The sequence below is a fragment of the Grampus griseus genome (assembly GCF_964374135.1).
Source record: "Grampus griseus genome assembly, chromosome: 2".
NCBI lineage: Eukaryota > Metazoa > Chordata > Mammalia > Artiodactyla > Delphinidae > Grampus > Grampus griseus.
The window spans coordinates 12929955-13002043 of NC_139018.1; the positions used below are offsets into that span (position 1 = coordinate 12929955).

Below are 72089 nucleotides of genomic sequence, written 5' to 3' on the forward strand. Positions count from 1 at the left end.
GAAAGATTAAATGCATCCTGTTAAAACGTAAATTTGGTTTTAGTCACTTAATCTTTCCCTGGAGTCAGATTCCTGGAGTCCTGGAGTGCTCTGGAAGAATCAATCCTTCTTCCAAACAGACTTATTGGGGATTAAGACTCCTTTCTTTCCTAAGATAAAAGGTGGAAGAAAAGGTCCATCTGGTTTGGACTGAAGGTAGCAAAAGCAATTAGATTCCTTTCTCATTCACCACTGTTGCTTAGTAAGATGAGGGCTCATCTTCCTGTTTATACACACTGGTCTGTGGTTTGGCCAGACAAGTGTGGGAGAAATTTTCAGCACAGAATACATCCCCATCTGCTGCTTTTCTCTGGCTGGTACAACCAAGAAAGAGCCAGAATCTGGACCTCCTTGGTTCAATGCTTTTCTGAAAAATGTGCTTCTTACAGCTCATGATCCTGCAGCCTCCAGGAATTCATCTGGCAAGATGATGGTCTTTGATGGCAATAACCCTGGGGTCACAATGGTGCCCAGTGCTCTGGGGAAATGGTGTGTCAATTCCATTTGCTTTACTTCAACAACTATCAGAAAGACGTTGGTAGATTAGACATTAGATATCAGTGTTAGAAAGTCCTGCAGAGGTCATGATCTCCAATTCCTTCCCTATGAATTATCCCCTGTATATCTCCCCAAAACGACAGCCCAGTTTTTCTGCGAGTACCACCAATGACGCCAGTTCACTACTACCCAAGACAAGTTATTCCAAGGTTGGGCAGAAAATCTTAACTCCTAATGAGCCCAAGTGGAACCACTTTTCCCACTGGCCTTAGTTCTGGCCTCTGGAAAGACATGAGCCTTTAGGTACTGGTATTTGAAGAAAAGTCTCATATCCTACTTCTCAGCTTGTATTAGACAGGGCTGGATTATACTGCAGTAACAAATATACCCCCAATCACATTGCCTTAAAACAATAAAAGTTTATCTCCTGTTCATGCAAAGTCCAACGAGCAACTACTTTCTGGCAAGTCTTTTTCCCAAGTGATGGCAGTGATTCAGGATTTGCTCATCAAGAGGTGCCATCATCTCGGGGTCTTCCCCTTCCATCCACAGAGGCAGGGGAAGCAGCACAAAAAGAATCTCACAGGGGGGTTATGGCCAAGTCTGGAAGTAGTTGGTATCCCTGCTACTCACATTCTATTGGCCAGATCCCAGTCACATGGCCCCAACCTAACTACAAGGGAGGCTGGGAAATGTAGCTTTCCTATGTATGCAGGAAGAGGAAGCAGAATTAGTGAGCATCCAGCCAGCCTCTGACATACAGAGCTTCAAGCCGCCTCCACTTAGGGTTTGAGCATTCACCTTCTTGTACCTCATCTGAACAACGCCCGCTTCTTCAATTGTGGTGCTTGGATCTGAAGTGAGACAGTCTGTCCAACCTGTGCTGGGGAGAAAGGGACCATTTACCTCACTGTGCTTCTACTGACGTAATGGCCTTTCTGGCAAACACATCACATCACTGACATATACTGAGTTTATGTGAATTGCTGTTAAACCACACCTCCGTCCTGCATAGAGCAGTGGTCTTTTGAATCTGAGAGTTAGACTCTGTGGAGCCAGTGGAACCCACATGGAATGGGCAGAAAGTAGTAGAATGCAGAGGGCTGGACTAAGGTGGGGCTGGTGGTCAGCAGGGCCTGTGCAATGAGAGGCAGGAAATGACCTCAGAGGATTGCCTTGCCCAGCTGAGCGATGAGGGGGGCACTTGACCAGAGGATAGCTGGGGGCTAAGGAGCCCTGACCCCTTCCTGGCTCGCTTAACTTCTAATCCCACCTGCAGGGTCTGTGGGGCATGTGCACCTTGATGTGCCCAAGGTCTCCAGCCTGCCCTTGAACACCCACAGAGCATCCCAGGTACTGCTTACCAGGATTCTCTCTCAATATTCCTAGAAATGCCCAGGAATGCTCACACGCCTCAGGAATCCATCCTGGTGGATATCCCAGCCCATCTCTCACCCTGGGCCTCCCCACTATTCCTGTAGGTCACCTCTTGTCCCCCTGTAACCAGCTTCTCAAGGTCAGAGCCATGCCTACCATGCTGCCTCAAATGTGGACACAGGCCTTCCCCAAAGGACAGCCAAGACTAGAGTGAACTTGAGCAAAACTTTACTAAAGGCTTAGCGGGAATCATATTGTAGACAGAAAAACATAAAAATGGATCCTAGAACTCAGAGCTCCAGTGGTCCCTGGGCTGGATCCTGCTAAGGGCTCCTCTCCTGGCCCTTTCTTGCACCTTAGCCCCTGCCACAGGGCCACAGGCCTGTCTCTCCCTGCAGGGGGACCTTTGAATGCTTTGCTCCAGAACTGGGACCTGTACTCTCAGCTTTCTTTGGGCTCCACCCAGGTCTTAGCCTCTTTCCCAAATGACTTAAATCTCTCCCCATAAACTTCTGTCCACAGGGAAGATAACCTATCACAGTTATCTTCAGTAACTGAAGACTATTACAGTCAGGCTTCAAACTTCTTCATGCCAGAATAGAATTCTGCTATTACTACTGCAAAACCAAAGGCCCATTAGTGTGTATTCCCCAAAAATATGAGTCAGGGAAGTCCCGGGAGCCTTAGCAGATGATGTTTCATCTCTCTCTAGCCATCAAGACTTCAGCAATGCCAGGATGCACTCTCAATCATAGGCCCCCATTACATGGAGCTCTGCAGACCCAAATCAGGGACACAAATTGGAACTGGAGGAGACCTGGTCAGTGAGGCTTAGAGCTGAGGTGGGTTCACCGATCTGTGAGAAGTCACAAATGGAGAAGGACAGTGAGCACATTACAGTGGCCCTGATGCCACACCAGCAGGAGCACAGACACGTAGGTGGGGACTCCCCACCAGAATGACAAAGGGATGTCAGGACAGCACCCACCCCAGCTACTTCTGGCCAAAGGCTTCACCACGCCGTGTGTAGGGAGCATTGGAAGTTAACCCCAGATCACTGAACTACACACTTAGGTTTTGCTGTTGAGTGTACAATTTAATTTCTATAGTATGTGTTCCACGCTTTACAACGTATGCCCCTAAAAGAATCAAACTTGACATGCTTAAGGAAATAAAACAGGCACAATAAACATTTGGGGCCATAGCTGGGAAGCAGGACAACTATTTCTATTTTTTTTTTGCAGTATGCGGGCCTTTCACTGTTGCCGCCTCTCCCATTGCGGAGCACAGGCTCCGGACGCGCAGGCTCAGCGGCCATGGCTCACGGGCCCAGCCGCTCCGCGGCATGTGGGATCCTCCTGGACCGGGGCACGAACCCGCGTCCCCTGCATCGGAAACCACTGCACCACCAGGGAAGCCCATGGACTACTATTTCTGAACTCAGGTCCAGCTGCTCGCTGCTCAAAAATCAATACTCGAGAGACAAGTGTTGGTAGAAATGGAAAATGTTGCTTTTAATCAGAAAGCCTGCAATCTGGGGAGAAGGTGGACTAGTGTCCCCAAAACCAGCACCAAAGATTCTGCTTGGCCTTGAAAGTTTTTAAAGGGAAAAGGGAAAGTCATCTCAGGTAATTATTGAGTTAGGGGATCAAACTCATTGACATCTCCCACTGCGTGAAAGGCTCGCTGACTCCCTGTCATCTTTCTTTAGCTGCTACCTCGTTCACATAGTTTGTTCTTGAGATCACTGAAGGGGAAGCTAGAGAAGAGATCTGGTCATCTGTTAATTATATTCTTCATTTTTACTTCTTTGCTCTACAGAAAGAACCAACATCTTAGGCATGGTATTGTGTGAGCAAAAGATTTGAAAGGTGTGCTTGGGCCATAGATGAGTAGAGCAAGGGGGTGCCTGGTTTAAGTTAGTTACAATATAATTTTGCTAAAGTGACAAGACAAAAGCTCTTTCCTGCCAAAAGCTGCTTCCATTACCCCATCTAGATGATCCAGCACAAGATACTGTACTGGTTCAGTACGTGAATGTAACGGGACGTGGTCAGGGATTCTGCTTCGGATTTTGTTGGGGAACGTACAGTGGGAAGTTGTGAAGGAGATAAGGGCAAACCGATGAGTTGTCCAAGAGGACTCTGTGAGTGATCTAAGCCCTGGAAGGTCCTGACCCACCCCCGGGCTCCGGGAATGTGGCTGCCCTTCTATGCAAGGAGGGCAGAGTCTGGCTCTGGAGTGGGGGGTGAGCAGATGGGAAGGAGGTGGGAGAGGTGTCAGGTTCTGCGGCGGGGGATCAGGATGTAAGGGGGTAAGGGAGGGGGAGGGGCACAGGGGAAGTGATGGGTGGAGATAAATCTTTTGCCTAAATAAACAGGATGTTGTTTGTAAAAGAGAGCATTTCGCAGGTATAAATATTTTGGTGGTGGTGGTGATGAGTAAACCTTTAGTGAAGCCCCAGAGCTTCGTAATATACACTACATATTTGTACATTTTGCTGTTTCTCAATTAGCCTGGGGGGTTATTCAGGACCCTCTGTGTCTGCCTGGAAGTTCATTGCTCACTGGCGTCCCCGTTAGTGATTGCTCAGAAGACTCTCACAGCAGACTGCGTGGGTAACCTGAAGAAGCCAGGGTGAGGAGGTTGAAATCAATGCCTCCTGGCACTTAGGAATAAAAGCCAAAACTGGGGACCCCAGAGGACTGTTTTACTCCGTCCACATCACCTGCATTACCCGCTGCCCCCAACCCCGACCCAGGAGGTGGGCACGCGTGACCCAGGCCAGTGTGGAGCACGTTGCTCACCCAGGGCCAGTGTTTATTTGCAAGGCTGTTGTAGAAGAAAGCCGGGGCCCTCAGGGAACTCCTCCCTAGATCCCTCTAGTACGCACCCCCCATGCCTGTAATTTGCATGGTCACCCTTGCGCCATGGTGACGTCTACCAGTTTCTGGATCATCTGGGCGTGAGTGCCATGGAAAGGCAGCCCGTCCACCTCCATGCCTAGGGTGCCCGAGACTCCGCTCCGGACTCCATGCTGCACCAGGATGCCCAACATTTTTTCTTCCTGGAAAGAAATGGGGCAGAGATAGAAGCAGTGGAGGGGGAGGAAAAAGAAAGAAATCCATACATTTATAAGTGGAAAAAGAACGTTTGACTTGACATAGTCTCTTTTTTAAAAATAAAATGTTTAAAAATACTAACGCCACTGGAAGACTCATAGTGAAAAGTAACAGTGTCCTACATCACACCTCATGGGCTCCCCAATCCACTCCCCGGAAGCTGCTACTTTGAACAGTTTGGGCTGTTTCTTCATGTAACTATATAGTATGTTTTTTATGGAAATCTGCATTTTCTTAACAGACGCTAAAGAGTCACTTCTGCAGGGGCAGCTTGGCTACTTCCTGCCAACCTAGCCCTGCCCAGCTCTGCATTATCTGCCAATGGCCTTCGTGCCAGGAAGGCCCCTGTTCCTCCTGAGAGCTCCTCCTCGCTATCAGCCTCTGTTAGCCCTGCTTCAGTCACCTTCTAGACTTTACCCGGTGCGGTTGTGGGAGAATCTGGAGGGAGCAGAGCCACGGAGAAAATGCAACCCCATCCTGGGCCCAGCAGGCAGAGTGGTTTAGAATCAGACAGATCTGACTTGGGTCTTTCCTGGCAGGTGTGTTAAACCTCTCTGTGCCTCAGTGTCCCCATCTGTATAATGGGGAGGTGGATGATAATAACAATGCCTCCTTAGAAGGTTGTTGTGAGGATTAAATGAGAAAATGCTGGACTTCCCTGGTGGTCCAGTGGGTAAGGCTCCACGCTCCCAATGCAGAGGGCCTGGGTTCAATCCCAGAACTAGATCCTGCATGCATGCTGCAACTAAGAGTTCACATGCCACAACTAAGAAGTCCACATGCTGCAACTAAGAAGACTACACACCGCAACTAAGAGTCCGCATGACGCAACTAAAGATCCTGCATGCCGCAACTAAAGATCCCGCATGCCGCAACTAAGACACGGCGCGGCCAAAATTAATTAATTAATTATTTAAAAAAGAGAAAATGCAAGTAAAGCACCTAGCACGGTCCTTGGCACACAGTAGGTGCTCATGAAATGAGGTGGATTATTATTGGCAGGGCTGGGTCCCCTAGTCTTTAGCCCAGAGCTTTCTTCCTTTGACTTGTTGATTTTTTTAAAAAAGTGATCTGATTTGCTTTCTTCCATCTCCCTCCAAAAACAAGGTGCCAAAGAAACACTTGTCTAATCCACTAACGTGTCTGTCCCTTGTTGAGCAGTTCAGGTCCCCCTGAGGAAGGTGGGTCTTAGGTGAAGACACAGGAGAGAAGATGGTGCCCGAGGGGCAGAAGTCAAGGACAACCTCCTTCTTCTCTACAGACAAAGGAAGGGGACAAAAGGATCTAGAGCAGGTGGATCATGACAGACCAGAGGAAGGTTCTCATCTTCCTGCTCAGGCATTTGCTCATTCATTCCATCACCCATCAAAGTTTTATTGAGCACCTGCTTTGTGCCAGGACCTGAACCAGGGATACAGTGGTGAATGTGATGTGGTCCCTGCCCCCCACACTCCCGGGGGCGTCACATTCTAGACGACTGATCAGGCAGGCACAGTCCATGGGGATCACGGCACAGAGCAGGGGCCCCCAACCCCATTTATTGAAGTGGCTCAAGAAGGACTTTCTGGAGGAGGGGCAACTAGGACCACAGGTGACAAGAGCAGGAGCGAACTGAGCCAGGGGCTGTGGGGAGCACTCACTGAAAACTTTTCAGAACAAGGGAGAAAGTGTTGGCAAATATCACCTAGGACTTGTCTCTACTCACACCTGGCCTGAGAACCTGCATTTCCACTCTTCCCCAGGGCCCAAGATAGGAGGGAGGCCCGGAGCATTTCCAGGCAAGCCCTTTGTCCAAGAGCCCCTTCCCAGGGGTACCCAGCCCAGAATGGCATCTTCCGTCAATTGTCTGGACTTTATTCTCCCATTTCTCTTCTCCATTGGGACATATCCTCTCTTTATGGGGCAAGGCTCCTGGGACCACAGGGCCATTTCCCCCTAGCACACTGCCTGCCCCCACCATTCACATCCTCCTGGGTCCCAGTAGAGCCCTGGGGGTCCTCAGGGTGCACGAGATCAGTCAACAGCTTAGGAACTGGCTGGCACTCAGCCTCCATGAGCCACAGGGAGCAGCTGGGCCAACAGTGATTGCCGGCAAATTCCCAGGAACCCCTAAACGACCAGACCATCTTCAAGGAGGCCCCACCAAGAGGAGGTGGTGGGGCAGGGAGGAGAGCTGACCAGGGAGTGGCTGGAGACACAGGGCCTGGGGGCTGCCACACCAGTCCAGGCTGAGACGGTGGGGCCGGAGGAGAGGGACAGAGGACTGAATTGGGCAGAGGGGGCGGGGCCTGGGGCCTAGTTCACTGTGGATGTGGAAAGAGGCCCCGGGATGAGTTCTGGATGTCAAGGCTGAGTGTGTGGGTGTCACTATTGATTCATGCTTGGAGCATAACGGGCTGATTTTCAGGCGATGCTGCTGTTCAGAGTGGGGTGGGAGAAAGGGCCTCCTGGGAAGTTGGAACTGCTCTGCATTGTGACCTTGGTGGTGGCTGCATGGATGTGTACGTGTGTAAAACTTCACCCACTGTACACTGAAGCTTATGTGCTTTACTCTGTTAGTTGTACCTCAATTTAAAAAGTATAAAGAAAATGGAGTGGGGTGAAAGTGCTGGAAGAGAATGGTAGCCAGGATGAGGCCAGAAGTCATGTTCCTGCCTCTCTGTATCATCCATCCTACCATTATCCATTGATCTATCATATCATTCATCCAGCCAGCCAGCCAGCCTACCAGCAGTCCGTCCATCCGTCCGTCCATCCATCCATCCATCCATCCTTAGTCCCTCCTGTAAGGTGTCATCGATCAGCTCTTGGCTCCTGATAAGCTCTAGGAAATGTCCTCCAACAATTTGTTTTGCCCTCAAGTAAAACCCCTGGGGCACAGCCAGGGCCAGAGTGGGCAGGGCGTGCCCTGGATGGTGGTGGCCACTTTCCCTGGGCTCCTCAACATGGTGCCCGCTCCTGCTACAGTCATGATCACATCCGCAGAATATGGAAGGCCCTTCTTATAAGCAACACACAGAACAGGGTTGAGGGACATTCCTCCGCTCCTAACCAGCCAAACTTCACCAAAACTCAGGCCACAGTTCTGTCCGGCATCTCTTGATGACCCAGGGGTCTCCATGGAGTGACCCACTGAACTCCAGTAGGACGACTCTAGTTATCCCCTGCACAACGCACTGCTTCATGTCTCTGCACCTTCACTTCTGTGAGTCCTGCTGTCTGGAAGGTCCTTCCCACGCTTTCTCACCTGGCTCCTTATATCCTACTCACCCTCCAAGACCCAGTTCAGTGCCACCTCTTCCAGGCAGCCTTCCTTGAGCTCTCTGAACGAGCCAAGCACCTGTTCTCTGTGTCTCCACAAGCAGTGTTCACAGTTCTATCCCAGCTCCTGAAATTAGCACCCCCCCCCCCGTGGACCCTGGGTTCTTTACCCCTCATTATCTCCCAGAACAAGCCTGGGCCTGGCCCAGAGGAGGGGCTATACAAAAATGTGTTTGTAATTTTGGTTTAATGATGTTCCCTTTTATTTTCTTTATAAGGGTGGTACATTATTAATATATTTATGAAGACTGGGTGGAAATGTGGAAGGATAATTTCCATCCCCAGAGGGTAAGCGTGGGGCTGCGTGAACTTGTTTGGCTGGGTTCAGTCTTTTGTGTCTGCATGAATCAGGAATCATGTGTGGGGCGGCCCTCTGAGTGTTTTTTTCCAATTCAGATCCAGGAAGTGTAAAGAAAGCCTAGAAGGCTCTCTGGGCCCCTTTAGGGCAGACCATTTCCCCTGAAAATGTCACTTTAGCTGCGCGACTCCTCCTTTCCCCTCCTCTCCTGCACCCTGGCATTGACGGAAACTAGGAAACTACTGAGCCACATCAGGAAGAGCTCAGAGTATGGAGTCAGAGAGCCTAGGCTCAGCTCTGCCTCTTAGTTGTGTGGCTTTGGGCAAGCCACCTTCCCTCTCAGAGCCTCAGCCCCCTCCTCTGTAAAGTGGGGATAACAAACCAATCCGGGGAGGTGTTGGAGAGAAATGGGGCGGGTGCAGGAGGGAGACAGACACAGAGGCAGAAGGAAAAAGGGAGCAGAAAGGGTGCAAGACAATGTAAAAGAAGGACAGGAAGGAGGCAGGGAGGGGCTCTGGATGCAGAGGCTTCGCACAAGTGAGGGGCCCCAGGACCTCAGCTGCTGGCTGGCTGGGGGACCTGCAACAGCACCGGCCCCACCTCAGCTGCTGTCTCCAGGCTCAACGCTCAGGAACCTTCCTGTCTCCTGGATCGCCTTCCCATCTCCCCACACCAGCCTCTGCCACGACGCTGGGAACCCACCCTCTAGTCCAGGGTCTCAAATGTGGTCCCCGCAGCAGCAGCAGCAATATTGCCTGAGAACTTGTCAGAGGTGCAGATTCTCTAACCCGTCTCAGACCTACTGAATCAGGAGCCCTGGGGTGGGCCCCACTGTGCGCTTTAAGATGCCCCTGAGGTGATTCCTGCTGTCTGGAAGGTCCCTTAGATGCCTCTAAACTTGGAAGAATCACTGCTTTAATAAGCACGGCATTCATTCATTCATTCATTCATACACTCATTCATTCAACAAGGATTTACCAAGCACTGGGTTTCCCTCCACTAGTTGCTGTGAAAGCAGATACGAGAGACCTGGTCCCTGATTTCCAGAAGGTTTGTTTTGTTTTGTTTTTTCCTCATTTAGCAAATCTATTTGGGGGGAATAAGACTGGGGCAGCCTTAAGTTGCATGAGACTGTTTGGACTGTCTGAGAGTGGCCTTGTGGTCAGCCTGACGGAACTCGAGAAACTTCTCCCCCGACACTGACCCGCTCCCTGTGTCCGAGAGCTCCCTCCTCGCAGGCTTGGGCAGTAGCTCTGAGGAGAACAAGCTCTTCCTCACACTGAACCAGAACCTCTGTCTTCTGGCCTGCTTGTGTCTTTCACGCGGCCGAGGAGGGTATCTGTGCCCCTCCCCCAGGAAGCTGTTGAGATCTCAGGCCCCCCCAAATCCTGTCTCCAGCAGGCCAGACACCCCAGCTCCCTCGGCTGTTCTCCAGGTGTCCCCAGCCCTCCCCCCCTCCTGCCTGCCTGCCCTCAGGCGAAGCTGTCCGCTCACAGGTGAAGTCACCTGTGACCTGGGATTTAGATGTAAAGTCTGGGCTTTGGCCCCAATTTCCCGTGATCCAGTTACTCTGGAGAATTCCCCTAGAAGGTGCCTGGTAGAGACTGACACGCCACCAGCTTCTCTCCGGGGTGGGCGGGTCCCAGCTCTGCGAGGGGCACCCGCTGGGGAGGGGGCTTGAGGCTGGAATCGGCGTCACGAGAGCCGTGGGAACTGAGGCCTGAGGTAGGAACAGCCGAGTCTCCAGGGGTCCATCTCGCTGCCCGGGGTCCTGGACCGGGAGCAGAATGCTGGAACCACTTAGAGGACTGGCTGGCCTTCTCTCTTTTTGTTTTCCCTGCACGTATATGTGAGTTCACGTAAGTCAGCCATGTATGTGCACGTGTGTGTGTGTGTGTGTGCGTGTGTACGTGTCCGTGTGTGTCCTGCCTCTGCACTGGTCTATTAGGAACGCCTGGAACTGCACACAGCCCTTCACAGGTGGCTCTGCAGTCAGAGGAGCTCACTCAAAGCCACCCAGTGGGACCCCGGTTCCTCGCTCAAAGCCCTCGCGTGGCTCCCTATTACTTCTCGCGTAGAAGCCTCAGTCAGGAGTCAGGTTTGCTTTGGTCTGGCTCATGTGACCTCCCTCTGCCAGGGGTTCTTAATGGCCCCAGACTACTTGGAGACTCTGATGAAACCAGGGCTTCTTGCCCAGGAAAATCCATGTATGAAACAATTTTGCAAACTGTTTCGGAGGACTTGCGGGCCCCCTCTTTGGGGACCCTGGGGTCAGAAGCCCTCCTCTGCTCCTATCACACCCTGGCTTGCTGCTGCCAACCTCAAGAGCAGTCTCCCCAAACCAGCACTAAGCTGGTCCCCATCTCCCAGCTTCTGTTCCCTCCCGTCTTCCTGCCCAGATGCCTCCCCTTCCACTGGCTTTATCCCTCCCAGCCTTCAGCCCACAGGGTCCTCTTGCCACCCTGGGCCCTCACACCTTAGCACCGTGTAGGATGGCTGACGGTGCCAGCGGGGGTGTCAGTGCCCTTGCCGGGTTGTAAACTCCTTGGAGGGAGATGCTAAGGACACCTCCAGCTACCGCTATGAAGTGCCTACCATGGCTCAGGTATTCCGTCCTTCCCAGAATGCTGACTGCCCCTCTTTCACAGAGGAAGAAAATGAGGTTCAGAGAGGCTAAGCAACCTGCCTACAGTCAAATTAGAAGGAAAATGGTCATTTATATGAGATCTTTCATAGTGATTTAGGGTCCCTAGTAGGTCAAAGTCCAGTCCAGTGGTTGCCTGATGGGAGACTTTTTTTTTTTTTGGCGGTACGCGGGCCTCTCACTGTTGTGGCCTCTCCCGTTGCGGAACACAGGCTCCAGACGCACAGGCTCAGCGGCCATGGCTCACGGGCCCAGCCGCTGCGTGGCACGTGGGATCTTCCCGGACCGGGGCACGAACCTGCGTCCCCTGCATTGGCAGGCGGACTCTCAACCACTGCGCCACCAGGGAAGCCCGAGACCTTTGTTTTAAGGCAGGCTCTGCCTCTGGCTTCTGATGGGCAGCAGTGGTGCTGGCCCCTGGCTTATGGATTGAAATACCATGTCTACTCCTCATCAGAGGAAAAAGTTGCATCCATGAGAGTTGCCTGCTGGGCTATGTTACCTTAGTGATGGATGGGAGGGCCTGAGTCCAGTTCTGTTCTCCAGGTGCTCTGAAGGGCCCAACTGCCTTCCTCAGATAACGTCTGTGTACCTCACATGAGTTCAGGATGTACAGAGCACAGGCCAAGGCATAACCTCCCCAGTTAGAAACGCCTGGAACAAATAAAAAAAGATTCCATCATAGGATCGCAAAAGTCATGTCATTTGCCTGGGAGGAAGAAATTTTCCTCTATTCTTCTAGGTTCTTCTGGCTGGTCTAACAATTAAATTGACATGAGACAGATTAACAGGAGAAAGTCAATCAAAAGTTTAATAACACGTATACACAGGAGAAACCCAGGAGAGCAGAGAAACTCACCAAAATGGCTGAAGCCCTCACCTTAAATACCATCTTCAGCTAAAGAAAAAAGGATTTTAGGGGCATTGGTTTGGGACCAAACCAGTAATCAAAGACCTAATAAAAACAACATAGGAAATTATTTTGATAAAACATAAAATCCTTTCTTTATAGGCAGACTAATCAAAGGTAAAGAAAAACATTTTATAAATTATCAAGAGCAGGCTTTTGTCTTCTTAACACAGAGAAAACAAGATTCTAATTTTGTATCAGCTTACTTTTAATATTAAAATTCATTCACTCAATTGAATATATTCTAATCTTTGCCAGTCCTGACCGCACACAAAACTCTTTTCTCAGAGTTCCTTTTCCATAAACCTACAAATCCTTTTTTATTCACATTCAAACTTTGTCCTATGCTTTTCCTCTTTTTTTTAACTTTTTTTTTTTTTTTTTTTTTGTGGTGCGCAGGCCTCTCACTGTTGTGGCCTCTCCCGTTGCAGAACACAGGCTCCGGACGCACAGGCTCAGCGGCCATGGCTCACGGGCCCAGGCGCTCCATGGTGCGTGGGATCTTCCCGGACCGGGGCACGAACCCACGTCCCCTGCATTGGCAGGCGGACTCTCAACCACTGCGCCACCAGGGAAGCCCTTTTTTAACTTTATTTTCCCTTAACAAAATGCATTCCCATTCCTTATACCTTTTAAACATATTCCTTACATATGAAGATGTTTTCCTTATTTATTTTAGTAGTTTTATGGTATATTAATTAGAATTCTTAACCCTTAGAAAACTTAATTTCTAGTGAAAACTAAGGAGTAAGCAATTGTGAACTGTTTGTTATACCAGTATTTTTTAAATACATTTCATAATGTGTAATGTATAATAGACCCAAACATCTTTTTTTTTTTTTTTTTGTGGTAAGCGGGCCTCTCACTGTTGTGGCCTCTCCCGTTGCAGAGCACAGGCTCCGGACGCACAGGCTCAGCGGCCATGGCTCATGGGCCTAGCCGCTCCGCAGCATGTGGGATTTTCCCGGACCGGGGCACGAACCCGCGTCCCCTGCATCGGCAGGCAGACTCTCAACCACTGCGCCACCAGGGGAGCCCGACCCAAACATCTTTAGGGTTTTTTTTTGTAATAAGAAGACAAAAGTAGGTAAACTTAGACTTGTTTAGCAATTAATATTTCAGTATTTTATCTTATTTGGAAATGATCTAGACATTCAATGAATTCCCATCATTTAACTTACCTTAGAAAAACTCTAAAGTTTTAAATTACCAAAAGTTTTTCAAAGTTATTTTTAAGTCTTACCCCATTTATATCAATATTTATCTAAATAATTTGTTACCAACAATTATGTTTAGAGTACTCATGAAAACTTCATGAGCCATTAAAGTCAACTATCATCCCAAGCCATTATTCTTGCCGATAAACTTCGTAACAGACATAACGTGAACTTATTTGATTAGTACACCCAGGTAGAATAAAAGTTTTACATTTGCTGATAACTCTAAAGACATGCCTATTTTAATTAAAGCAGTAACTTTAAATTTGCTTTTATTTACTAAAGGTTAATCTTAGATCATGTGAACTCGAAAAATATTTGGGTTAGTCTGTTATATTTAGAACCATTTAATTCAAAAGTGCTTACTTTTAAGCCAATTAGAGTTCTTCTCCAAGTTACTTTTGGCAATACCATCAGAAGGTAGAAAAATACCCCATCTAGAACATGCATGCATAGATATACAGACAGACACAACCAGAGACCTCATAGCTTTCATTTTAAGACTTTAGTCACGAATCAGGTATAACAATATAAAACTCACTAGTTCATAAACGTCAGTTGCAGTAAGTTAAGTTTATCCACTCAGATGGCAAAGGCTTTTTACTATACGTGGAAAAGACGTTTAAGATTTGTATTTGTCCTTGACAAATAATATTAATTAAAGAAGCTGTGAATTAGATTTTGGGTGAGGGAGCACTTCCAGCAGTTAGTAACTTGTGTTTTTTTTGGCTGCGTTGGGTCTTCGTTGCTACGCTCGGGCTTTCTCTAGTTGAGGCAAGCAGGGGCTACTCTTCGTTGTGGTGCACAGGCTTCTCATTGTGGTGGCTTCTCTTGTTGTGGAGCATGGGCCCTACAGCGCGCAGGCTTCAGTAGTTCTGGTGCAGGGGCTCAGTAGTTGTGGCTCACGTGCTCAGTAGTTTTGGAGCACAGGCTTATTTGCTCCGCGGCATGTGGGATCTTCCTGGACCAGGGCTCGAACCCGTGTCCCCTGCACTGGCATGCAGATTCTTAACCACTGTGCCACCAGGGAAGTCCAGTTAGTACTTTTGAAAAGGTCTTTTTCCCTTTTTTTCCCCCCAGGTTCTACTGATTGATTCCCCAGGCTCAGTCTCAGGTGACTGTGGGCTGTGCTTACATTTCTGATTTTGTAGAGATTTACAAGACAAAGACAGTTGCTTTCAATTCCACAAAGAACTGGGCTACTGCCTAAATGATATCAAAAGGCTGATCGGCTCATCCAACTATATTTTCTTTAATTTGCTTCTTTATATCAGGGAGAAGATTTCCAATTAAAATGGAAATCAAAAGATTTCTATGTTTTAGAACTTCAGAGACCAGTGCATCATGCCTTCAAAAAGTCTGCACAAGGTATTCAGTCAAGGCCCTCTTTATGAGTGCTCAAGTCAATCCCAGACCAATTCACCCGAGGGGCAAAAAGCCTCCACCATTGCTCCTATCAGGCCCCAGTATCAGCCCCCAGTTTTCATCTCACATTGTGTGGGCCCAGGCAACCCTACTGACTCTCATTAGCATGTCTAATTAACATTGCCCAAAGGGTGTATTTTTGTGCCCTGTTTTACAATACCAAGCAGTGGAAACATTCCCCAGGGAGAGGCAATGTCTACCCCGACAATACAATCAGGCAAAAGAGACATAACCACCTTACATAAAGCCCATTCAAACACTGCAATTTTCTTACAAGCTTTCACCTCAATTTCATCAACTCTTATACCTTTGACCATAGCCTCCATTAGGACCCCATCAATAAGTCTCAGTCTTACAATACTGGGTCGGAGAAGTGTTCCTGACCATAACATCCATTACCATAAAGCATTCCAGCAACGTTGTTTAACCTCTTCATATAACACCCACTCAAACATTCCGACTTTTATAATCTTATCAACTCTTGCACTTTTTACTTTTCTCAATCTTGTTGTAGCCCAAGTCAGGGTTCCACTAATGGGATTTGGTACCACAGCTTGTGAGGTTCTGGCATCAAGGAGTTCCAGAAACTTCTCTTCATCCCTCTGCCATCTCCCCACTCTTGTGTAAAAGGCTTTGGGTCTGCAGTGAGGGGTTGAGCTAAGGGACCCAGGCCCTTTTGTCAATCTTGAACTCAATTAATCGACCTAATTCTTGCCCCAAGTGATTGTTGGTTAGGTTTCACATTGTAATTTTTGCCTTCCAATTTAAAAAATTTCTCCAAACTGAAGTAAGTAGAGAGGACTTGTTTGGGGCCCTTTAATGTTTTGGGATCAAAGAACGTCCCTTTGGCCCACCTAATCTTAGTGTTGTATTAGAAACCTTTATTTTAATCCCATCAATGTCCATTTTACTTATCCCATTTCTTAATAGCCATCTGAAGATTTCCATCCTGCTGGGACAAGTCCTGTGTCTTCTCTTTCTGATTCCTCTTCATTCTGCAACTTTCAATATTTGCTTTATTTACCTTCTTAATAACCCTTTAACACTTTCTACATTTTGGGGAAGAGTACCTTGACTTTCCCCTTGGTTTCTTCCCATTCTCTTGTTAATTAACTGAATGCTTTTATTAGCATCTGTAAGACCCATGAGGGGAAGCTGAGACACCAAATTTGATAAGCTTTCCCAAATCTTTTTGTTTTGTTTTGTTTTTTAATTAAGGGAGTTCTTAGGGTTAGCCATTATATTTTTTTGTTTCCACCTTTTAATTTGGTCTTTCCACAGGTGCCAATAAAACAGCTGTTTACAATGAGAGTTCTCTAAAAAATTTACCAGTTTAGAAATTTTTCCAATTCAAAGGATCCATCATCTGCTATTGACGAATAGTGTCTTAATAGCAACACAAACCAATAAGTCTTTTTATGCCTTAACCGTGGATGAAAGAGGCATCCCACAAGCATGTAAAGGACACAGCCCTAACGAGATCCAGAAATTTCACTCCCCAAAATAGTCTAAGAAAGTGGAGACAAAGGTTGAACAACAAAGGCCCCTTACGGACTGGACCCTTTATGACAAACTCCCCTGAGAGCTGGCATGGCCACACAAAGAGACGCCAGTCAGAAGCCTGGGTTGTTACCTGGGCTTCTGACCAGTTGGCTACAGCTGCTTGGAATCCCAGTCTATCTGACTGCAAAATGCATACCAGTATGTGTACCCTTCTGATGGCAGAGACCAGAGAGAGTTTTCTCACTGGTCAGCAAACCAAGCTCTTCAGGATGTATAATAAGATGGAAGGAAAAAACTCATCCAGTTTTTTTTTTTTTTTCTTATGAGACTAGCAAACTCACCAGTGTGCAGGGCCAGCCTGGACAACAAGCTTAATGGACCTATGCCTGCGTCCTACCCTATGGAATTTCCTTCTTATGACAAACAACACAATAGAGAGATAAAGAAAAACAATAACCATCTTCGGGAGGAAAAGGATCAACAAATCAAGCGTACTCTGCCAGTTTTCAAAACAAGAGTCTCTGGGTCCAAGGAACTAGGCTCCATAAATATTCCTCCTGTTAATCTAACTTTAGAAAAGCAGTAAAGGGCTCTTACCACTCGCTTCCAATAGACGCTGCAAGCAGAGATGGGGAGACTGACTGACAGGCAAGAACTCTTACCGTCTGTGGCTTCTGTCAGTTGTCCCAGGATCTCTTAGCCGCAGCAGCTTCAGGGAGAGTAGTATCCAGCCAGTAAAGGGAAATCCTGCTGATTGTGCCAACTGTCGGGGAGAAAGGAATTTTCCTCCATCTTTCTAGGTTCCTCTGGCTGGTATAAGAATTAAATTGACATGAGTAAGATAAACAGGAGAAAATAAAACAGGAGTTTAATAACATGTATACACGGGAGAGGCCCAGGAGAACCGAAAAATTCACCCAAATGGCCGAAGCCCTCATCTTAAATACCATCCTCAGCTAAAGACAAAAGAGGATGTTGGGGGTACTGGTTTGGGACTTCAAAGGGGAGGAAGGCAATGCACATGGAGATGGAAAAGCAAATGTTTGGCAAATAAATGTTTGCTGGGTCATGTAGAGACAACAGGACACAGGGTGGACTTTGATCTCTAGGCCATGCTGAGTTTCCCCCACTACACCTAGCCCGTATTCTCTGCAGATACCTCTGCTTATAGCTCTATTCTGGGAACAGGCCCTTTAACTAAATTCTTTATGCAGCTAAGGGGGAGCTAAAAAGAAAAACTTCCTGAGTCTTCCGTTTCTTAAAAATCATCATCCTCTATACACCTGAAACTAACACAACATTGTAAATCAAATATACTCCAATAAAAATTTTTAAAGATCATCCTAAATTAATCCTCATGCCAAGGAGACAGATTTCTTTTTTTTTTTTAATAGATTTATTTATTTATTTATTTTTGGCTGCCTAGGCTCTTCGTTGCTGCGCGCGGGCTTTCTCTAGTTGCAGTGAGCGGGGGCTACTCTTTGTTGCGGTGCGCGGGCTTCTCATTGTGGTGGCTTCTCTTTGTTACTGAGCACGGGGTCTAGGTATGTGGGCTTCAGTAGTTGTGGTTCATGGGCTCTAGAGCACAGGCTCAGTAGTTGCGGCGCACGGTCTTAGTTGCTCCGTGGCATGTGGGATCTTCCCGGACCAGGGCTCAAACCCGTGTCCCCTGCACTGGCAGGCGGATTCTTAACCACTGCGCCACCAGGGAAGCCCCAAGGAGACAGATTTTGGGGTCACAAATTTTGCTCCCCAACAGGTTCATCACCCTGCCTCTAAGCAGCAGAACTCAAAGAATGGTCCCAAGACCAGTGGCAGTAGTACCTGGGAACTTGTTAGAAACACAAATTCTAGGGCCCCAGCCTAGACTGACTTAATCGAAACTCAGCAAGGGAATAGGGGAGCAAACTGAGTTTTAATAAGCTCTCCAAGTGATTCTGATTCAAGTTAAAGTTTGAGAACCATTGCCCTAAACCATCTGGGTTAGGCACTGTTAGTGACCAGAAGAGAAGAACATTCAAGCTATAACCCTAGGAAGCCATTCCAGAACTCTCCCTTATGGCTAACCTGAATCCCTCACGCTGCATGGAAGCCCACCATCAGAGCGGTTAGGTAACAGCTCTATCATGCTGTGTTGCATCACTTCTTCTTGTGCTTAAAGATCACTCCTAGGTCAGTCAGAAGCCAAAAGTGGGTTTGTACTGAGTATAAGAATTAGAAGCCAACAGGCAAAATGAAAAAATGCTGATTGTGCTGTGATGAGATGATAGTATTTTTGTCCTCCGTCACCCTTCACTACCACCTTCTGAGAATGTCTATAGTATTGTTATGTCATCTTTTCAATTAAAAAAGTGAAAGGTATGCTGTATTCAAGCATGGCTAGATCATGGGATACGTAGTGGAGATCAGGGAGATGAGGCTGAGAGGGTCCCCAAGACCAGGAAAAGGGATTAGACTTGAGCCCATATTCAGGAGCCTGTTCTGGGAGGCCCCCTGTGATGTCCCACTGCAAACTTTGATCTCTATAGGCACCAGATAGCACAGAAGAATACACCTTTAGGGCCAAGGCACCATTTGCTTGTGGACCTTGTTGTGGGTTTTTTCTCTTCTCACTTCCATCATACCTGTCTGACTATGGCTAGGCCTGACACCTTGCTGACCAGCCCTGGTGTCAAGAACCAAAGATGGAGTCAGCAGGGCTTCTGTGCCTCCTAATTCACTCTCCTTGGGAGATCCACTACCTGCCTACTGCCCCCTCTTGACTGCCCCTCCTGGAAGAAGAATAGCAAATTTGCTGTGACTACCCAGCCCAGGGCCAGCCTGGGTGACTTTGAAAAGGCTTTCTCTAATCCTCAAAGAGACTCACTTTCTGGGTGAGGCCAGCGAAGCTTGGAGATAAGAGCTGCCATCTCTTTACTGATTCCAGAGCCCTTGATCTTTCTTGTCTTTGTTGAGCTGAAGGAGCAGACAAACTTCTCTGCTTTCAGGCCCCAGCAGCTCCCAACCCTAACTGGATGGGCCCCTTTCCATCTCTCTCAGCCCCAAACCACAGATTTTCATCTGAAACTCTCCCCACTGCCAACTGGGATCACCTTTTCTCTTTGGGGAACTTCACCTGCTGCTAAAATCGCATCAGTGATGCAGTTGGCCAAGCGTTTGAGATTTGTTCAATTATACAGAGAACCTACATTCTGGGTGGCAGATAAACAAGGAAATCTGGGGACTTCCAAAGAGATTCTCCAGAGGCTCCCTTCCACTGAGATCCAAGACCCCATGATAAAGGGGACTAGTAAATAACAGACGTGCCGACAGCAAGCAAGCTCGGCACGCCTGAGGGGTAGGGTTTGTCTGGGTGTCGCAGCCGAAAAGCTAACCCAGGGTGGAGACCTGAGACATAAGATGTTGAACATCTTTTCATATCCTTACTTGCCATCTGTACGTCTTCTTTGGTGAGGTGTCTGTTCAGGTCTTTTGCCCATTTTTAAACTGGACTGTTTAAACTGGACTGTTTATTTTATTATTAGTGAGTTTTAAGAGTTCTTTGTATATTTTGGGTAACAGTCTTATCAGAAACGTCTTTTGTAAATGTTTTCTTCAAGTCTATGCCTTCTCATTCTCTTGGCATTGTCTTCTGCAGAGCAGAAGTTTTACATTTCCTTCTTTCAGTTTTATTGAGATATAATTGAGATACAGCATTGTATAAGTTTAAGGTGTAAAGCACAGAGATTTGACTCACAAACATCATGGAATGACGACCACAAGTTTCGTGAGCATCCATCAACTCAAATCATCTCCTATTGATACAAAATTAAAGAAACAGAAAACAAGTTTTCCTCGTGATGAGAACTCTTAGGATTTACGGTCTTAACAACCTTCACTTATACAGCAGTGTTCATTATACTTATCATGTTGTACATTGCATCCCTAGTACTTATTTATCTTATAGCTGGGACTTTGTGCCTTTTGACCACTTTTATCCAATTCCCCCCCCCCCACACACCCTTTTTCTCTGGTAACTACAAATCTCATCTCTTTTTCTGTCAGTTTGTTTGTTTGGTTTGCTTTTTTTTTTTTTTGCGGTACGTGGGCCTCTCACTGTTGTGGCCTCTCCCGTTGCGGAGCGCAGGCTCCGGACGCGCAGGCTCAGCGGCCATGGCTCACGGGCCCAGCTGCTCTGCGGCATGTGGGATCCTCCCGGACCGGGGCACGAACCCGTGTCCCCTGCATCGGCAGGCGGACTCTCAACCACTGCGCCACCAGGGAAGCCCCTGTTTGTTTGTTTTTGAAGTGTAATTGACCTACAACACTATGTTAGTTCCTGGTATACAACATAGAGGTTCTGTATTTCTATACATTTCAAAATGATCACCACTGTAAGTCTGGCTAATATCTGTCCCCATACAAAGATATTAGGTAATTATTGACTATATTCCTCAAACTGTACATTTCCTACCCATGACTCATTTATTTTGTAACTGGGAGTTTGTATTTCTTAATCTCCCTCAGCTATTTCTTTCCTCTCCAACCCCCTGGCAATCACCTATTTGTTCTCTGTATCTATGACTCTGTTTCTGTTCAGTTATGTGTGTTCATTTGTTTTGTTTTTTAGATTCCCCAAATAAGTGAAATCATACAGTACTTGTCCTTCTCTGTCTGACTTATTTCACTTAGTGTAATCCCCTTTAAGTCCATCTGTGTTGGTGCAAATGGAAAGATTCCATTCTTCTTTATGGCTGAGTAATATTCCCTTATATATATATACCACATCATCTTTATCCATTCATCTACTGATGGGCATTTAGGTTGCTTCCGTATCTTGATTAGTGAAAATAATGCTGCAGTGAACATGGGGGGGGCGGTGCATATACCTTTTCTAATTAGTGTTTTAATTTTCTTTGGCTAAATACCCAGGAGTGGAATTGCTGGATTGTATGGTAGTTCTATTTTTAAGTTTTTGAGGAATCTCCATACTGTTTTCATCGTGGCTGCACCAATTTACATTCCCACCAATAGTGTACAGGGTTCCCTTTTCTCCACATCCTCACCAACACTTGTTGTCTGTTGTCTTTTGATAATAGCCACTCTGACAGGTGTGAGGTGATATCTCATTGTGGTTTTGATTTTCATTTCCCTGATGATTAGTGATGTTGAGCATCTTTTCATGTGCCTGTTAGCCATCTGTATATCTTCTTTTGAAAAACAAAATGTCTGTTCAGGTCCTCTGCCCATTTTTTTTTTTGTGTGGTATGCGGACCTCTCACTGTTGTGGTCTCTCCCGTTGTGGAGCACAGGCTCCGGACGCGCAGGCTCAGCGGCCATGGCTCACAGGCCCAGCTGCTCCGCGGCATGTGGGATCTTCCCAGACCAGGGCATGAACCCGTATCCTCTTCATGGGCAGGTGAATTCTCAACCACTGCGCCACCAGGGAAGCCCGGTATGCCATTTTTAATCAAATTTATGGACACAGAGTTGTTCATGGCATTCTTTTATTATTCTTTTAATTTCCATGGCATCTGTAGTGATGTGCCCTCCTTTATTTTTAGTAACTTGTGTCTTCTCTCTTTTTTTCTTAGTTAGTCTGGCTGGAGGCTTATCAATTTTGTTGATCTTTTCAAAGAACCAGCTTTTTGGTTTCGTTAATTTTCTCTATTGATTTCCTGTTTTCAATTTCATTGATTTCTGCTTTAATTGTTATTATTTATTTCCTTCTTTGGATTTAATTTTCTCTTCATTTCTTAGTTTCCTAAGGTGAACACTTAGATTACAGATTTTAATATACACATTCAATATAATAAATTTCCTTGCTTTCACTGCATCCCACAAATTTTGATAAATTGTATTTTCATCGAGTTCAAAATATTTTAAAATTTCTCTTCAGATTTCTGCTTTGACTCATGTGTTATTTAGAAGAGTGCTGTTTAATCTCCAAGTATTTGGGGATTTTTCCAGCTATCTTTCTGTTACTGATTTCTAGTTTGATTCCATTGTGATCTGACAGCAGACATGTTATGATTTCTAGTCTTTAAAATTTGTTAAGGTGGTATTTATGGTCCGGAATGTAGTCTATCTTGGTGAATGTTCCATGTGAGCTTGAGAAGGATGCGTAGGCTATTGTTGTTGGAGGAAGCAGGGCATAAGATGTCCATTATATACAGTGGATTGATGGTATTGCTGAGTTCAACTACGCCCTTACGGATTTTCTGCCTGCTGGATTTGTCCGTTTCTGATAGAGCTGTGTTAAAGTCTCCAATTATAATAGTGGATTCATCTATTCTTCCTTGCAGTTCTATCAGTTTTTGCCTGACATTTTAGGAGTATGCACATTAAGAATTGTTATGTCCTCTTGGAGTATTTACCCCTTTGTCATTATGTAATGCCCCTTTCAACCCTGGTAACTTTCCTGAACTGTTCTGAAGTCTGCTCTGTCTGAAATTTATATAGCTACTCCTACTTTCTTTTGACTAGTGTTAACATGGTATATCTTTCTCCAAACCTTTACTGTTGATCTATACATTTCTTTATATTTAAAGTGGGTTTCTTGAGACAACCATATTTGGGTCTTGTTTTTTGATCCACTCTGACAATCTTTGTCTTTTAATTGGAATATTTAGACCATTGACATTTAAGGTGATCATTGATATGGTTGGATTACTATCTACCATACTTTTGCTATTTTCTATTTGTTGCCCTTTTTCCTTTTCCTATTTTGTCTTTCACATTTTTTTGACTTTCATGGTTTTAATTGAACACTTTATATGATGCTATTTTCTCTCCTTTCTTAGCATATCAATGATACTTCTTTTAAAAAAAAATTTTTTTAGTGGTTGCCCTAGAGTTTGCAATATATGTTTACAATGAATCCAGGTCCACTTTCAAATAAGCACTTCACAGGTAGCTCAAGCATGTTATAATAACAAAATATTCCTAATTCTTCCCTGTCATCCCTTGTATCATTGCTGTCATTCATTTCATGTATATATATATATATATATATATTATATATATATACGCCCATATATACACATAAGCACATATTATTGAACACATTGTTGCCATTATTATTTTGAACAAACTGTTATCCATTAGATCAATTAAGAATAAGAGAAATAAAAATTTTAATTTTACCTTCATTTATTCATTCTCCAATGCTCTTCCTTTCTTGTGTAGATCGAGTTTCTGACCAATATAATTTTCCTTCTCTCTTAGAATTTCTCTTTTTTTGTTGTTTTAAATATTTATTTATTTATTTGTTTGCACCAGGTCTTAGTTGCAGCAGGTGGGCTCCTTAGTTGTGGCATTCAAACTCTTAGTTGTGGCACTCAAACTCTTAGTTGCGGCATGCATGTGGGATCTAGTTCCCTGACCAGGGATCGAACCCAGGCCCCCTGCATTGGGAGCACAGAGTCTTATCCACTGCACCACCAAGGAAGTCCCTAGAATTTCTTTTAACATTTCCTACAAGACAGGTCTACTAGCAACAAATTCCCCCAATTTTTGTTTGTCTGAGAAATTTTTTATTTCTCCTTCACTTATAAAGGAAAAGTTTCCAAGATACATAATTCTAGGTTGGTGATTTTTCTCTATCAACACTTTAAATATTTCACTCCACTTTCTTCTTGCTTGTATGGTTTCTGAGGAGAAGTTGGATATAATTCTTATCTTTGCTCCTCTATTGGTAAAGAGTTTTTTTCCTCCAGCTTCTTTCCAGATATTTTCTTTATTGTTGATTTTCTGAAATTTGAACATATGTCTAGGTGTAGTTTTTTTGGCATTTATCCTGCTTAGTATTCTCTGAGTTTCCTGGATCTATTGTTTGGTGTCTGACATCAAGTTGGGAGAAAATTCTCAGTCATTATTTCTTCAAATATTTCTTTTCTCTTTCTCCTTCTGGATTCCTATTACAAATAGGTTACATCTCTGTAGTTATCCCACAATTCTTGGGATATTCTTTTCTGTTCCTTTCAGTCTTTTTTCTCTTATCTTTTTAGTCTAGGGAGTTCCCATTGTCATATCGTCAAGGTCAGAGATTATTTTCTCAGCTGTATCTAATCTACTAATGGGCCCATCAAAGGCATTCTTCATTCTGTTACAAGTGTATTTTATCTCTAGCATTTCTTTTTGATTCTTTATTAGAATTTCCATTTCTCTGCTTACATTATCCATCTGTTATTGCATGTTATCTACTTTTGGGTATTTCTCTCCCCTAGGTAAGTTAGGCTCTGTTAAAACCCTAGCAGGCTAGGCTCTGGTATAATAGTTTCTTCCGAGGGCAGGCGTTGTTCAGAAGAACAGGTGCTCTGGTGTATTTCAAAAATGGCTCACTTTCCCCTCCCCTACCTAAAGCATGAGGGGCTTTTTCTCTAATATTCAGTGTGGACCTGGTAGAGCCTGTGAAGGTAAAGCTCACAGAAGGTGGGAGCTTCCTACGACTAGGTCCCTCTGGAGCTTCTAACTCAGACTTGTCCACACGAAACTTCCAGCAACTTGTCAATTACAGTTCAAGTTTTCTTACCCAGGCACCGGTACCCTCAGATATTTCTGCTTATCTCCACGGCTGTTTTTGACTTTGACAATGAAAAGGGAGAGGGCCTTTCTCAGGTATGGGTCAAAATTCCTGAAACTTGTGATGAAGTCAAGGGAGGAAGGGTGGGGCCTGGAAGGACCCAGACACAGGAAAGGTTGGTCCTGATGGGAAGGGCAGCTGCAGGGACGGGCAGGGAAGCCTGGGGCAGAGGTGAGTGAAAGGAGAGCTGAAGCCTCCTGCATCTTCCAAACGTTTGCCAGATTGTTCTCTTCCTTTCCACCCCACAGGAGGTACAGATAAAAGCAGAGATGACCCCTCTTCAGAGCACTGATCTAAAGTGGCCTGCCTGTCACTCTCTCTATCTACCTGTAGCTCTTCTCACTGTTTAGCACCATCTGGTATATTTCTTTGTTAGGGCTCATTGTCCATCTCCCAACACTAGAGCAGGCACTCCGTGGAGCAGGGCCCTTGCTGCTCCAGCCTCAGTACACAGAGCAATGTCTGGCCCACAGCAAACGTTTGTTGAATGACTGAGAGGCCAGAGGCTAAGAACCAGGTCCCCTTCTTACCCTGGCGCCCTCTAGACTCCACTCATGGAGGAGATGATTTTCTGGCTGGACAGGCTCCAAGCCAGGTCCCTCCCCCGGGCAGCCTTGCCTGATTGGCTGGCCGTCTGAGCACTCACCAGCGATGATGACCGCAAAGTCAGTCTCCACGTCACAGGCAATGATGTCCCCATTTCGTATGTGCCTCTTCACGGCCTCCTTGACTTTGCCCATCCCAAGCTCGTTCCCTCCGTCACCGACCCCTGGAGGGAAGGGAACTGAGTCAGGGCACAGGATCAGGCAAAATGTGGCGTGGTTATGGGGTAGAGCAGCCCCTTCACATGTGCCTCAGGGTGGGGAAAGGGGTTGGCTCTGGATACATTTTCACACTACCAGGAGATGCTGGACTTCTTCAGGTATTCTAGAAACTTCTCCAGTTAAAAATGAGTCCAGGTTTGGAACTCAGCAGAGTGTGGCCGTGTCCACCGTTGGGTCACATTCTCCAGTCACAGATGGGGCGCCAGGTCCACGAGAGATGGTGGCATCCAGGACCTCCTCTCCTTGCCAGTAGCTCCGGCTCAGGGAGGGGCCACAAGGCCCTGAGTCTCATTACTGTGGCCAGACAGCATTCCATTGGCAGAAGGGAACGGGTATAGGTTTGTTAAAGTCAATTCTGTAATTTAAAGCCTTCTGTTTCAAGTATGTGAAATGTATGTGTGTCATTTTAGTTAATTTTAATCTACACCAGATAGGCGCCTGGTTAATATGTAAAGCAGCATAATGAGGAATTCACACCCCAGGGGTGGCCTGTTAGCGTTTGAAAGAGACCACAGAATAAAGGCCAATCTGCTAGGCACCAGAAGGTTTGTTAATTATTGTAGCATAATAAATGCTAGAATAAATATGTTAGAATAAGTAAATGTCAGAAATTTTCTTTTTTTTTAAATTTAATTTTATTTATTTATTTTTGGCTATGTTGGGTCTTCGTTGCTGCACGCGGGCTTTCTCTAGTTGCAGCGAGCGGGGGCTACTCTCTATTGCGGTGTGTGGGCTTCTCATCGCGGTGGCTTCTCTTGTGGAGCACGGGCTCTAGGCACGCGGACTTCAGTAGTTGTGGCAAGTGGGCTCAGTAGTTGTGGCTCGCAGGCTCTAGAGCACAGGCTCAGTAGTTGTGGCACACGGGGTTAGTTGCTCCGCGGCATGTGGGATCTTCTCGGACCAGGGCTCGAACCCCTGTTCCCTGCATTGGCAGGCGGATTCTTAACCACTGCGCCACCAAGGAAGCCCTGTCAGATATTATTTAATTCATTGGTGAAATAAACGGTGTTCAAGAGAGGTGAACTGGCTAGAAGTAATTACCAGGTAACTCCACCCTTGTAGGAACAAGATGCAAAAAACTCTCACAAGCCCTGCAGCCTGTGCCCTTTGAGGTGGTGCCCTAGGAACACCATTTGGTCCTGCGTCCAAGTGTTTCTGGAGGATTCTGTAGACTAGAGGTCAGCTGAATCTGCCTCTGGAAGATGGTTGCAGCTGCCTCAAGATAACCGTTCACCAAGGGGATTATCCCAGTGCCCCAAGGACAGAAGGCTGGGCCCCTCAAGCCTACAGAATTGTTGTGTGACTGTTTTTGTGTCTATTTCTACAAATATGTGGAAGAATTCCACCAGAGGCAAGCATTCATTGCCTGATGGTGGAGAGGGGCCTGGAGCTGACTCACCTTGGGCATCAGAGACCTGGTCTCGGCCAAAAGAATGCGATGATTGTGGATGACCAGACGCCCTAGGTCCTCACCCTGAGGATTTTTCTCAGAACAGTTTTCTAGATCCATGACAGTCCATTGAATGAAAGAAAATAACAACACCTAGCACTGATATCTTGTCTGTTTCTGCCTCTGCCTTTTAACATTTTATGAAGTTCATCTTGTTCGCTCCTCAGGTGTGTCCCGTCTGTGGACTTGACCTCACTTTACAGAGTCTCTGAGAGGGGCAGGACCCGGGGAGTGAGTGGGACATGGGTGTCTTGATTCTCAATTGAGTGTGATTCCCTGACAAGGCAGCTGCCTGTGGAACTGAGGAACAGGGGTGTTGATGGAGCAAAGGAGGGAAAGGAGGGTTTGGGGGGCAACTCTGTTGAGCAGGGGGCTCCTGAGGCCAAGAGAAGGATCCAGGGGTCCACAAAGGGGGCAGCTTGAAAGCACAGCCAGCTCCACCTGCTTGCTCTGGGATCTTGGGGGCATCGTTGGGGGAAGAGCACAGATCGGGGGTCCATTCAGCGGGGGAAGAGTGTTTGCTCTACAGGTTCTTTGGACCCTGCTGGCCCGTGTGGACACAGAAAGCCCTTCCGCTGTATCCTGGGAGGCCTCCCCAGCCCAGAGAGGCAGGAAGCATGAAGCCAGCCACACTGGGAGCACCACACCCAAGGCCTCTTCTGGGAAAGACCAGGGCGATTTGCGGAAATTTTCTACTCAGCCAGGAAGGCTTTCATTGTCTCATCAAAACCCCCAAAGCCAAAGGCAACTAATGGGCCTGGGAAACATTCTGAAGTGTTTGAATGGACAGAAAAAGTAAATATGGAACACGACAAACGTGCCTTCATTTCTCCACGCTCTGGTTCCCACCCCAGGGGAGGACTGCTGGCATCCCAGTCACATCAAGCCTTTCAGAAATTCATAAAGGCAACACGGTCCCACGAAAAGCATAGTCGGTAGGGCCCTGGGAGTCTGGACTCTACTCCTAATTACCTCCCTAGGCCTCACCTTTGGAAACTATACCTGCCTTACCTGCAGGTTTTAAGAGAGGCTTAAACAATACAATGATTGTGAAACCTCTTTGAATACCATAAATTTCTATACAAACATGAATGATCCCAATCAAAATATCACACTGATCATACATTCAAGATATATTTAAAAATGAATAAACTTCATAAGATGATACAGAATACATATGGTACATTCACCCTGTATGACCAAAATAATATACCATGGCTTGAGCTTATTATTGTCATTATTTTATTATTAGTTTTGATGTTTTAGAGTTGGACAAATAGAATATGCTCAGTTAAGCGTCATTTCCCTTTCCTGCTCGTGGGAACACTGGATTTCTAAATGTCAGCATCGTTATTGTCTATACCAACCAGAATAAACAAAGACCAACTCTGAAGTGGAAAACAATGGTCCCATATAACTCCTTTTTGTCATGTGTTCAACAGTCAATAAAAAAGGTTTTTAGTGCTGACATGTTCTTGTCGCATTCTCAGCGCCCCTTGCTTACCAGTTGTTGAAATTCCAGAACTCTTCTGCACTGCAAGGAAAAGACCATCGATGGGGTCCACCAAGTGCTTGATGTTCCTCTTCCTTGCGTTGTAGTAATCGCCATCGGCAGCCCCTCCCGTGCGCTCGATCGCCACCAGATGGTCAAACCTGCCGGGGTGAGGGCACAGGGTCCTTATGGAGAGCCAGGTGCCTGGCTGGCTCATGCCTTCCTGTGTTTGTCCGAAGGACCCTTCCGTCTTCGTTTCCTTCTTTCCTACAGAACTTGGTTGAAAATCCATTGTGTGCCAGAGCCTGTGCTGGGCGTTGGTCTCTCAGATCATTTTAAGAAACAGTATCAGGGCTTCCCTGGTGGCGCAGTGGTTGAGGGTCCGCCTGCCGACGCAGGGGACACAGGCTCGTGCCCCGGTCTGGGAGGATCCCACATGCCGCGGAGCGGCTGGGCCCGTGAGCCATGAACGCTGAGCCTGCGCGTCCAGAGCCTGTGCTCCGCAGTGGGAGAGGCCACAGCAGTGAGAGGCCCGCGTACCGCAAAACAATAAAATAAAATAAAATAAAAAAGTACACTTTCTAATAATAATAATAATACATATTATTGTAGAATATGTGGAACACACACACAAATCCCATAATAAAATAAAATTGATTTGGTTTCCATTAACTAAACCCCCTCAGAGCCGTTTGAGGTAGAATCTTTGCATATTCGCTGGCCCAGGACGAAATCTTATCCAGAGGCTAACAGAGGGCCTGGAACGGGGATGGTGGACCCAGTGCTCAGGTCCCGCTGGTTCTGCAGGAGCTCCTGAACTGCTCTGTGGCCCAGCAGCAGTATCAAGGGGCGGTTGGGGGAGCTTTGGTTACCCCCATAAGCTCCATCATCAGCCCCTCACCCCCTCACATAAAGCCAACCCAAATAAGCACCTTGTCTATGTTAAAACCATACGGCCTCGAGACAGCTGCTCCCCACCCCAGCCTCCCCATGTTGTCACCGCAAGCCCTTTGGGAGCTGTCGCGGCCCCCCCAGTGGGTCGATGGGGCGAGCTGAGGGCAAGGAGCCAGATCACTGTCCGAGCTCCTGAAGCGCCCCTACCGGGGCTCTCCCAACCCCCTTCTCCAGTTCCACCCCCCGCCTAGGGGGAAAGAAAAGAGGAGGGCAGTCGTCCATCAAGGGATACTCGTGAGGCACAGTCTGTGTATGACGTGACACCCCAGGGAATGGGGGGCAGTCACGACAGGCCGAAAGACCCAGCCCCTCTGTGTGCTGTGAGGGGCAGGCTGCTGGCCCCGCAAGGGGGTTGAATAGAACCAAACGACAATTCCTGGCTGTGTGACCTTGGGCAAGCCACGGGACCTCTCTGAGCTTTGGCTTCCCCCTCTGCAGAATGGGGGTAATCAGGCCCTCTCCCAGGATTGCTGTGGACGCAATGGTGTGATGTTTGCCGAGCACCAAGCTGGGGGCCTGGCACAAAGCAGGTGCTGTGTAAAGGCTGGCTCTTTATTTCTTTGAAATTGGATTGAGGATACAGGATACTAGTAAGACGGGGCAGCAGGGAGCCACACAGGGTGGGGAACATAGCATATCCCCAAGGGGGGCACATAGAGAGAAGGAAGCCCAGGCAAGGAAGGTTGGGGCGAGCGGAGACCCTGCACCCAAGCCATAAAGAACCAGTTTATCAATTTATCTTCAAGACAGGGAATCAATGACTGAGCTTTCTTCTTTAAACATTTCCCAGGCTTCACTTATAAAAAAAGAACTGAAATCATTGTCATTAAAAGGCCAAATTGCTTCTACTTTCTTCGTCCACATGTAATGAAAGTTCTGCAAAATCTAATACAGCGAATTCCAAATTCCAAGCCACTGTGTGGGCAAGACCCAGTTCTGAGCTGAGGTCCAGCATGGAGCCGGCGGTCAGGTGAACAGGAGGGCAGAGCGACTTCTGGGAAAGTGGGCAGCAAAAAACACCCAGCAGGGCGTGGCCAGATGGAAGAGACTGCCGGCCTGTGAAGCAGTGGGCACAGTTGGCTCTCCCTTCTCCTTGGTGACAACACGGTTCTTGGTTTTCCTCCTTCCTCAGTGCTGATCCTTCTTGGACGAAGGATCCTGCTCTTCCCCTTGACCTCTGGGCGTGGAGCGTCCCAGGGCGCAATCTGGGTCCTTCTCTCTGTCTCCACTTATTCCCTCCATGATGTCATCTAGTGTCTTGACTTTGAGGCCATCAACACGCCAACTGTTCTCCAGTTCCTCTTTCCAGCCCAGATGGCTCTCCTGAACTCGACTCGTGGATCTGATTGCCTGCTGTCTTCCCCACTTGCATGTCTAATAGGTACCCACACTTTCAGTTACCCAGGCTCAAACTTGCACTCTTATAAATTTTTTCAAATTGTAATTGTGGTAAAACACACCTACTGTAAAATTTACCATCTTATCCATCTTTAAGAGTACCATTCTCTGGCATTAAGCGCATTCACGTCATTGTGCAAATATCCCCACCATCCATCCCCAGAACTACGGGCCTCTCACTGTTGTGGCCTCTCCCGTTGCGGAGCACAGGTTCCGGATGCGCAGGCTCAGCGGCCATGGCTCACGGGCCCAGCCGCTCCGCGGCATGTGGGATCTTCCCGGATCGGGGCACAAACCCGCATCCCCTGCATCGGCAGGCGGACTCTCATCCACTGGGCCACCAGGGAAGCCCCATCCCCAGAACTTTTACATCTTCCCAAACTGAAACCCTGTACCCATTAAACACTTACTCCCCCTTCCCCCGACCCCAGTCCCCAGCAACCACCTTTCTACCCTTTGTCCCTAAGATTTTAATTACTCTGCCCACCTCACATAAGTGGAGTCATACAGGTTTGTCTTTTTGTGACTGGCTTATTTCACTCAGCATAATGTCCTCAGGGTTCATCTGTGTTGTAGCATGTGTCAGAATGTCCTTCCTTTTCAAGGCTGAGTAACATTCCACTGTAGGTACAGACCACACTGTGTCTATCCAGTCATTCGTTAATGGACGCCTGGGTTGTTCCCACCTTTTGCCTACTGTGAACAGTGCTGCTGGGTGTGTAAACGGGTGTGGAAATATCTGTTTGAGTCCCTGCTTTCAGTTCTTTTGGGTACACGCCCAGAAGTGGAATTCCTGAATCATATGGTATTTTCTATTTTTAATTTTTTGAGGAACTGCCATACTGTTTTCCACAGCGGCCGCCCCATTTTACACCCTCACCAACAGGGTGCAAGGTCAGGCCTGCTCCACCATGGTCTTCCCTGAACCAGTCCACGCCAATTCCATCCTCTCAGTCCCCTGCCCCGAACATGAGAGCAGTCACGACTCTACCTTCGAAACATAGATCTGGCTGCTTCTCACAACCTCCATCTCTACCATTCATCCCTCTGGGGTCCCCTGAAACCAGAGTCTGAGACAAAGACTTGGGTGCAGGTGGTTTATTTGGGAGATGATCCCAGGAGGGAACAGGGACAATGAGGACGGGAAGGAGAAGCCAACAGGAGGGTTTGTGCATTTTCAAGGCAATGGGGTCTCCGTTCCTCCGGGACCTGCGTGTCTCCAAAAGACAGGAGGCAAGGCAGCAGCTCCCACTCTCCATGGGTTGAGGGGGCCCTGGAGGCATTAGTCCCCATACTTCCAGGCTGGGTGGTTTTGCAGGGGTTTTTGGAGAATTCCCCACAGAGCACTGGCCTGGGCCGTCTGTGTGACTCAGAGCTTCCACCCCAGCTGTGGCTGAAATCACTGGGGGACAGAAGGACTCGCCACAGGGCAGCTGCCTCGTCTCCCGCCTGCCATAACCTGGCCCATCTCCTGTCCCTACGCTTGTGCCTGTGGCTACCCGGGGGATCCATTTGTTTTCTTTTTTAGCGGTACGCGGGCTTCTCACTGTTGTGGCCTCTCCCGTTGCGGAGCACAGGCTCCGGATGCGCAGGCTCAGCGGCCATGGCTCACGGGCCCAGCTGCTCCGCGGCATGTGGGATCTTCCCGGACCGGGGCACGAACCCGTGTCCCCTGCATCGGCAGGCGGACTCTCAACCACTGTGCCACCAGGGAAGCCCCCATATAAATATTTTTTTTTTTTTTTTTTTTTTTTTTTGCGGTACGCGGGCCTCTCACTGTTGTGGCCTCTCCTGTTGCGGAGCACAGGCTCCGGACGCTCAGGCTCAGCGGCCATGGCTCACGGGCCCAGCCGCTCCGCGGCATGTGGGATCTTCCCGGATCGGGGCACGAACCCGTGTCCCCTGCATCGGCAGGCGGACTCTCAACCACTGCGCCACCAGGGAAGCCCCCGGGGGATCCTTTAAAACCTAACCGTGACCTCTGTCCTCCATCCAGCTCCTCTTCTCCTTACCCGTTCCAGGCCGGTCAGCTGGCTGCTGCCCTGTCTTAAGCCTGCCGGGCCCCACTCCACCTAATGGCCATTGTCACAGCCAGGGACACTCTTCCCGCAGCCAGTCCAGGCCTCACTCTTGCACCCGCTTCAAGCCTTGCTCACATCCACCCTGTCCAGGAGGTCTTCCCTGACCCTCTTGTTTAAGAGAGCAGCCCACCCCTGCGCGCCCCCCTCACGCCTGGCCCGTCAGTCCCCGTTCCCTGGGTCCCGGGCCACTCTATTCCATAGCGTATCACCTTCTAACACACTACACATGCACTGTATTATTTTCCTATGCTGTTTACCGTCTCCATTACTCCATGAGGGCGGGATGGCTGTCAGTCTGGTTCACCGATGGATCCCAAAAGCCTTAAATAGCGCCTGGCACATATTAGGTACTCAATACACACTCATCGTGTGAAATGGATTCTGTATGTCCAGACACAGCCTTTTCACAACTTCTAACGTAGCAGGCGCTTTAGGATATGCCTTCCTGAGGTGGAAGCCCTTTTTAGAGGTTAAGAAGACAAAAGTACTTCTCTGAAGAATGCATTTTGAGGGACACAGAGAGACAGGCAGTCGGAAGCGCGGTAGGCTCCCGGCTGATGCCTGAGTGACACCCACAGAACGACGAGAGATGAGTAGCAGCTGTTCACCCTGCACCCTAGGCCGGTCCTGACACACTGACAGCAGCGTCCCAGGCTCGCACGGTCAGCACTCTCGGCCCTGATGCCCATCTGGGTGTTCCGGGAACCTGGGAAGCGTGGGGCATCCTGCCCATTTGGGCTTTGTGGGACACGGCTGTCTCAGCCTCTCCACCACTCTATTCTCGACCATTCTACCCTCAACTCGGGGGTCCAGGCCTGTCCCGGCTGGCTCAGTGTCCTCTGCAGGACACCCCTGCCTCTCACGGGGGGAAGCATGTGCACAGGTGGGATCGTGGGGCCTGGTGGACCCGGCTTCAAATTCCAGCTCATCATCCCCACCTAGTTAAATCACCTGGCCCTCTCAGGGCCTCAGTCTCTTCATCTATAAAATGGGGATAATGCTGTTGATATCAAAGAGTTGTTCTGCGTGTTAAGGAAAACGCCCCGTGTCAGGTGCATAGCACTGTGCCTGGGCACCCAGAGGAAGTCCCACAAACGCTGACTCCCTCCACCCTCCGCCCACGAAGCCTCATCTGGCTAAAGGGACTCCCCTCCTCTCACTGCTCACCTCGCTGTACAGCCTCGTCAACAAGCTTCTTGTACAAATTCAAGGCTCTCTGGTCGACGACCATGGAGACCCCCTTCTCCCAGGCCTGCAGGAAGGCAGCCAGAGCCGCGGCTCCCGGCGGGCCGTCCGTCTCTTCCGGAGGCTCGTGGTTGAGATGCGCGGGGAAGCCGGTGGTGCGGAGCACGGAGCAGGTGTGGGACAGAGACAGGAAGGCCCGCAGCAGCTTGCCTGGACGGAGCAGGTGTCCGAGACCTCGGCTGCCTAAAATTAGGCAAAAACAAAATTAAATCACAAAATCACATAACTGTGTTCCAAGTAGCATCTTATGGGGACAGTAGCTTGTTTTTTTGTTCGTTTGCTTGTTTTTGTTTCAGAAGTGGATTTGAAGGTGTGGCAGACCCCTCCTGGGCCAGTCGAGAAGGGTCACTGGGTAAGGGGCCCACCAGCCTCTCTTTCAGTTAAGTGTGGCCTCGAGACCAGGTCCTCTCCATGTGATGAAGAGCAGTGGAAAGAGAGTGGGAGTGGTGATGTGGCCTCCCCCTGGCCTGGTCGTACACCCCCAGGCTCTACTCCAAGCTCTTCCCTTCCTGGGAGCTGGGCTGTTGACAGCCAGCGTCCCCTGGGGGTCTTACGATGGGATGCGGAGCTGCTGGGTCCCTGAGTGACCGCGAGGGTGCAGATCCCCTTCCTGCAGAGCTAGAACACTCACCCTGGAGGACCCGCCCTGGACTGCTGTGTGAGAGAGGCACACATTTCTGCTGTATGTATTTGAGCAAAGCCTCTTGGGGGTCATTTGTTAGAGCAGTTTAGCAAGCTCTAACCAATACAGGGAATACAGAAGGAGGAAGGGAAACAGGGCTGTCTTAGCTGGGGATTCCCCCAAAGCAGACCCTAAGACAGGGGCTTGGGGGCAGGTATTTCAGTGGAGAGGGAGCCCAGGAAGGAGGTCAGAAGAGGGAGGAGGTGAAAAGCCACGAAAGGTTGTGTGAGTGAGCAGGTTAACTCCGAAGGCAACAGCGGCTCAATCCTGCTTGAGATCCTCTAAGAAACCAGCCCCTGGGTACTGTCCTGCCAGAGGACAGGGAGACTGAGCCGTAAGCACCAGCTCTGCCCCCTACTGCGTGAAGGCTGCCCGTCGTGGCGTTGACTCCCCGGCACTTCTGGGCTGCACCTGCTCTCCTGGAGAAACAGAGAGACCCGAGGCCCAGGTGGAAAGCTGATGTGCTGGGAACTGCCCACTGCAGCTGCAGTGAACCTGGGGGGTGGGGGGGGGGTGGGGGGCTGGGCTGGGCACCAGCTGCATCTTACAGATGCCACCGTGGCTGCCAAGCCAGTCCCAGAAGGCTGCACAGCCTCCGGACTCCCATCACATACCATTGTGCCTTCGTCCATGCTCAGGCCACCTCGGGGCGTATCTGTGCCGTGGAACGGGGGGATGTGACTTAGAACTCCCACCCCACCTGCGGCTGAAATGAGAGGGAGGGCCTAAGGGATGTGGGGGGCGTCAACTTGCATTCGAGGTACCTGGACAACGTGGAGGGACACAGGGTGTGGATTCTGGTTATGGAGGAACAGCTCCAGATTCAGCATCTGGAAACGTGCATTCAAGTCCAGGCACTGGCACGTCACAGCTGTGTGACCTTGGCCTTGTCCCTTGATTGCTCTGAACATCAGTTTTCCTACATGGAGCTGGGGGTGGTCCAGGTGGAGGAAGGCTGTGAGGCAAGGGCCCCTCACGTACTGCCCGTGGGAGTGGAAACGGGAACATTTGTCTGGAGGGTGATTTGTACCTTAGATTTGTACACTCCACTGGAGCCAGCAATTCACTTCTAGGAATTTATCCTAATAAAGTGATCATGGGTATGTACACAGATGTAGTCATAAGGATGTTCAGTGCCGCATTGTTTGTGGTGTCAAATAATAGGCTATTAATAAAATGGTAGAACATTCATAAGATAGAATTCTATGCAAACGCTATAAAGGATGTTGTGGTGATATTTAATGACATAGAAGGATGTTCACAATACATTTAAAAGGGAAAGAAGCAAGTCCTAAAATAGTATCACAGTATGATTCCAATATATATATATACATTCAGTCTTATAGGTTCAAGACTGAAGAAAAAGACTTTAAGGGCAAACATAAAACTGTTAATAATGTTTAATTGTGATGGGATCCTGGTAATTTTTATTGCCTCTTTCATGTTTTCTGATGTTTGTACAATAAACATGAATTACTGTTGATAAGTGGGGAGAAGAATAACAACATCTTAAAAGAAAAAAATTGGAATGTAACCTATTTAATAGGATGTGGTGAGCCCCGATAGAGAGAAGAGGGGAGAGAGACCTTTGTCAACTTGAAAGCCGTCCATCCATCTATGATGATGTTATTATTAGCACAAACATTACCATTATAAACCTGCATTTCTTCATCTTCTCCAGGCACCTCAAACGCCAGCCATTTGAGGTCCTCTCAAAAATGACTGAGTGGCTCTATTATTATGCTCCCTGACTGGTGTTCACTATATGGCCATCAGTCTTATACCTGCTTATTTAATACAGTGGGAATCAGAAGCCTCTGTTGTTCTTGAGGGTTAAAGACGTTCCTTGATAAACAATATTGGCACCTCTGGACAGTCATAAATCTGCCTATCCCCCGAGCCTCATGCTTCAAGCCTTGACACACAGTTCACCCAAGCACTGAGGGTATTGCTGTGGACGAGCTCCCAGATCATTCTGATTAAGCAACGGGAGCACCGTGTCTGCAGTAAATTTACTTCCCAGTTACTTTTTTATCTGAGCTAATGGCAGAGCTAATAATACATCTTCCCTCATGACGCTTGTACTGAGCAGGAGAGCCGTCAGCCTGAGTAAGAATGTTTGTGAGACAGAAAGTATTGCAGAATTTTTAAAAATATTCACCACGGAGACCAGCTATGTCAGAGGCTCTGTGTATACACAGCCACGACTCTATGTATGTGTGTGTCCTGAAACGTGCATCTGTAATGAGCAGATATCCCAAACCTACTATGTGTTTGCATGAAAAGGAAACTGTTTTCTGCAGCATGAATGAATGAATGAGTGAATGAACGAACAGACAAGCACCTTTCAGCAAACCTCCTCCTAACTGGAACCAGCAGACCCCTACTGGACCCCAGCAGCCCTGTCTCATGTCTAGAAAGTCAGCGGCTCTCAAACCACAGAAGGGCTATCCTCTGAGACGCCAAATACAATATACATGTCGGCTGCAAACTGTTGTGAGGTTGTCTCTGCAGGGTCCTGCCCCACCAAGGATCCGCCAAGGAGGAGCAATCCAACACCCCCTCCTATCTCCGCTGCCCAGTGCACAAAATCTAGTCTACGCCCAACCCCAGGCAATGGCACAAAAGAAGACGATTTGGGACATTATTACGGAATGACGGATGACATTGGTTAAACGGTGGCAGTTGACTACCTAGGAACCATTCCTCTCCCTTTTTCTTCCCTACTCAACCCCAATTTAGTTCCGGATGGGAACGTGCCCACCTCCCAAACTCCCTCATACGTTTAGTGTTGAAAATTTGGGGGAAAAAAATGAAGAAAAAAAATCATCCACAATCACGCTATCCAGAGATCATCACCGTTAGTATTTTGGTGCATTTACTTTTTTCCGGATTCATACACAGTATTAGCATTAAAAAAAAAAAACATACTGTAGATACAGTTGGCATGCTGCTTTTCCCCCTGAACATTCATCAGTGATGAACTTCTCCAGGTCCTTGAGGTGTGACTGCTTGTTTCTTACCGGGGTCGATGGCAATTATCATCTCCAGCTCTCTGACCCTCTGAGCGACTGAAGCTGACGCCATGCTGCAGTGCAAAGGATCCTGGGAAATGTGATGGACCTCTGGCATTCCCTCAGGGGTGAGACATCTGGCCGGAGCCGCTGTACCCTTCAGGTCAGTCATAACTGTGCAAGCCGGTGCGCTGGTGAAAGCCAGTGGCATCTCTAAGGCACACAACAGGAGGGTCTGAGCCCAGCCCACTTCATCAAACCCCGTCCATGCCCGTCTAGCCCACCGTCAACGGGAAAGATGGCGCCCATGCCTTGGCTCAGCCAGCGGCGCGCCTTACCCATTTGTTGGCACCAGGCCAGGACGAGCTGGCTTACGACTAAATCAAGTTCCACATTAAGGGGGGCCCCTGATTTTTAGGAAGGTGAAGATGGGTTGAGTGTGGGCAAAGAAGTGAGGTACCCACAGCTACAGTTGGGGCTCTAGGAGTTTCCATCAATGCAATCCCGTGGATATCAGAAAGTACTTACTAAACACTTGCAACGCATCAAGCCATCTTGCTTTACTTTGCAGCAGTTGTTAGATCTGCTAACAAATAGTTCTCTCTGAACATAGCTTCTATTTTTCTCATGTCCCCTATATTTTGCTTTGGTTTATGCTAATTTTGTTCTCCCCCACTAGATTCTGGGCAGCAGATGCACTGTAGCATAGTTATTAAGACATGACTTTGCATGGTGAACACACTTGAGCGTGAGATGTGACTTTATCCTCTCTAAACCTGTTTCTTCAACTGTAAAATAATGATAATGCCTCATCTGGTTGTTGTCAGAAGTGAACTGGAAAATGCACATAAAAGTGTTTAGCAGAGTGCCTGGTCCAGTGTAAGTCCTTGGTATAGGTGATGCTTTGCATTATTGAACCAGGTGCTATATCTTATCCATTCTCATGTCCTTGTGCCTGGCCTGTTAGGTGCTTAATCCTCACTATAACTTAATTTAGACCTTCTGCTTTCTTCAGTGTCATTATGATCCTTGAGTACTTTAACCCCACTCAGCTGTATATTCCCAAAGAAGAGGGACCATTTCTTATCCATCTCACAAGTGTACACAATAAGTGCTCAATAAATGTAGACATGAATTGAGTAAGTAACAACGTCTTGGACTTCACAGGAAACTATAAAATTTCTCAGATCTAACAGAAAGCCAAAGTCAGCCAACACTTCAGAAGGAAAACCTACTGACAGATGCGTCAAGCATTCTAACTTAACTTACAGCTGTGATAAAAAGTGGAAGAACTAAGGATTTCGATGAATGCAATTTCTGTGTTTGGGGCAGAACCTAAAATCGGTCACTCTAAAGCCATCACACACTAGAACAGTCAGCTCGAAGTGTGACATGGGGTTTTGGCCCATCTGTTGTGAGATGTGCAGCAATTAATCTATTGCTAACAGAAGTTTAAATATTGAAGTTTGAGCATGATTTTTATAAATTAGAAAGATTCAAGGTGATCCCTGACCAATGATGTCATTTGTTCTCATTTACAATCAAACATGCTATCGCAAGTCAGAACTGAAGGGCTATCGTGTGCTGGGATCCCAGCTGCAGTGAGAGCTCTTCTGCAGGGCATCCCCCTGGCAGGGGACAGGAGAGGGCTGAGACCATCGTGCTGGAGGATATTTACTGTGGGTGTGTGGATGTGTGTACACACGTGAGCACACACACACTTGTAAATGACCACAAGCTCCCTGAGAACTGTATCTTGTCTCCTGCAGCATTTTATTCCTAAGATCTGGGCACAGAGTAGGCTCCCAATACATTTGTGTGAATAAACGAATAGAATTCCCTATCACCATATTACAGATAATCTTCCCCTATCATGAGGCCATTCTAATAGCTAAGCGTCCATGAATGCTTTAAAAATAAATTGAAAGTAGCACTAAATTCTATTATTTGTAGTGCAAGCCGGGCTGACCTGGCTAGAATCTTCCTCTGTCTACAACAATGGGCTGCAACAGTTATTTTTAATGTCTCTGTCACATCCTTACCTTACTGTGTGCTAGTTAGGGGGCCCTCGTGTGTCGCTTCAGTGTAATGTCACCCTTGGCCTTTGAAAAAAAGGAACGACAGTATTGCTTTCAAACACCCAGCAAATACCACGTGAAATGCTTTGCTTAATTGAGTTGCTTGCCTTCACCTTTGCTTTCAAAGCCCCACTAACCTCCAAGATGTCTCAAAATATCAAGCAAAACTGGCCCCTCTGTTAGATTGGACTGTGAGCCTTCCGCTGATAGAAATATATTTAATCAAAACATATTTGAGCTGAAAGACAAGCTGCTCTGGTGAGACCCAGCACTGGGATGAAAAGAAAGCAGTCAGAGGGATCTTTGCTGTGGGCTATAGGCCTGTGTTTTATGACTTTATTCCTTAAGTCATTGCACCATAAACCTATGCATTCAGGAACTGGAAACCCACCCAATTCCCTCCTAGGTCAGAGTAACAGCGCCCTTAAGCCCAGACATACTGCAGGCGCTGACAGCTTCGAGACTGGTCAGCTGAGAAGGCCAGAACACTGAAACGTGCCTTGGCTGACACACCACAGGCTCCCCGTGGTCAGGTTTGGAAAGATCTTTGATACCCAACAGTTCTGCAGATGGAAGAAGAAAGTGAATTCCACTGGGTCCTGTACTGGCTGGTACTATCTGATTTGAACATGTTGAGTAGTTTATGGTTCTTTCTCCAAGAGCAACTCTAGTCACAGAACCACTGTAAATTGGAGAAGTCCAGGGAGGACACCAGGAATCCGGACTTTACCAACCCAGAATACTTGCTGACTTCTAGTGCATTTTGAGGGGCATAGTTTCAGAGCATGGAATCTTAAATGCTTGGTGTGATTGCTGGAGGAGACTAGGGGGGCATTTAGTCCAACACTGTCATCATACAGATTGCGATTTTGAGTTTATCTTGGTGCAGACCGAGTCACATAACCTAGACAGAAACTCTGTTGCTTGACGACCAACAGCATCCCTACCCCTGGCCGGATATCAGAGTGCTCACGAAGACAGCAAAGATGGATGTATTGGGTTCAATTCATCCCACTAATAATAAAACTGCCGACACGCTGCTTTGGGTGGTCCTGAGACCATCTTTCTGTGAGGGAGGTGACAGGTGCTGGTTGCATTTTTGCAGAAGGCCGGGCTTTGTCTGATTTTGTTTGTTAAGCAGCTGAGTGAGTTCAATTACTCTGAACTCTGACTCTCACCCAAGACCCAATCCCAAGCTCTCATCAGGACCTCTGAGAGCCTCCAAGAGGCCTGGGAAGCTTCCACGCTTGGATCTGCTCACTTGCCAGCAGATTGAGTTAATACACTGGGGATCAATGGCTTTCGGCTCAAGTTAACATTTGGAAGGAAGCTGTCCCCTGCCCAGATATGCCACTGAACAATAGCCTAGATTAGCGGTTACTATGATTTCAAATTTCAAGGCAAATAGCTCTGCTGACATCCTCCACCACCTGCTTCCCCAACCCCTGGTTCACTTGAAGTTCACAGGGACCAATGGATTAGGCTGGCTATTCTGCCAGGGGCGTCACCTTCAAACCTGAAGGGCACCTGCAAACCCAGCCCTGGTGCTACTGCAGGAATCTGGGTCTTGTCCAGGGCCTTAACCCCCAGGACCGCTGGGAAAGATGAGGACACGTCAGGGGAACTCAGGAACACAGCAAGTTCCCGTCTTCTCAGGCAGAAGTCCACGTGCAGCTGTCAGAATCATGAAAGAGAGTGGACACTGACCTGGGTCGCCAGTGTGAACCGGTTGTCCATATGCTCACCCCCCACGGAGCAACAGGCCTGCACCAGCTGTTCCAGTTTGTCCTTGGGAACGGGCCTCACTGTGACCACCAGAGGGCAGCAAAAGCCAGCAATGGTGGCACAAGGCACCTCTGTCTGCCAAGAAATCAAGTGAAAAAATGTTAAAAAATAGAATCAGCACAGATGAAAGCCCTCAGGACCAAGAGTTCAAAGCAGCTCAGTGAAGGAGGAGGTCCAAGTAGCCATCATAAAAATATAGCTTCTACTTTTTTTTTTTTTTTTTTTTTTGTGATACACGGGCCTCTCACTGCTGTGGCCTCTCCCTTTGGGGAGCACAGGCTCCAGACGCGCAGGCTCAGCGGCCATGGCTCATGGGCCCAGCCGCTCCACGGCACGTGGGATCTTCCCGGACCGGGGCACGAACCCGTGTCCCCTGCATCGGCAGGCGGACTCTCAACCACTGCGCCACCAGGGAAGCCCCCTAGCTTCTACTTTTATGTGACATAGAGATGAGGAAGATTGCTGGTAATTATTGGTCTAAAACAGAGAATCTTAATTTTGTACTCACCCTGGACCCCTTTGGACGTCTGGTGCAGCTACGGACCTGCGTCGAAGTAGTATTTTTAACTGTGAAAAAGGAAATGCATAGGATTACAAAGGAAACCCATTATGCTGCAAATGCAGTTAGCAAATTATGAAAAAACTATGATACGGCGATAGGTTTGCTTCTTCATTAGCAACTCAAGCAAGGAACAAGATGGGAGACCTACCCTTGGAAGTGTGAAGTAGCGATCAACATACGGGATATTTCTGAGGTGTCAGGAAGGACTGTAGTGTGACATGGGCACGTCTGTGACTTCTTTGGGCAGCCACCAAATCACAGGGGCTGCTGACGTGGTGTCGTTTTTTTCTTTCATTACAATCATAACGGAAGGAAACACTCCATTTCAGTTTGAGGCTATGAAAAAAATGCAAATTTTTTCCCACCCAATTTCATAGACCCTCTGAATTTTCTCCTCAGACCTCAAGGGGCCCGTGAACACAAATGCAGACCTCTAGGAGAATCAGAGGCAGAGGGTCCCCAGGAAGCGGGAGCCTCGAAGGAGGCCCCAGGGTCTCCTCTGCCCCATGAGTCCACAGACCCCACTGAGCCCTGCTCACTCCTCCTGCCTCAGTGGAAGCTGCCCAGGATGACCTGTGTGACTTGCCCTGCTTATGTTGGTTTTTTTCCCCCCGAATGTTTTCTGGTCCCTGTAGTGGGGCTTATGAAAGCTTCAGGCCACGGCCAGGAGGATACACCACTGGGACAGTCTTGGTAGCTGCTTGAAGGACGTGCTGTTAGCACCCTGGCAGTAGCAGGATGAAACCTTGGTGTGCCTGCCAGGTTGATGTCTGCAGAACAGCACTCAGGAGGGAGCACATGCCAGGGACACTCACAAGAGACCGGCAGCACTCCTCAAGGCCAAGGAGCCTCCTTCTGGGGGACTCCCTGCATCCCCTCAAGGCCGCCAACCGAATCCATGATGGCAGCCTGGCCATTTCTCCCAGCAGCCAACGGGCAGAGGCATCGATGTTAAACAGAAAGCTATCTGGTATCCACTGGGATGGTGAGGTGTGGCTAGACCGTGGCTCTGTAGAGCACGTCCTCTGGGCAGCAATGGGCACCTCTGTGCAAAGCATCTTATAATTGGCACACCTCCACTATGGGCATTTTACAGATGGGAACCAGGAGTCCTGGGTTCCAGCCTGGCTTTGGGATTTAGGCAAGTCCCTTTCTCTCTCGAGCCTGAGCTTCTGCATCTAAAATGAAAGGCTGGCCAGGATGAGCCGCGAGGCCCTCCCGGCTCCTACCTGCCACAGACAGTGGTGTGTTCCAGGGCCAGCCCTGCAGGGACCCAGCCAGCAGCTGCGGTTCTGCAACCCCCCTTCCCAACCGTCAAGAAAACCGCTCAGACACATATTTCACACATGAAAAGCAGCACGCACTGTGGGCAGCCTTGTTTCTCATCAGAGGCAGCCTGGGCCCCTCTGGCAGGAGCCCAAACCAGGCAAGTTTTAATATACGTCTCAGACCCAAGATGAAATCTCCAATCTGCGTCCTCCGTAAAGAAACCTGGGGCTGGCTGTGGACACTGGCTGCCCATCCATCCAGCAGAGTATGTTCTCAGACTTCACACAAGTGTCCAGAAGGGGTCAGGGGAACGAGCGATCTGGTTCTCCACTCCCCCCATCTCTCTACCCCGTGACAAGCAGTGGCTGGAATAAAACCTCAGAAACACTGCAGAAGGCGGCCCCGTGGCGGGCACGTCATCCGAGAGGCAGCCACTCTGCATTAGTGACCACCAGCGGCCGAGGCAGCCACTCCTCTGCATTAGTGGCCACCAGCGGCCACCTCTGGCCAAGAACATGACCCAGCTTTCCTGACAGAGACATGACCTAGCAGCTAACAGCCTGGCCAAGGCTCTGCCACAAATCCCTGGGCATTTACCCAGCCAGGCGCGCTCTCCCCTCTGCCAGGGAGCTTTTTCAAAAATCTCACTGAGGTGCCCGAAGTTAAAGGAGCCAGACAAATTCCAAACAGGTTTGGTTTACACAGCACAGTGATCTGCCCGGAAGGGCTTCACTCGCACTCCCAAGGGCATGCTGGGTGCTCACAGAGGTAGGCAGGGGAGAGGCTGGTGGTCCCATTTTCCAGATGAGGAAAAAAAGCCCAGAGAGGTTAACCGCTTGTCCTGGATTGCCCAGCTAGAAAGTGGCCAGAGCTTAGGTCTCTTGCCTCCTGCACCATTGTTCTCCCCACTGCAGGAAAATACAAGATGACCCACGTTCTCAAGTCATTCTGCCCCTGTGGATTGCGTCCCTACCTTGTATGCACCCATGTGGCCGTGGCCTGCTGAGTCCCTTCTGGGGAGTCCCCCCTTCTCCCAGGCCCCTTCCAGGGAGAAGCTGCTGCCCAGGAGGAAGGCCATCATGTCCTTCAGCTGCCCCGAGGACTCCTCCAGCGAGGTTAGGCTGCCCGTGCAGGTGCCGAACTCATACTTCCAGAACTGGGGACAGCCCGTCCTGGAGACACAAGGGAAAGCTCATAGGCCCCCAGACTCGGTATGGACTCTGACAATGCATTTTTAAAAAGGACTGGGGAGGGAGAAGAGGACACCTGGGGCTGAAATTTCAGACACCAGCACCAAGGTGGTGAGCACAGTTTTGGGCAGGGGGCCTTGCTGGCATCCTTCAACATCCTTCATCCTTTCCAGACTGGAAACTATCAAATCAGCATGAATATACTGTAGCCCCTGCCTCTACCCTATTATATTTCCTGTAACCTCAACCGGAAACCAGCCAAACCAGCAAGAAAAGGACAATGGTGCCCTCTCTGCCATCGAGGCGAGGCCCGCAGACCAAAGGGACAAGGAAGCTCTCAGTGCTAGCAGTGGAAAGGTCTTTCTCTGCTCTCTTAGAGAAACTCCTCCACAGGGTTGAAAGTCTTCAGTCATAAGCCTATTCTTCATTCACTCCAAAACCATTTTGCTGAGTCGCTCCTCCGTGCCAGGCACAGGCCAGGTGATGGGCTATAGTGATGGAGAGGATAACGTCCAGCCTTTAAGAAGCTTGAAATCCCACACTGGCAGGCGAGGCTCCATTGAAATCAGATGCTAGCAATACAGAGCAGTGAGTGCTAACTGCCTAGATAGAGGAGTGACTCAGAGAAGGGAGAAATCCATTCTCTCCCACAAATGGGGAGAGGCTGGAGCTGGGTCCTAAAGGCTGAATAGGAGTTCACCAGCTGGACAAGGGAGAAAGCACATCCTAGGCAGAGGGAGCGGCATGTGAACAGCATGGAGGCATCAAGGCCTTAAGAGCCGCTGAGAGGGCAGCATGGGAGGGGCTCGCAAAGGAGCTGACCTCGGACCCAGGTGGGGCTCTGAAGGCCCCTCCCACCCCTGGAGTCCACAAATGATAAGAGAAGAATGTTCCTGGGAACTTTTTCTCTGAGGAGACGGTTGGGGATGACTGGACTGTCGGAGGGGGTTAGGTACTGAGCCAGGGCCTGGTCACTACAGGCCTGATATCAAGTAAGGTACAAGCCACAGGAAGGCACCAAAGAACTGTATTTAAAAAAATATATTTTATTTATGTACGTATGTATGTATTTGGTTGTGCTGGGTCTTAGGAGCTCCTTAGTTGTGGCATGTGGGCTCCTTAGTTGCAGCATGCATGTGGGATCTAGTTCCCTGACGAGGGATTGAACCCGGGCCCCCTGCATTGGGTGCACGAAATCTTAACCACTGCGCCACCAGTGAAGTCCCTACACCAAAGAACTTTAAATGAGGGAGTCACGTGATCAGATGTAGAAAAAGTCACTCCAGGGGGAGAGAAGATGGGGATGGGTTGGGAGAATAGGAGAGGGAAAGAGTGGGACAAGGAGAACAGTTAAGACGTCACAGGATTTTCGGAGAGAGATGTGAGCCTGAGCTAGGGCAGGAGAAATGTGGGCTCCCCAAGTGCTACTATGGAAGCAGAATCAGTAGGGCCATTTATTCCATATGTTGTATTTTAAAAGTCTGGGAGGGCTTCCCTGGTGGCACAGTGGTTGAGAGTCTGCCTGCCGATGCAGGGGACACGGGTTCGTGACCCGGTCCGGGAGGATCCCACATGCCGCGGAGCGGCTGGGCCTGTGAGCCGTGGCCGCTGAGCCTGCGCGTCCGGAGCCTGTGCTCCGCAACGGGAGAGGCCACAGTAGTGAGAGGCCCGCGTACCGCAAAAAAAAAAAAAAAAAAAAAAAGTCTGGGAGAACATTCATGACAGTATTAACAATGTCTGTCTCTGGATTTAATTGCAGGTGGTTTTATATCCTTCTTAATCCTGTGGAGTCAGGTTTCTAGCTTGGGCAATGAAGTGGACGGATGGCAGTGCCACCTGTCCAGGGCTGGACTTCCTTGGTAGTCCCAAAGATTTTTCCCAGGGCAGAGGCAGGGGCAGGGGACAGGGGTAGGAGTGGACATGCGAAGACGGCAGCCCCTTCCAAAGCAACAGTCATGAGTGAGGCTCCATGCCAGGCACCATGGGGTCCCCCAGGCTGGACAGAGAGGTTCCTGGTGACAGACACACCTGGCTGCAGCATCTGGCCACTCCCAAGCTTTAACCCCGAAAACTCAGGTTTTTTACCTGGTACCTGGGACAGCACCCAGGGCAGGCAACGTCCACTTGCCTGGCTCACTTTGGCCCAGCAGCGGCAGAGGGCCACTGTTGACTTGGCAGAACTTTTCAAAGGCCGGAGCAAGGGACCTGGGCAGGGCCACCACACTGGCTGGCTGGAGCCCTGGGTTTGGTGAGAGAAGGGAAGAATGCAGTCAGTTCCTTCTTGTAGAGGCTTTTTAACTTAACTTTTTGTTGAAGCGTAACATACACACAGAAAAACGCACGTACGTGTACAGCTTGATAACTTTCACAAAATGAACGCATCCATGGAACCGGCATCCTGGTCAAGACACAGAGTGTTACCAGCATCCCAGGACCCCCTATGCCCCTCCTGGTCATCATCCTCCACACGCCCCCCACAGGGATAGCCACTGCCCTGACTTCTAACGCCACAGATTCCTTTTGCCTGTCCTTCGTACATGTTCTTCCTAGAACGGAATCATACGGTATGTGTCTTTTGAGTCTACCTTCCTTCACTCACCAATAGTGGGTTCATTCTCATTGCTCTGTGGTATACTCATTACTACAATGCATCTACCTAAAACTATTGCTGATGGATATTTGAATCGCTTCCGGTGTCAGGTTATTACAAATGGTGCCTCCGTGAACCCTTTAGTACATGCATTTTGGGCACACGTGTGCACGGTTCTGTTTGGCACATACCTACGGTTGTAGGAAATATAATTGCTCAGCTTTAGTAGATGCGGCCGAGCAGGTTCCAAAGTGGTTGTGATATTGACCAGGGCTCTTGGCCTTCCCCAATCAATAGAAATTGATAAGAGGTCAATCAAGAAATTCTGGGTTTGGTGATTGGCCCCTTTATTGGGGCCCCTGCGGCCGCAGGAGGGAACGACAATAAGTAACAGGTTCCCTTGCTCGCTTCCCGACGCAGGGTAAGCTGGTTCCTTACATGGGGTGAGGGTAGGGGTGTGTCTAGGGTCTGGGCCGGAGCTGTGGCTTAGGTGTTTTGCCCACCCTTTTGGTGGCGTTGAGTGCAGGGGTCATGCACAGTACCCTGCTTTTGCTCCTGACTCCCTGTTTTTGCTCCCAGCTCTTGAGAAGTGGCAGTTGGGTTTTTCGGTCTTTTTGTTATCTTTTGTCCAGAATTTGCCCCAACTGCGCATGCACACAGTTATTTTTAGTCTTCGCATTTTGTAGCTCGAGGAGACGTTCGTCCAGGTGCAAGCGTTGCAGCACTGCAGCAAACGGTCCCAGGTCCCAGCCGATCCCAGTTGTACCGATTTATACTCCCACCAGGGGGCGCGTGAGTTCCTGGTTGCTTCATACCCGCTTCAACGCTTGGTGTTGCCTCTGCCTTTTTCATCCCAGCCTTTCCAGTGGCATCGAACTGTGGTTTTGATTTGCATTCCCCTGATGAGTAATGCAGATGAGTGCCTTTTTGTATGCTTTATTGGCCATTTGGGTGTCCTTTTTGGGCAAGAGACCGTTCACTTCTTTTGTCTAGGCAGGTTCTTAACTGGGCAGGCTCAGAGTCCTCGACTCTCCTCCAAAGAGATAGTCTTACTGGAGTTTTAGAGGAAGACCCCCACGTGCACGCCACAGTCTCCCCCGGGGGCAACCAGCCCACCTCTGGAATGGGAAGTCCTTTGGCTTTGGAGGCAAACAAACCCGAGTTTGAATCCTGATTCTGCCTCTGGCCAGTGCTGTGACCCTGGGCTTGGTTTTCCCATGGATAAGATGGCAGTAATCATACCTACCTCAAAGAGAACTCCTTGAGTCCTTTCCTGTGTGTAAATTACCTAACACACCGGTATTCGGGAAGTAGGGGTTGGAGTTACATTCATTCAGTGAATCTTGTATAGACATTTAAAATTATGGTACAGAAGAAATATTTAAAGATATTAGAAGATATTTGGGATGTACCATTAAAGGAACATTACTAGGTAACAAAACATTATGTTCAGCATATTCTCCTTTTTAAAGGAGATGAGAGAAAGAACTAGAAGGAAACACATCTTCATGTTAATCACGGCTATCTCCACTGACAAGATGGTAGGTGATTTTAATGTTCTCCTTTGTGCTTTCCTCAATATTCTAGAATTTATGCAATAAATAGGTATCTGGAGGAAAACTGTAACTGGAGGAAAAACAAACAAGAAAAGTTATGTTTCAAAAAAAAGGACTACTTCCTTAAAAAAAAAGATCATCCCGAAGAAAAATATACTCTTTTGGAGAAATAACCTTGGTGACAAATCTCCTAAATGCCAGGTATGCTCCATCAACAAGTGGACATTTCTTTTCTGCAATGATATCTGTCAGCTAATATTTTCTGAGTGCTTATTATGTACCAGGGTCTCTGTGCTAAGTAATTTACATGTGTAATCAATCATCTGTATTTTATACAAGAGGAGAGTAAGGCTCGGAGAGATAGAGTGACTTTCCCAGGGTTACACAGCTGGTATGTGGCACAGCCAGAATTCAAGCCTCAGACAGATGACCCCTGTGTCCCTCTGAGGTCACCACTGGGCTGCGGGCACGGGCCTCCCCGGGATGGGTCCACCATCACCTCCAGCATCTTCCTCCTTGGGCATGGGGTAGTGAAGCAGATGTGACCCTCTGCAGGGAAAGTCTGGGACTGGCTCCTGCTCTAACTGCCTGGAACTCATTACCTCAAACCCTACAGAGCCTGCCAATGCTACAGACTTTGCAAAGGAGGTCAAACTGAACACCCCCCGCTGCCGAAAGCTCAAGGAAGCTGGCTGCACGGCTCAAGCAAGCCCAGCGTGCTCCAAAAATAATCTGGAGTGAGGGAAGGGAATTCAGCCAGCCTAGAGGCCGCCCATCCCCTCCCCACACCTTTCTTACCTCCGAAGCCTGTTTCAAGAGCAAACTGGATTAATACCATAAATCACGAGGTATTACGTGCACAAAGCTTCTCTGTTTCCTTTTTAATTAAATGTACTTCAGAAGGCAATGTGTTTCGGTTTTGCTCATCTCTACTGCTGGTCATAGAAAGTCCCCGCGTCGTCCCCATTAGTAACAGGACCTGGAATAGAAGGCTCCGTGGTGCCTTTTTGGAGGGACGGTGGACACACGAGCTGGGGCTACTTTATGGTCTGCTGTCTCGGGCTCCATCTAAGGTCACGACAGCTTTTTCTTTGTGGCGAGAAATGAAGTGTGTCCTCTGAGTCCTTTTACCCAAAAATCAATGTTTTCATTTTTTTAAAAAAAACTTAATAACAAGAGAAACAAAAAAGAAGAAGCAGCAGAAGCCTTTTAATGTTCCTAATCTGATCTAAAGCCCTGGAAGACGTAGTCCCAAGCTGGAGAGCGCCAGCTGTTCCACAAAATGGACTGCTTTCCTTGTGGAGAATCCACGACAGACAGCAGCTAACGTGGGTCCCGCATCTTATGTACATCAGCTCTGTGGGGAAGATTCCGTGGTTACTTTCAGTAATAGATGAGGCTCAGAGAGGTCACACAGTCTGCCCACGGCAACAGCCAGTAAGGAGCCACCTGCGCCCTTGGCCCCCCAAGGTTCTAGTGAGCAGGGTCGACCTGGTTGAGCTAGGGCTTGCTGGTCCATCATGTGTACAAAGGGTTGTGGTCCACTGTTCCTTGCTGACTCTGTAAAGCACACTTCCAGGTATTCACATCATTAGGAGCCCCCTCCGCCTTGACGCTGGCCTGGGCCACATGACTTGCTGTGCTAACGGGACATTAGGAGGTGTGATGCAAGCAGAGGCTTGATATGTGCTTGTGCATTAGGGCTTGTCCTCTTGGAATATCTCCCACGGAGGCCTGAGCTACTCCGTAAAGAAGTTTGGCTTCCACTGCTAGAGGGGCTTCCTAGAGAGAGAAATGAGAGGCTAGTCCCAGTGGTTCCAGCCATCCCAGTGGACACTCCAGACATGTGAGGAAGAAGCCATCTTGGTTGTCTAGCCTAGTGGACACCCGTGGAGCCCAGCCTCAGGGCAGAATTATGGTTTAAACCACTAAGTTTGGGGTGGTTTGTTAGGCAAGACTAGATAATTGTTGGCCCACAAATAGCGACAGAGGCCGGACGTGTCCATAAACAAGGAAAATTGTCCTGCTTTAGTATTTTAATCTGTGTTGCTGGTGACTCCACCAGAACCAGAAAAGTCTTTCCCGTTGTGAAATTTTGCTGGGATCCAGGTCAGTGACAATTTGGATATCTGTTTTCTCTTGCAGGACCTTTTAGAGCCTTGGGCGTCACTCCCGGGATGTAGTAGGGAGATGGGTGCCACCAGTCCAAGGAGGGAGACTTGGTCTGAATCAAAAGCAGATTAAAATGCGGCGTAACATGGGGGCACTTTTCCCAGAAGGGAAAACCTTTCCATCACCGGAGGTCGTTGGCGGTTCTGCCTATGGAGCTGTGGGGACCAAGCAGAGCTGGTTGGTGATAGCCTTCGCACCTGAGTCTGGTCCAAGGTGCCCGCTCCTTCTGGGAAGTTAATTAGTGACCAGCGAGAATCTCCCTCTGCTCTGACTTTCCGTCTCCCGTGCAGAAGCTAGGCGTCTCAGGAGTTCCTGGGCCCTACGTGGCTGGTATTTCCAGGGAATATTTTTTTAACATCTTAGCACCACTCACCCCTAGCCAGGCTGGACATGTTTCTGAGGTTTGGTTTCTTCTGTAGAATCAAACTCCTCACAGCAGAGGGAAGGCGGGACTTCAGGGGGAGTGGGAAGGTCATCCCTGGATGGGCCACAGAGGATCCGGGTTATGGGACAGGGAGGGACAGATGAGAAAGCACAGCTCCCTGGAAGGCAGCAGATGCAGCATGAGGACTGCCTCCCGACCTGCCCAGGGCTGCTCCTGGCCCTGTCCTGGGGTGGTTGTTATTTGGAGCAAGTTCTCGCCCAGCCCCATCCCCTTCATGTCTCAGTTTCTAATGAGAAATTCCTGACACTTCAAGATGCTCTTTCTTTGGCCTGGAATGTCCTCCCTGCCTCCCTCCCAGAAGGCCTTTCCATTCCTCAGAACTGGTTCAGAATCTTCTACCTCCAAGATGTACCCAACAGGCTCGTGCTGGCTGGCGCTGAGCTGCCTTGCCCCCAAAGCATTCTTTGAGCCACTGATTTGGGCCTGGAGTTGCAGTCAGCCTGATGTTCTACTTGACCCTGAACCCCCTTTCTCTCTCCCAGAGAGACCCCGAGTGCCTAGAGGGTAAGTCCATAACTTAAGGCTCTTCCTCAGCCCCCAGAGCACTTATCACAGCCTAAGCACGTAGCACACACCAAACCTACTTACGAGTAAGTGAAGAAACGAATGCATACCACGTGAGCTCACAAAGGAATTAATAGGCTAGATTTTCTGTCTACGTATGACTTCTGTTATTTAGATTTAGGACCTAGAAGGTAGAGATTTTATGTTTTCTTCTTTATATCCCCTCCTCTCACCACTACTATAGGCACAGTGTCTTATACAGATTTTTGGTGAATGAATAAAAACTGTAAATTTTAAAATATAGAGATAGTCTCAAAGCTCTAGGAAAATATGCTCAAAAAGTAATCCTATAAATTGACTTCTTATACTCTAGAAAGAGAGGCATCAACATGTCAGCAAAATCTAGGGCTAGATAGCCACGTTGTGTTGGCCTCCAAGGCACAGCCCATGTCCTCCTCATCTAAATATACCACGTGCCTAGCATAGTGCCTGACATGAAAGTGGGAGTTCATACGTGTCTGTTGAATGACTGACTGCAGGCTGGTTGAAAGCAGGATTCAAGGGCAGTGTCCATAGCGAAGGTTCTGGACAAGCCTGATTTTCCACAGTTCTTTCTATCTACAGAGACGAGCCCAATGGAATTCCAAATCACCAATGTGTGTTTTCAACTCTCATCTCCCAGACAGAAGATCATGTAAACCTCATGGCTATTTTCATGAAGAATTTGAGATTGTATAAAATCTCTAACACAAAAAATATAAAGATACTGTCCTGGAAGGGGTAGAGATACATTTGAAACTGACTGCAGGTGCTTTCATAGCTGCAGGAACAAAGGGCCGTGGAGGCACAGAGGAGAGGACAGTCGGTTCCCATGGGCTGGGGTAGGGGTGCCGGGAGGGTCAGGTGAGATTGGATTCCATACCCCAGCTGAAGATACTGAGGCTTAAAGCAGCTGCTTTGGCAGGTCAAGCCTGTGCTTGCCTGCCAGACTGAGCAAGCCCCCGCTGGGCCTGGCAAGCCTGTCCTTTTAGCCCAGCATCCAAGGTACCAGCTAACGTCCTGGATGTCTGTGGCTCCCTTGAGGTTTGTGGAGGGCTTAGCACCTCAGCCAGGCATTCAGCAAAGTTTGAAGAGAGAACCACTCCATAACCATGTGGGTCAGTGGCCAGAGCCCTCTGATAACTGACCTCACTTCACATCCGGAGGAGAGAGTGGAGTTTACCCCGAACCCGACGAAATGCGACACCCCACAGGTATCTGTGGGCCCTCGCTCCCCAATATTGCTCTATAAGGCAGCAGATGCAAGCTAGGTGCTGTTTTGCAAATAAATTGTAGCCAGAAGACCCAAATCTGAGGGTAATTGCCTTTTCTTTCCTTTATTTATTGTTTTAATATAAATGTAAGTGGATCTAGGTAATTCCTATAATAATGTTACTTCCCTAGCCTGGAGATAGATGAGTGTAGGTAGAAATCCTGCCCTGTGCAATGCATGCGGGGAGCGTGCCAGGCACTTAATGTCACTGGCTGTGCACGCTGGGAGGGAAAGAAGGTCGAGGACCCCCACTCAACAGGGTCGTTCCCTTGAAGGCAGGGGCCAAACAGAGCGTGAAGTACATGTTCATTGGCTCCTGCCAAAGAAATGCCCTCAGTAACCAACCAGAGCAAGTCAGTCATAAAATAAATGATAGGGAGAGCACTGTGGGCCAGGCACTGTGCTGGCCCTTCACCCTCATTGGTTTACAACCACTGGCTCCCCACCACTGCCCCACAAAGAAGACATTCCCACTATAGGCAAGGAAACTGGGGCTCAGGGGAGTCAAAGAGGTTCCATAAATAGGAAGTAGCAGAGCCCAAATTCAAAAGCAAGTCTAAGTTCATGCTTGCTTGATCAATACCTATTTATCTATGGATATTTTCTATGTATCTATGTATCCATCCAACCTTACATCCACCCACCCACCCATCCATCATCTATCCTGTGGTGCTAATAGGAATCACATCCTCAGGAACATCAGAGGCCTTGTCCCTTTCCCCACAAGGTGATTCTGGGGCCAGGGTTCAAACATGTTTCTTTGTGGACTGATCCCTGGACTCAGGCTTCTCAGGACCTCCGTGAACTCACTGCTGAGTGGCCCAGGTGTTGCGTTGTCCTGCTAGGTCTTACTCTAGAAGTAAGGTCAGATGGGATCCAGTCAGTAAGACTTGGTCAGACTCCAAGAAGCCACCTTTCTGCTGTGAGGTCTCTCTTTTCTCCTTAGAGAATAACAAACTATCAAACCCACAAATATCATTCCCCAGTATCGAATATGCCAGAGAGGAGAACCCATGGTCAATCAATTCCTTAGCAGGATCTGAAACACCCAAAGCCTCAGTGTAAACATATCTTATCTGTGCCTGTCACAGATGACTGAAATTCTACCATTAGAAAGTCATTCCTCTGCTTTACCCAAGCAATCCAATTCTGGGAATATAACCTCCAGATGTGTTCAAAAGTGGATGAGATAATGCCAGCACAGAGGCAGCACTGTTTATAATAGAAACAATTTAGAAACAACCTAATAGAGGCTGCTTAAATACATGGAGGACTGGTTAAGTAGAGGAGAAGCTAAACTATGGTACATCCCTACCGTCCATGTAAACCATACATAGATGATATGTAACCATTAAAAGAATAAGCCTACTCTATACGCCTCAAATGCAAAAACTCCCAAAGATGTAAAGTGAACAAGGCAAGGTGAAGGCTTCTGTATTGAATAACACACACACAACCGATCAGTTCAAATGCACAGAGACCTGCTCTGGAAGGATGGAGAAGAGCTTGGCACCAGTGATGGCTGTAGAGAGGGAAACTGAGCAGATGGGGGCTTGATCAGGAGCAGTGGCTGCTACACGATTTTATGTGAATGGTACCCTCTGGAGTTGTGCCACAGGGTGACCCTGGTGGAAGAGGGACTCTCTGCAACTTTGAATAGCACAACATGTAAGTATTACCTAATAAAAAAATGGAATTTAATTTAAACACACATTAGGAAGGTAGAATCAGGTCATTATGATAAAATAAGTTACTCCTTATACTTCTGAGGATCTGGGTCACTTGGTTTTCACTCTTTCAGGAAATATTTATTTAGTCCCAACCGTGTGGGGTATGCTGAGTATACGGAGGTGAGTAAAACAGATCCTATTCCCGTTCGAGAGGCGTGGATGCCTGGGAGTGTGAACACCACAGTGATAATAACAACAGCTGTCATTCACCAAGTGCTTGCTCGATGCCCAGGGTCCAGGCGCCATCCACCACCCATCCATGCAACAGGCACTGTGGTCCAGAGCACAGTTTTGGGGCAAACTGTCTGAATTCTAAGCGTGCCTCTACACTTAAGAGGGAATCATTAACTGCTCTGTGCCTATTTTCTCACCTGTAAACAGGGGCTAATAACCGTTTGCTCCTCATTGAGTTGTGGTGAGGATTTTAGCGACGCTTGTGAGGTTCTTAGAACAATTCCTGGCCGGGCCCACAGGTAGCAAGGTGCAAGCCCTGTGTATGTTTATTCCTCCTTGCCCAGCTGAGCGTGCTGCAGATACAGTGGGAATGAGACAGACACAGCCCACGCACACAGAGAGAGGGTTTACCATCCCCCAGAGACAGACATTAAACACGTAATTACCATTGTGTCGTCTCCCAGGGAGAGACAGAAAAATAAATAGGTAACTATAACTGCATGTGCTGAGCGCTCCTGGGCCACATGGACTGCAGGTGGAGGAGAAAAAGGGGCTGAGTCTAGAACGAAGAGTAGGGGTCAGACTAGCAGAAGTGTGGGGAGAGAGGGTGCTCTAGGCCAGGGCACAGCACGAGCGAGGGCAAGGAGGTACGTGCAGGGAACGAGCTTCCGGTGCCGTTGGAGTATACACTGCACGGGAGGAGGTGAACGGAGCAGGGGCTGGGAGGGTAAGCAGAGGCCAGCTCCCGAAGGAATTTGGATTTGTCCCCAGAGCAATGGGAAATCACGAAGGTTTTCAGCAATAGAGTGACTTGGTAAGATGTGCCCTTTATGAAGATGGCTCTGGCTACGGGTAGCAGACGGACTGCAGGGCAGGCAAAGCAGGAAGCTGGCAGATGAGATAGGAGGCCAGGCCAGAGAGATGAGCATCTAGAAAGCTTCCCTCCCAAAAAAGAACCTGGCAGGAGAGAGGCTGCCTTAACCCTTCATGTGCCCTGCTGGACCAGCCAGTGCTCAGCGGAAGTTGCTCCTGTGAAGTGGGACCACGGGATCACACACACACAAGGGAGCAGGTTTTCTGTTTCCCTTCAGTTCTGCCAGGACAGGCCTTTTGGTCTGTTTTACTCCTTGCAGTATCTCCAGCACCTGTAACAATGCCTGGCACATGGAAGGCACCCAATAAGTGTCCTCTGTCGGAGAGGCGGGGGATGGGCAGAGCAAATAGGATGTATCAGTACAAAGGCAACCAAGACGAGGCAGCCAGGGAGGCAGGAGATGTGGCTCAGCAGCCAAAGAAGCAAGTGTCTTAAAGAACAATTTGTGATCACGGAGGTCAAGGAGGATAAAGCCCAACAGGCGTCCGTCAGATCTTGTAACTCACGCTCTCTCTCCCTCACTACCATGAGGAAGCCGTCACAGCTCTGTCGGCCAGCAAGCCCGGGAGGCATCACATATGTACGTACACAGATCATACTTAGGACCTGACCTTGAGGGGTACAAAAAATAGTAGAAGACACAGCCCATTTCCTTGATATTCACAGTCTAGCCAGGAAGATCTCATTATTCACTACAAGGCAGTTCACAGTGTTACAAAACTCCATTTCTGGTTTCTGTAGCTGTCCCTGGATCACCTCCCCAGAGTCCTATAATTTGATAACGGAAGCATGGAATTAAGTAGGTGTACAGACCTTGTCTTCACTCATTAATTTTTGTGGTGGGAGTTGCTCAATGTTTGCCAAGAAGGTTGCTGGTGGCAGCCTAAACACAACTGCGAATTTGCAAAGTAGATGTGGCTGTAAGGAAGACGGCATCCTGGCTGTATAAATATTTCATAAAAAATTTTCATTACAATAACAGAGACAAAAGATTGGAGAAATGCTGGCAGTCATGATTAGAATTGTCTATTTAATAGGTCAGACACAAGTGTTCCCAATATGCAAAGGATTGTTAGCAATACAATTACTTTCAACCAAAGTCAGTGGTGGTCCCTTCCACTTCCTCTTCCTAAACAATTTGGTCCTAAAGTCATTAGGTGGAGTGGAGAGGTAGGAGTCCATGGCGGGGATGGAGGGCAGGAAGCCATGAAGGCCCAAGGTGGGGGTCAGGGCCAAGTAATGAGGAGGACATCCCCACGGAGGGTGGCCTGGCCTGTGGTGTCACAGCCCGATCAGGGTAAGGGGGGATTCTTCAGAGTGCTGGGGAATGGCAGCCTGGCAAATGGTATCAGAGGGTAAGGAGTGTATCTGTGTATGTGTGTGTTTGCAGAGAAACATATATTCCTTAGCCCTGCCTGGGAGCAGCAACATCTCAATAGGAATGAGCACATCTACTGCCCAGATCTTGGATTCTAAATACCATTTTCCATTAAAATGAATTAAGACTCCTTGGAGAAGAGGCTGATTTCCAGAACTGAGGCAAGAACAGAAGATAAGCCTTGAACATCTTGTCATGCCAGAAAGCACATGGATGTGCTCAAAGAATGATGGGCCCATACAGAAAGGACACAGATCGAAGGGGCTCTCACTGGTCAAGCTGGGGCCAAGGTGCACTTTAAATAATGATGGGAATGGAGTATAACTCACTAATACAGGAATCCATAAGTCTATACGGATATAAAAAATAATTAAAGTTGATGAGGCATGTGATATTTACCTAGTTTCAAAGTACCTCCCCAGGGACTTCCCTGGTGGTCCAGTGGGTAAGACTCCTTGCTCCCAATGCAGGAGGCCCAGGTTCAATCCCTGGCTGGGGAACTAGATCCCACATGCATGCCGCAACTAAGAGTCTACATGACGCAACTAAAAGATCCTGCATGCTGCAATGAAGATCCCGTGTGCCACAACTAAGACTCAGTGCAGCCTAAATAAATAAATAAAGTACCTCCCCATAATATACCTATTAATCAGAAAGGAGGAAAAGACTAACTTTATAGTGGTGAAACCTGGTAGACACCACCTTAATCATGGGATCAAAGTGCACATCATTAGTATAGAAACAAATCACAATGGTGAACCCCTTGGCAGGGTGCAAGAAGAGCACAGTGTCACTGCTGTGATTTTTCTGCCAGAGATGCATCACCTGAATCTGACCATGAGGAAACCTTAGACAGACATTCTACAAAGTCTGTGATCTTCAAAAGTGTCAAGGTCATAAAAGACATCCGTACATGCCAGAGTGGTTCTGAGCTGGACCCTGTTGTGATAAAAGACACTATTGCGATGCTTGGCAAACCTTGGACAGAGTCTGAGCATTCCATGGTGGTTATGAATCTGTGTCAGATTTCTGGTGTTGGTGGTTGGATTGTGGTGAGGTAAGAAAGTGTCTTTGTTTATAGAAAAACACAGGAAAGTATGGGAAAATGATGAGGATCAGGGCATCTTATTCTCAAAGAGTTCAAGAAAAAAAGAGGTGTTTTTTTTTTTTTTTTGGTACTGCCCTTGCAATTTTTCTGTCACTTTGTGATTGTTTCAAAATTTTAAAATGATAAGAAATAGGGCTTCCCTGGTGGCGCAGTGGTTGAGAGTCCACCTGCCGATGCAGGGGGCACGGGTTCGTGCCCCGGTCCGGGAAGATCCCACATGCCACGGAGCGGCTGGGCCCGTGAGCCATGGCCGCTGAGCCTGCGCGTCCGGAGCCTGTGCTCCGCAACGGGAGAGGCCACAACAGTGAGAGGCCTGCATATCACAAAAAACAAAAACAAAAAAAATGATAAGAAATAAACTATAGAAAAGTTAAATGTTCGATAAAATGTGGTATATACAAACAATGGAATGTTATTTAGCCTTTAAAAGGAAGGAAATTCTGTCACATGTGACAGCATGGATGAACTTTGAGGACATTATGCTAAGTGAAATAAGTCAGCCACAAAAGGACAAATACCATATGATTATATTTATATGAGATACTAGAAGAGCCAAACTCATAGAGACAGAAAATATTAATAGCACAATGCTTGCCAAGGGCTGGGGGTGGGGGAATAGGGAGCTAGTGCTTAATGGGGACAGATTTTAAGGTAAGGATGAAGAAAAAGATCTGGAGGTGGATGGTGGTGACGGCTGCACAACAATGTGTGTGTATTCAATGCCACTGGACCGTACACTTAAAACTGGTTAGCGTGGTAAATTTTGTGTTGTACATATTTTCCCATGATAAAAATTTTAAATTAAAATTAAAAAAGGAAACTGTGATTGTTAAGGTGCATTCACATTAAATGTTTAGTTACAAACTGTTGGGAAAAGTGACACAAGGGTTTGTGTGTCTCTTGAATTAAATATCAACTATTCTCTAACTCAGGCTTCCTGTTCCAACTCCATGGAAAGGAGCTTATCTACGAAAGGAAGGTTTCTTTGTTTATGCTTCACATGGCCAAACATTAACTTTATGACTCTATGAAAATCTGGGAAAACTCTGTCTGCCAAACATAACTGTGAACGTCCATTCTTAGAGAGTTATAGAAGATTTGTTCTTCAAAGCAAATCTGCTTTTAGTTACTAGGCCAGATAAAGCAATCCAACCAAGTGGCAAAACTCCAAGGTATGACAGTGCTATGGGCAGGAAAGGCAAGCCCTCTGTTTCACAGTTTGCTTCGCCTGTAAAACTAGAGCACACGTGTTTGCTTATTTAATTCAGAGGCTCTGCAATGCTTGGTCACACCAAATTCCTGTAACCACAAAACACGATATACAGAACCCAGATGCAGGTTACGTGTATGATGCTACGAACAGTAAATGTGGAGTGACGTGGTTTCACGGACGAGTCCTAGGGACAAACCAGGAAGTTGCTTTAATGTCTGGCTACCCTTCTACTGCGCAGCTCCACCAATGGCATGACCTACAGGCCTACTTCAAGGTCACTGTGAGCACCACTCGCTAGTTGGAGGGGTGGGAGACTCCATGCATTTCCACTGCTGGGACAGGGCTGGCCGTGTGGTAATGACCTGACACACCACCTGCATACACAGAAGATATGCTGAGCTAAACAGCAAAGCACCTCGACTCTTTGGGGCTCAGTGTCTTCATGTCAAATGCCAGATATGCCAGGATAGACATTACTTTTAGCGCCTTCCAATGCTATGATTTTCACAATCTGTAACTACCTGGGCAATAATTCATGAGTTGATGGTGGTATGGATTATTAATTGTTTTAAAAAAAATTCCTTTGTTAAGGGTGTGTGTGTATGTGTTTCTTTAATTGAGAGTAAAATTAACTTCAGTTGGTCAATGCTTAGAATTACTGGTCTGAGGACCATACTTTAGTCCAGAATTATACTTCCGCTGCCCTGAAGGATGTATGCCATCTGATGGTATAAATGTATGGAAACAAGTATATGTAATAGAGCCCCATTGCAGAAGGAAATATGATGGAACAGATATTATAACATATGTCCTTTCAACGTAACCCTCTTATGCCAGGCCTAATATAAGACAGTTAGGTTTAAAGGGCGTGTGTACACATGGGTTCTATTTCAGAAGACGTGTAATTGGTCTAAATCCAAATAAAAACAAGCTAAGCTCCACCAGGATCATTTACATACATCTACAGACAGCAATGCTGAGGCGGTTATATAAATGCTATGGGACAGCTCGAGCAGTTGTTTCAAAGGGTCTTTCAGTGCATTAACGCTGCATCCGGAAGCAGCTGTGAGGCTGGGCCTGAGTCTGCACTGTCCGAGGTTCACAGACTGAAAGCACGACCTCAGACGTGACTGATGATGCCCCTTCCTGCTCTGCTTTCAGGTCGAGATCCTCTGAGATTTCATTTTATGAGTGTTCCTGGTTACCAAATGTCTGGGACTCAATCCCAGTGGTAAAAGCTCTTTATTACCATTGCATAAAACCAGTGACAGTTCCACATCTAGTCAGGATGGGGACAGGGTGTTCCCAGCAGTGGGGACAGGAACGCTGGCAGTGTTAGAGGCCACTTTTGGCCCGCATGGGCAAAGCCAAAGCTCCCTAAGACAGTGTCTGGTATGACTCAGAGAGCAGCTCCCATGGGTGCCCTCAGAGGGAGGGTGTGCTATCAGGGACCTTGGACAAACTTGGTGAGAAAGTTGGAAGCCTCGAGGGGCCATCCTAAAGCAGTGTCACGTGGTTGACTGGAGCCGGGCCCTTCGGGGAGCCTGCTGTGCGCTGCAGCCAGAGCACAGCAGAACCCTGGGCTCTTCCCAGGGCTCGGTGCATTTCCATGGGAACGGCTGGCTCGGCAGCCCCGCGCTGGGCGGTGCTCCATCTATTTCTATGGTACCTGTCACCATGGCACCTACTTGCTCTGAAAAACACAGGCTAAAAACAGAACACAAGGAAAAGGGGGGCAATCCACTTCCCTGCAGTCACCTTCTCCCACAGCTGCTGTTATACCTTCTGATTGCTCACGTGGACCTTGCTCATTCCCAGTTTCCATGTTTTTGTTGTAGTTGGCCTTAAAAAATAAAAGGCTTACTATCAGCACCAGCATCATCTTGGGGGTGATGTGTCCCGAGGCTCCGGGAAGTCTGCACTCTACTTGCTGCAGATAGAAAATTCCTGGGGCGGAGGGAGCCCGCACGGGAAGTGACTCCTCTGGGGCTTGTTCAGGTATTGGGGGAGGGGGGAAGAAGTGGAGAGTAGGGGAGAGGGATGGTGACATCAGTGAACACAGGTGCCCCAAGAAAGGATCTGTGCTTATTCCAACAAAGTGGATCAGACGCTCTCCAGGGAGCACGTGACGTTCTCTTTGGGGAGGGATCCACAAGGCCAAACAGCTTCACTGAAGGTTTTCCCTAAGTTCAAGGTCACCCTTCACAGCAGAGCACTTAATCCAGTCTCTGGAGTCAGACAGAACTTGAGTTCAAATTCCAACTCAGTCACCTGCCAGCCACGTGAGATCGGTGGGCAACCTCCCAGAGGTTAACGTACTCATCTGTAAAATGGGGATGAGAAGACACACCCACAGGCACAAGCCGCTTGCTGTGACCTCAGCTGTCATGGCCGTTCCTTGGTTTGCTCATCTAGGAAAATTTGTGATGTTCGAGCAGACACTGTACATAGAGCAGCGAGCAGAGCACTCACAGCTGCCGGAGGGGAGGGTGTGAGGAGGACAGTCATGACTTCCGGAGACAGTTATGACTTCCGGAAAGGAAGCTCAGCAGCCCCTCTGCCCCCGGTTCTCCTGGGCCTGACTTCCCGTCCTCGGTCTGGTGGGGAAGGTACAGAGTCCCTGTTCATGAGTAGCCCCCCGCCTCCAGACTCCCACATTCAGTAGGGTCCTCGGGCACAACCAGTGTAGCCGAGGACAAGCTTGTGCTCTGAGGCAGGTGTCACCATGCAAAAGGGTCATCAGCCCAGGCGCTGCTGTGATACAGGACAGCGGAATTCTCAGGAACTGGAGAAAATCCCAGCCTGGTGCCCTGCTGTGGGCTTGGGAGTCAAGCAGCCTTGGGGACTCCAGGTTCCCCACTGCCATCTCTTAGCTGAGTGACTCAGGACAGGTCACTTCCCTTCCCTTTCCCATCTGCGAATGCTGTAAAGCCTCCTGTCCCAGAGGGAGGTTGGGAGCATTATTAAAGGAGAAAACACAGGAAACTCCTCTACCCAGAGTTAGCATGTAGTGGGCTCCCTCTCTTCTAATCCCAACACTGAACGTTTTCAGGTGGAGTGAATATTCTGTTTCATGAGTAAAGGATCAGCCTTTATAATAGAAGGAAACAGGCTCGTTTCCTGAATTTGCTGGTGGTGCCGGTATACGCTACAGTAAAACTCCCAGGCTCACACAAGGCCCCAGGCCCCAGAGGCTGGCATGGCCTCCTGCAGGGCCCCCACTTCCCTCTCAAATGCTCCATTTCTCACAACTCCCTCTGGAGAATGCACTGCTCCCCGCAACAAGTCTGTGGGTTCACTCTATCCACAGCTCCCTCGATCCTTTTTACTTTATAAAAGCAATTTCCCTGTGGAGGGCATTGTGTCTCTCCCTGCCAAATCCCACCTCTCAACAGTGCCCAATTTCCATTTGAGGAGCCATGTACTTCCAAGGAACTGGTCCCTACTGCAAGGCTCTGGGGATGGAACATGTGACCTAAGCTGAGCCAATCACATAATCCCAACCTCCTGTGTGCAGGGATTGGTTCATGTGGTCTAGATTGGTCCAATCAGAATGGCTCTTGGGACTCTTCTTGAGAATGGAGGACAGAAGGTCCTCAGGGGCTGTAGATGCGAGGCTTGGACTGTTTCTCCAGTCACTTGACTATCATAAGTAAAGTCAGACTCTAGGTAAAACTGCACATGAAGAGTACCAACAAAAGCACTGCCAAGAACTATAGCTGCAACCGTGATGATATTATCAACACCTAGAGCATCTCAAACTTGCCCTATCTCTGAATTTCTTAGTTCTATGAGTCAATCAATTCCACTTGTGTTTAAACCAATTTCAGTTGGATTTTCTATAACATGAGGATAAAAAGCACCTGGAACATTACTTCCTCTCTCTAGTTTCAGGGCCTTCACCTCATTCAGAGCTCAATTCCAAAGTCAGATCTTGAAGGAAGTCCACCTAATTCTATTTCCTCCTTTATCTCCAGACCCTGTGTACTGTTTATTAAGTATTGACCGTATATGTGCCCCTAACAGTAAAATCCTTTGGGATTGGTAGTGTCTCCATTTTTCCAGAGAGGACACTGAGGTCCAAAAGGATGTGAAATCATTTTCTCCAAGGCTACACATCCAGGAGTGAGTAAGATCCCAACTAGAAATGAGAACCCTGTATGATATGTAAACTATGAATAAGTTCTGAGTTTTTTTTCTAAATATTCAATTCTTTCAATACCCCAGTTAGATTACAAAGGTCTTAAGTCCAAGGCTATTTTTTCTTCCTATTTTGACCATCCATTGTAGTTACTTGAGAAGTGTTCGTTACCAAATGGTCAAGGGAACCTCCTGCAGCCTGGAACACACCTGACTCAGGCCTGACAATGCCCGGAGGTCTGCCGAGTACTTTAAAAAGTATCAGGCACTGGGCTAAGTGCTTTACATACGGAATCTCAATTTAAAAAAAAAGGTTCATTGTATTAATGTTATTCTTGGACCCAAGGGCGAGTGGCCTTTCGCCAAGGCCTGTGAGTGGAACCTGTTTAGATTGGAAGTAGAGGATCTATTTTGAGGGATAAACACAGAGGGCAGTGGTGCCTTACAGTGGCACGTGGCTAGGTGAAAAGGACAGGACTATGGGTTTGATTCCTGGTTCTACTTCTTGCTATCTGAGTGGCGTTGGGCAAGTTACTTTGAGTTTTGTGCTTCTGTTTTCTCATTTGTCAAATGAAGATACTGATATAATCCCAACACCTCGCTGGGCTGTTGGCAGATTAAATCATATCAGTCAAACACCCAGCAAAATTCCTTGCATAGTTTTTCTCTTTCCCCCACTATATTTCTTCTTCACTGGGCACTAACTAGTGGCTGGCCCTCATAGCCATGTGTACCCCCAACCTCTGCTCTGTGGATGGTGTCCAACCCCACCCAGGATCCAAAGAGATATAGAAGTTCAAGAAAACACTGGCCACGAGGTGGGGAGAAGTTTCCATCCCATTCCTTGCCAAACATAGATTTACTGCTAGAAAACCAGGGCATGCCCAGGAATGGTTGTAGCCCAGGCTGCTTTGTTCCATTGCAAATTCATTGTGTTTAGATTATAACTAAGCCTTTTTCCTTTCGTCTCTGCCTAGTGAGCCATGAACAGTTCCAGATCTGACAGGCTGAGTACCAGGTCTGACTTATTAAAGAAAGGAAAGGGGATTTGCTGGGCAGCTCAGTACACATTTTCAATGAAGATGGGCAATCGTTCCTCAGAAGAGCCAGGCTTCCCTTAGCTGCTGAGTGTTATCACATAACCAGTTGATTACTCGCTCAGGGCTGCTTGTTAGCAAAGGTGACTGTTACACCTCTTTAGGTAAACTCGATGGAGCAGCACTTCTCTGGGGTTTAGTTGAGGGACAGGAAGAGATAAGATTCCTTTACATTTTATCACTTCTAATCTCTTTTACCCAAAGAATGTGGGTAGGCCCAGCATTTTGTTCCACCCAAGAATGAAGCTTCTGGTGTTGAATAGTTAGATCCTTCTGCTGGAAGCAGTTCAGTTTCTATTTATGGGAGGCAGTGTTCTCAAAGTGTAGATCTCCGGGACACCCGCAGCAGAACCCTGGAGTGCATGCGAATGCCTGGCTCCATAGACTCCCACTGAATTAGACTCAGTATGAAAGACTGAAAACCTTAAGTAGCAGTTAAGGACATGGGTTTTAGAGTCAGATATATATGGACTAACTCCGAGCTCCAACTCCACTACGTACTACCTGTACAGGGTATTTAACCTCTCTAGGTCTCAATTTCATCACCTGTACAAAGGGAACGCTCAACAGTCAAGGGATATGGAGCTCATGTGGTTGTTATAAGGATGAAATGAAATAACACGTATTTAGCAATGCTTGGCATATACGAAACGTTCACTTTGTGATAATTCTTCAAAGAGTCTTAGGACCCTACGAGAAATAATAAAATTGGCCATCACAACCAGTGTTAAGATCCCTGATTGTATTTTCTACTGGAGCAGGTTTTGACAAGTCTACGGACCAGCAACCAGACCTGAAGGTATTATGAGCCATAGGAACTCCACCAGGACTCTCCTCTGAGTCTCAGCAATGGGCCAGCCAGGAGAGGGCAGCAAGAGAGAGCCAGAGACTAACTCTGTAGCTGTTAGAATCACAATGCTTCCAAGTTAGGGGCATTTACTTGGTGTGTCCAGGTTGGTACTAATTTCAAAAGATACTAAGTTTGGTGGATGCAGGTCTGGCAGCGTGGACCATGCGCTGGGTGGGTGTACATTAGTACTGTGGCGGTGGCTGTCTATCTGACTCCTTATTTTCATAGATTATTTACTTTAGGAAACCACACAAGCATCACTAAATTGTAGAAAACAACAAAACTTAATTGTGATGTAGGTATTGGGAGACAATCTAAACCAAGGGTTGGCAAATTTTTTGGCATAGCCTGTGAGCTAAGAATGGTTTTTATATTTCTTAAGGTTGTTAAAAAGCAGGAGGAGAAATAATAACAGAGTGGTAGTTAACTTCATGCGTCGGCTTGACTGGGTCACAGGGTACCCAGATACTGGGTTACACATTATTTCTGGGTGTGTCTGTGAGGGCGTTTTCAGATGAGATTAGTATCAGCAGACTGAGTAAAGCAGATTGCCCTCCCCAAAGTGAATGGGTGTCACCCAGTCCACTGAGGGCCTGAATAGAGCAAAAAAGCAGAGGAAGGGAGACTTTGCTCTCCCTAACTATTTGAGCTGGGACATTGGTCTTCTCCTGTCCTCTGGCAAGGACTTACAACATCCGTGTTCCTAGTTCTTAGGCCTTTGGACTTGGGCTGGAACCACACCACTGGCTTTCCTGGGTCTCCAGCTTACAGACAGCAGACTGTGGTACTTCTCATCCTCCATAGTCCCATGAGTCAATTCCATATCTCTATATATCTATGCATATCTTATTGGTTCTGTCTCTCTGGAGAACCATGACTAATACAGAGATGTAAGTATTGCACAAAGTCTAAAATATTTACTATTGTCCTTTGCATAAAAGTTTGTTGAGCCCTCATCAGGCCAACTCAGGAGCTGACTGTTCAGCACATGGTCTGAATATAATTCAACATCATGCTCCATCAAAACACAAATTCTCACGTGCTGTTGGTGTGTTACCAAGTCAGCAAAAACCACTGATCTACTATCCTTATTTAGGCAGCAAACGAAGCTTATCTGGATCAAAGAAACCCTCAGGACCAAAAGAAGACAAGAACAAAACAGGATAAGAAAGTGACAGGCTAATCTAACTCATGAATATAGATGCAAAAATCCCAAACAGAATATTAGCAAACTAAATCCAGCAATGTATCAAAAAAGTTAGTACATCATAACCAAGTTGGGATTATGCCAGGAATGAAAGGTTGGTTTAATATTAGAAAAGTGGTTAAATAGAATTCATATTATCAGATTAAAGGCAAAAAATTTACCACCACAATAAAATCAGAAAAAAATTAATAGCATTTAACATCCTATTACAAATTTTAAAACTCAGTTTGACCTAGAACTTGATAAAGAACATCTAGCAAGAAAAAAAAAAGGACAAAAAACTTACATCATACTTAATGTGAAATGTTGAAAACATTCCCTTTAAGAGCTAAAACAAGGCCTAAGAAGTCCCATTAACACCACATTATACCAGCCTGTGTAGTAAAACAAGGAAAACAAAGCAAATGGAAATGTGTAAGGATTGAAAAGGAAGGGAAAAAACTTGTGATTGTCAGCATGGAAAACCCAACATTATTTACAAATAAATTATTAAAATTAGTAAGAGAGTTCAGGAAGGTTTCTAGATACAAAATCAATGTGAAAAGTAAATTGTATTTCTATTCACTGGTAACTGCTAAAAAATACAATTTTAAAGATACCACCTATAATAGCATGAATAAATCTCAAATATCCAGAAGTAAATCTAACAAAACATGTGAAAGCCCTTTCTAGAGAAAAACTTTACTGCAAGTTTTAAAAAAATGACATAAACAAATGTTCATGACAGGAAGATGATATTGTGAATATATCATTTCTCTCCAAATTGATGTATATATTCTAGGCAATTCCAATCAAAATCCTAACAAGATTTTTAAAAGGAACTCGACAGCTGATTATTTGGAAGAGCAAAGAGCCAAGAAATGCCAAGTCATATTTAAAGAACAACCAACAAGAGTGTGTGTGTCGGGGGCATTTCCTCTACCAGATATCAAAATGTATTATACCGCCATGGTAATTAAGATTGAAAGAACTCCTACAACCCAGCAACAACAACACCAAAAAATCCAATTAACAAATGGGCAAATGACTTGAATAGGCGCTTCTTCAAAGAAGACATACAAATGGCCAAACAAGTACATAAAAAGATACTCAACATCACCGATCATTACAGAAATGCAAATAAAGCCACAATGAGACAACACTTCGTACCCATAAGGATGGCTATTATTTTAAAAAAAAGAGGAAAAAAAACCCCCACCAGAAAATAACAAATGTTGACAAGGATGTGGAGAAACTGGAACATCGTGTTCATTGCTGGTGGGAATATAAAATGGTGTAACCTCTGTGAAAACGGTATAATAGTTTCTCAAAAAATTAAACATTGAACTACAGTTCCACTTCTGAATACATACCCAAAAAGAATGAAAAGCGGTATTCCAACAGATATTCGTGTACCTACGTTTACAGCAGCATTATTTACAGCAGCCAAAAGGTGGAAGCAATCCAAATGTCTATCAATGGATGAATGGATAAAAAATATGCGGTACACTCATATAATGGAATATTATTTAGCTTCAAAAAGGAGTGAAATTCTGATATACGCTGCAATATGAATGAACCTTGAAGACATTATGCTAAGTGCAATAAGCCAGACACAAAAGGACAAATACTTTGTGATTCCACTTATATGAAGTACCTGGAATACTCAAGTTCATAAAGCCAAAAGTAGAATGGTGGTTACCAGGGGCTAGACGGAGGGCGGAATGAGGTGTTATCATTTAATAGGGACAGAGTTTCCATTTGGGATGCTGAAAACGTTCTGGAGATGGATGGTGGTGATGGTTATATAATAACGTGAATGCCTGTAATGCCACTGAAGTGTATTCCCAAACATGGTTAAGATGGTAAATTTTATATTATGTATATTTTACCACAATAAAAAAAGATTGAGTGATGGTACAGCAGGAATAAACAAACATATCAGTAGAGCAGTACAGATTAGCATGACTCAGATGTGACCTGTACACTGGTTACCATCTTTGAATTCCTTGCCACGGGCCCACGATCAGTGCAGAAGTGAACAGTAAGCATTTAGAAACTGCCATAGCAACTTTACAGAGCAAGTTTATGCCCACTGAATCTAATAATAAATAATTGAGGCCTTTATTTTATGCATGTTTTAAATGTTTTTAGTAATTAATTTTCGTTATATCTACAAAAATATTGATCTGCCATGGATTAAGGGAAAAACTGGAGCTCAACACAGAAAATTTGAGAGTTCAGAGGAAAAAAAAAACACTCGTATACGGAACTTGATTTGTGACAGAGGACATTGCAGATAAGTGAGGGGAAAAGTAAAAATGGAAGTCTATTATCCTATAACAGTTACAAAAATCGAATCCAGGTAGAATAAAGGCTTAAATATGAAAGATTAAGTACTAAATATAAAGGACAAAATAAAAGGTTTTTAGAAGAGAGTAAAAAAGAATTATTTTTGTGACCTCAAGTTGGGAAAGTTTTCTTTGACAAGGTAAATTTGACATGAAAATTAAGAGCTTCTGTTCAAAAGTCACCATAAATAAAATGCAAAGGCAATCCCAAACTGCAAGGAGATATCTGAGAGATATCTGAACATATAAAAGCTAACATAGGATTATAATCCAGACCATAGAAAGAGTTCTTATGGATCAACTGTCAAATACCAACAGCTCGTTAGAAAACAGAGGAAAAGACTTAAATGGACATTTCACAGCAGAGGTAAAAAACAGACAGTTTGTAAACATGAGAAGATTCTTCACTTCAATAGTTATCAAATAAATGCAAATTATAACCGTAATGAGACACAGACCATACCTATTGGAATGACAAAAATTAAAGCCGACAGGAATGAGATCAACCAAAATACTATCATCGATTGCTAGCGGAAGTGTAGATTGTTATAATCACCTTGGGAAGATAATTAGCAATATCCAGGAGAGTTGAAGATGTGAGCACACTTGAACCTAGCAATTCCTCTCCTAGGTGTGTACTCTAAAGAGCAGAACAGATGCACGCAATGTGGGATAATCACATACTGGATGATTACACAGCAGTGAAAGGTGAACTGCAGCTACTTGCATCAACACAAAGGAATCTCAAAAACATAATGTTGAATAAAAGAAGTCACAGAGGGCTTCCCTAGTGGCGCAGTGGTTGGGAGTCCGCCTGCCAATGCAGGGGACACGGGTTCGTGCCCCGGTCCGGGAAGATCCCGCATGCCACGGAGTGGGTGGACCTGTGAGCCATGGCCGCTGGGCCTGCGAGTCCGGAGCCTGTGCTCCGCAACGGGAGAGGCCACAACAGTGAGAGGCCCGCGTACCGGAAAAAAAAAAAAAAAGAAGTCACAGAAGAATATATATTGTATTCTTAAATACAGCATTAAAAATAGGCATCTGTACCCTGCCAAACCAAACAATATACTGCTTAGAGATTTAAGTGTATTTGTGTGCGTGTGTGTGCAGGTGTGCGTGCGTGCATGTGTGTGTGTGTGTGTGTGTATAGTAAAACTATAAAGAAAATCATGGGATGATGAACACAGAATTCTGTATAGTTTCCATCTGATAGAAGGATACGTGCCTGGGGTGAGCACTCAGATATTTCTAAGAAACTGACACTGTTCTATTTCTTAACTTGGGTGGTGGGGATGCAGGTGTTTGTTTTGCTATTCTTAAGCTGAACATATGGTTTATATGTATGTATGACATATTTCACAATTTTTTAAAAAAATTAAAAGAGAAGATAAGAAGTCTCTCGGTGATGGCTAAGAATGCAGAAAGAGGGTCAAATCCCCTGAGGGTGAAGGCAGGCTGCATGCTCTTGACTAACAGGAAAATGCAAATCAAGAGCCTGCTCAGAGGCCTAGCCCCTCAACACTTATTTTTGTCTCCCCAGCACTTTTTTCCTTTCAGAAACTGCCTTTCCCCCAACCCAGAAGGGCTGTCGTTCATGTGGCACGTCAATGGTGGGTATATGACTCAGGCCAGCGAGAGTATTTCTACTTGTCTGGCCTCAGTGGTTAATACTGGGATGAGCAGAGGTCCCAAGCCAGCCCAATCAGAGCCATGCCTGCCCTTCTGTTGGAGCAATCAAGAAAGAGGTGAGGGCTTCCCTGGTGGCGCAGTGGTTGAGAATCTGCCTGCTAATGCAGGGGACACGGGTTCGAGCCCTGGTCCGGGAAGATCCCACATGCCGCGGAGCAACTAGGCCCGTGAGCCACAACTACTGAGCCTGCGCGCCTGGAGCCTGTGCTCCGCAACAAGAGAGGCCGCGACAGTGAGAGGCCCGTGCACCGCGATGAAGAGTGGCCACCACTTGCCACAACTAGAGAAAGCCCTCGCACAGAAACGAAGACCCAACACAGTCAAAAATAAAAATAAATTAATTAAAAGAAGGCTCAACATTTAAAAAAAAAAAAAAAGAAAGAGGTGGGATTTCTATATGTAAATGAATGCATGGTAAGCCTAGACCTCCATGAAAATCAGGCTGAAAATGAAGCCAGCAGAGAGAAAGCAGAAAGGAGGACTAGAGAATCACAGAAAGGCAAAGAGACGGGGTAAGAGAGAGAGAGGCAACGTCCTCATTGAGTATCTGGATCCAGCCATTCCTGATTCCCATTAAGTAGACAGCTGCAGATCCAGCTGCAATCAAAAGTGTCCTAAGTAGCATAGAAGTTTGGACCAGGAGCAGGATTTTGGAAGTTGGCTGTGTTGGGGTGGAGAGCAGGGCAGTGTGAAGCCTCCCCTCCGTGACCAGGAAGTGAGCCATATCTGTTAAGTGGAGCAAAGTTGCTAAACTCTCTCCTGTTGAATCCGGTGAGGTT

The 72089-nt window shown here is 47.4% G+C and overlaps 1 protein-coding gene across 1 annotated transcript; it reads right to left on the bottom strand.

The window, feature by feature from the left end:
• Positions 1-4831: 4831 nt before the first annotated feature.
• DGLUCY (D-glutamate cyclase) lies at positions 4832-51735 on the bottom strand (the record flags this gene model as incomplete). The annotated part of the gene is given in 13 exon segments (XM_082648265.1): positions 4832-4981; positions 11802-11953; positions 25564-25686; positions 28696-28844; positions 33693-33822; positions 34284-34544; positions 38067-38270; positions 40576-40698; positions 41843-41876; positions 41879-41995; positions 44725-44923; positions 47027-47180; positions 51633-51735. Coding segments are annotated over 13 exon segments (1899 nt in total).
• Positions 51736-72089: the final 20354 nt, after the last annotated feature.